The sequence below is a fragment of the Gossypium raimondii genome, chromosome 6 (assembly GCF_025698545.1).
Source record: "Gossypium raimondii isolate GPD5lz chromosome 6, ASM2569854v1, whole genome shotgun sequence".
NCBI lineage: Eukaryota > Viridiplantae > Streptophyta > Magnoliopsida > Malvales > Malvaceae > Gossypium > Gossypium raimondii.
The window spans coordinates 25560373-25632461 of NC_068570.1; the positions used below are offsets into that span (position 1 = coordinate 25560373).

At 34.2% G+C, this 72089-nt stretch overlaps 2 protein-coding genes, 1 non-coding gene and 1 pseudogene across 3 annotated transcripts; 2 read left to right on the top strand and 2 right to left on the bottom strand.

Annotated features, from left to right (window-relative positions):
- The first annotated feature begins 4549 nt into the window (after positions 1-4549).
- Positions 4550-4650, top strand: LOC128041974 (small nucleolar RNA R71; annotated as a pseudogene).
- Positions 4651-11278: 6628 nt separating this feature from the next.
- Positions 11279-11385, top strand: LOC128042231 (small nucleolar RNA R71). Its single transcript, XR_008197436.1, has one exon. It is a non-coding gene; the product is annotated as a small nucleolar RNA R71 (small nucleolar RNA).
- Positions 11386-22577: 11192 nt separating this feature from the next.
- On the bottom strand, positions 22578-24978 carry LOC105774714 (uncharacterized). Its single transcript, XM_012597273.2, has 2 exons — positions 24751-24978; positions 22578-23236 (listed from the first exon to the last, which is right to left on the bottom strand). The coding sequence occupies exons 1-2, from the start codon at positions 24934-24936 to the stop codon at positions 22685-22687; spliced, it is 738 nt and encodes a 245-aa protein (XP_012452727.1). The 5' UTR covers positions 24937-24978; the 3' UTR covers positions 22578-22684.
- A 39619-nt stretch (positions 24979-64597) lies between these two features.
- LOC105774605 (hypothetical protein) lies at positions 64598-66298 on the bottom strand. Its single transcript, XM_012597151.2, has 3 exons — positions 65993-66298; positions 65697-65831; positions 64598-65248 (listed from the first exon to the last, which is right to left on the bottom strand). Exons 1-3 carry the CDS (start codon positions 66152-66154, stop codon positions 65162-65164), a joined length of 384 nt encoding a protein of 127 aa, XP_012452605.1. The 5' UTR covers positions 66155-66298; the 3' UTR covers positions 64598-65161.
- Between the last annotated feature and the right edge of the window lie 5791 nt (positions 66299-72089).

Below are 72089 nucleotides of genomic sequence, written 5' to 3' on the forward strand. Positions count from 1 at the left end.
ACCATGGACGAAACTTAGCTTGATTTTTCCATGGATATTCGATTGTTGAAGAAGAAACCAAAAAGATTATGGTAATTAAGCCTTTTGTTTTTATTTAATTTAATTTAATTTATCAAATTACCATTTTAACCTTGGTTAATAATTAAATAAAACATGAAATCCATATCCATATTTGTCCACTAACTCCTTGAATGGTTTAATTACCATTCAAGTCCCTTTACCTTTATTCTTTAAGTCATTTAATCACTCAAATCCAATATTGATCAAATTTTACATCCTTTACGATTTAGTCCTTTTAATTAATTAACTATCCAAACATTAAAATTTCTTAGAGAAAATTTAATACGACCTTAATAACACTCCATAAATATTTATAAAAATATTTAAGACTCAATTTATAGAAATGAGGTCCCGATACCTCATTTTCTAAAATTCGCTTAACTTTAGGGTCTTACCGCTTTAACTTAATTAATTACTCATATAACATAACTTATCATATCAAAAACCTTTTTAAAAGAATATTTGACTTGAAAATATTATTATATAATATTTACGAACTTACTCATTGAATTTGTGGCCTTAAAACCACTGTTTTTGACACCATTGAAAAATGGGTTGTTATAGAATGTATTTGGGAAATATATTTACCGTTAGCTAAGTTCGCTTAAAATAATAACTATTAGTCAAGCATAAAAATGACACCGAACGAGGCTTTATATGGGCATAAATGAAGAAATCCGTTATACTAGTTTGAACTAAATGAAAGAAAGTTAGTTAAATATGATTTGATTCAAGAAACTGAAAAGAAAGTTTGAATCATCCGTGATAATTTGAAAGTTGCATCCAACTGTCAAAAATCTTACGTTGATATGTAACACAAAGATATTGAGTTTTCTGTTGGTGAGAAAGTGTTTCTGAAAGTCTCACCTGAGAGAAAAGTTTTACGATTTGGTAGAAAAAAAAACTCAACCCGAGATTCACTAGACCATATGAAATCCTGGAAAGAATTGGACCAATGGCTTATCGCTTGGCATTACCTCGTGAACTTAATAGAATCCATAACATTTTCCATGTTTCGATGCTCTGTCTTCATCGTTCTGATCTGTCCCATGTATTATCTACGGATGGAATTGAGTTGCAGTCTGATTTGACTTATAATGAAGAACCAATTAGAATTTTAGCTTGAGAAGTGAAGGAATTACGGGCTAAACATGTACTGTTGGTTAAATATTATGGCACCAGCACAGAGTTAGGGAAGCTATGTGGGAAATGGAATAATCTATAAAATCATGATACCCAAACTTATTTCCAGGTAAGAAAATTTCAAAGACAAAATTTTATAAGAGGGAAGAGTTGTAACAACCTATTTTCAGTGGTGTCAAAAAATAGTGGTTTTAAGACCACAAATTCGACTAGTGAGTCTGTAATTATTATTTAATTCATACGAGTCAAAATATAGTATTATATTGAATTTTGATATGATAATTTTCGCTAATTGAATAAATAGTTAAGTTTAAATGGTTTGCCCCTAAAGTTTAGTGGTTATAGAAAATAAGGTATCGGGACCTCGTGTCTTTAAATCTAGCTCGTAAATATTTTTTATTAACTATTTATGAAGTTACTATATAGGTATATTGAAGTTCGGCCCGAGAATTTTAATGTTTGGCTTGTTAATTAAAGAAAAAGGACTAAATTGTAAAAGATGTAAAACTTAATCGAGGTTGAATTTTATTAATTAGATGGCTTATTTAGTAAGATTGAAAGACATTATGAGGCAATTGAGTGATTATTGAAGTTGGTGGACAATATTGATATTGTTCCAACTAAAATAATTTATTTGTTAATTAATTTAAATTATAAACATTAGTTAAAAACACAAAAACTTAAATAAAAAATTATCATCTTCTTCCATGTTTCTTTGTTCCACCAAAACCACAATAGTTGAGAAATCAAAAGCTTCATTCAAGCTATACCCTATTGCATGGTAAGCAATTTTAATCCATTTTAATATATATATATATATTTTTGATACCTTTGTAATTTAAACTAGCTAAGTCGGGGACAAATTTATAAAATTGTTGAAAGTTTTAGGACTTTCCATTAATGAATTATAATTGTTCTTGAGATTAAATGAAAGATTTCTAAGCTTGGTTGTTGATTATGACTATTTTGTAAAGGAGTTTTTATTAGTTTTAAGTTTAGGGACTAATATGAAAATATAAAAATTTAGCATGTAATTTTGTGAAATTTTCAAATGTTTAACGAATAATTAGGGGTGCTGTTAAAATTAGTTTTGAGTATTAGAGGTTAAATGTGAAAGTTTAAATAGTTTCAGTTTTATGGACTAAATTGAACGAAGTGTAAAATTTTAGGAAAATTTGCAAAATGAACTTTATAAGTCCTATGCATAAAAATGAGTATGTTAATGTATTTGAATTTGATAAATTGAATTTAACTACTATATAGATCAAGATTTGAATCGTACGGAGGATAACCGGGAAAAAGGGAAATGCATATTTGTCCCTACAAGTCAACTAATAGTTGTATATACATTAGGTAAGTTAATAATATAGATGAGTGTATTTTTTATAACTTGTGCTATTAGGAGTTGGTTTGATTGTCTTGCAGTTGAGTTTTGATAATAGATTGAAATTATAAATTGTTTGAAATTAAGTACAGGTGAAAAAGTGAATAGTTGATGTTGTTGAATAATTGAGAAATATGGTTATATGATTTTGGAATGAACTTAGCTGATTGACAGCATGTGTATGGGTATATTTCTGGAAGTGCCTCTGATATATAAATGTGACAAGTTCTGTTAAAATTCTTGTTCGAACATAGTAAACGATTAGGATACAATTGACATGCCAATAGGGTTAGAATGCACACTGGTATGGGATTGCACTTTGGTGCCTCTGTTTTCACATCAGTGCCTCTTTTAGCATTTCGATGCTCTCTGGTGTGATGTGGTTACCCAGTTATCCTAGTTATGTTACTATAGTTCATCAGGATATTAAAATTGTGATTAATCTTAAAATAATTTGATAATTCAGGAGTTTATCCATTACAAGGTTTGTGTAACACCCTGCTTGGTGAAGTCTTGGTGTCCGGGTGCTGTTTAGGGAAGTAAAGAATTTCTAGAATAAAGTTTTGAATAAGTAAAGTCTTGACTTTCGTAAGAAAATGAGGTTTATGAGTACACCCTTGAGTGAAGTCTTGAAAGTTTGAAATATATTCCATAGGAATAAGGCTTAAAAGGATAGTTATAAGTGTCCAAGGTTCGGATTGGATTAAGTATAAGTTGCATTCTGAGCGTGTCTGTGACACCTTAGTCTAGCGTATTCTAGAGGAACGAAACATATGGCTAAGTTAAGTACGAGGATTGAAATAATAATGGTAAGAGTGTATAAGTCCTTCAATCAGGCGTATAGTTGTATAGAAAAACGACAGGCGAATAAGTGTTCGCCCAAAGAGGCCCATCTTGGCATATAGAATAGGAAAACTAAGAATGTTCTATTTATACAACCCTCTATAATAGGAACAATTAAGGAATCATAGGCAGGAATATTTGACTAAGTACTAGCAGTCACCTAAATGCATTTTTGGCGTATAGAATGGGCAGACTCTGATATGGAAATAAGTAGATAAGGATTCCTAATCAGATTTGGATGATAAGTGAAACGAAAATGATGGTTATGAAAATAATTAGGTAAGATTCTTAGACGTGGCAGATTTTGATAAGCTACTTAGTCTTGATGTGAAGTTCACCATGTTCCCATAAAGACTTCGGTTAAACTAAAAGGACACTCAGGTTAAGTTAAAGGAGTTATCTTCCTTCTTAAGGATGAGGGCCATGAGCAGATGAAAGCTGCCTCCCAACAAATGAGTCTGAAACCACTGATTTCTGCTAGTGATTTTCCTCCCATTAAGGTACGTTCTAAGGTTTTGCTTGTTAAAGGAACAAATATCTATAAGTATACTTGAAGAAATAAGTTTAATGTTACGTTTGGAGTTTAAAGTGATGATAAAGGTTAACAGAATGAGTTCTAACAAACTATAGTCTGCCCATTGATTATTCCATGGAGAAGTTGGATGTTTCTGCCATGAAGAGTTGTAAGAACTATATTACGGACCATTTCAATTCTGATCTCCCATGTAATATTTTGACTATTGATTCAATGGGAAATTTTCAGAGAAATGGTCATCTCCATAGTATTCACAAGAAATATTCACGAATTGGTTTGGCTGCTGACCTGTCAAGTTACCATTGAAACCATTAACAATTATGTTCTTAAGCATAGAAGACATAGAGGATACCTGGGCTGCCAAAGAAGTGGGTGTGTCCGTTTCATGTACTCTTGCTACTCGTCTTTCTGAGGGTGCTCGGTTGGTAGGCCACTAATAGTTATTGCTGGGGATTCTTTTAATAATCTCGTAAGCATCATTATAAGACTTAGAAAGAAGGGCTCCATTTGCCGAAGCATCCACCATCATTCAAGTATGAATATTGAGACCACTATAGAAAGTATCCATTTGAACACAGTAAGGAATGGCGTGATGAGGGCACTTTCGCAATAACTCTTTGAACCGATCCCATGCATCATATAAAGATTCTTCATCAAGCTGCTGAGTGATTTCATTTCGGATCTTGGCAATTAAAGATAGAGCGAAATATTTCATTAAGAAACGTTCAACAAACTCTTGCCATGTAGTTACGGAACCATACGATAGGGAGTTCAACCACGCTCGTGCTCTATCTCTTAAGGAGTATGGAAATAATCTCAGTCTCAAGGCGTCCTTGGTCACCCCGACTAGTTTAAATGAGTCACTTACTTCCATAAATAGCCGAAGATGAAGATGTCGATCTTAAGTAGGAATCCCACTAAAATGACCCATATTTTGCAACATTTGGAACATTACAGGCTTCAGCTTGAATTTTTGTGCCTCGATTTTGGGTCTCCTAATACTCGAATTAAGCTCATTTAATAGAGGAATGACATATTGTTGAATTGCACAATTTCTGTCATCAGCAACAATGATCGAATTGTGAGAATTGTAAGCGAATATTCCTCCTGGATTTTGGATTTTGGTTTTGATCCCTGAAATTCATCTCTTCGGTCCTTTGGTTCGCTTGTCTTCTCCTTTGTCTGAAAGTCCTTACAATTTCAAGGTCTATGTGGACTAAGTCAATAATTTGATCAATACTCATAAACACCTTAAACAAACAAAAAAAAAACTGGAATTAAAATTTAATAGAAAAAAATAGACCAAAATGAAAAATTAACAATTTCACAAATAATGTCTTTTAAAACAGTCCCCGACAATGGCGCCAAAATCTTGGAAGACGGAAATGTGCAAGTGTACACAATCACAACAAGTAATAAAGTGAAAAGTAAATGTTGAGTTATCGTACCCATAGGGACTGTGAAAAGAATTATTTATGAATGCAATTAAAAACACATTAGTGAAGAAAAATATTTTGATTTTGAGAAAGTGGTTAAAAACTAAAATTTAACTAACTAAAATAAAATAAAATAAAATAAAATAAAAATAAAAGTACCAATGCACGATTTCAAAAGATGACTTTAATCAAGATGACATAATTGTGTTAGATTAATTACATTTCTTAACTTAGAATTACTAAACTCATGTTCAAGTTGTTACGAATAAATTCACGGTAACTTGGTAATTTGCTAACTACTGCTGATGCGTACTTATTAAATTAACTAATCTATTGAACATTTTCAAATGCCAATTCAAAAAAATTGATCAATCTTCATAAATAAATAAAAGATTAAGTGAGGTAATAATGTATTCTCAGATTGAAACAGTTTAATCACAATAATCTTGCAAGTTATGGAAGTCTAATGTACCGTTTAATACTGTCGCTAATTTAACCCTCAGCTACCTAAGAAGATTAAACATGCACTGATTTAGTATTGTGTCAATTAATTACAATTTCAATGCAATTTAAAAATTAATTCATTATTTACCTTACAATTATAATGCAAGAATAACTTCATGATTTTACTTAATCAAACAATTTACCAATACCTATAGCAACACAAACATAATTTTAATAACTAAAGTGGACGAAATGCAATCAACCTAACATGAATTAAATTTAATTCATATTAATTAAATTAAATATATCAACATAACAAGTATTCATAGACATGTTCATAACAACAACAATAAAATTAAAGGATAGGGAACTAGAATCAAATCCGGTGTTTCTCCAAAGCTTGACTAGTTTCCTCTGCTCCTCATTCTCTGCTTGTTCTTGTTGAATTGAGGCTTCTATGAGTACTTGAATGCTTCTTCCAATGGTGGTTGAAGGGATATTTTCCAAGAGGGGAAATCAGCAAGGGAATGGAAGGGAAAAGTGGAGAACAAATGAAGGGTTTTAAAGAGAGAAAGTGAGAGATAATTGAAGAATGAAAGGATGAGAGGTGTGTTTTAAATAAGTAGCAAAGGTGGTATTTATAGGTTGGATAGGCTGTTAAAAATAGCAAAAATCAGCAGCCTTTAACTCCCCTCATGGCCGGCCACACATGTGGCAAGTTTGAAACTCAATTTAGCTAGGGGGAAATCTACAAAAGCTTGATAAGTGGAGGGGTTTGAATGAAATGTCTAGGAAACTTCAAGGGATGATTTGCAAGTCAAATAATCAACTAATTTGAGCTGATTGGGTCAGCATGTTGGATGGCTTTGGGCAGCCCATTTGCTTGGTTGGATTAGTCTTCTTAGTTTAGCACAACTAGGCCTTCTTTCATAATTTAGTTAATAATAATTATTTAACCCAAAATAAATTGGATCAAAATTAAAATTATTTGTATTATGAACTGATATTCATAATTTGGACCATTTTAGGTTGAAAAATTAATTCACCTCGGTACTTCAAAATTCGGTTCTCGATTTTGTCCTTCTAGTAGTGTCTACCGAACCAATTTTCACCCTTTACGCAAATCTATAAAAAATAAATCAAAATTATTATAAAATTATTATAAAATTAATTAAAATTCTATGTGTTAATAATTTAAGTACAATTTAATTATTTTATAATTATTCTATATTTTTTTACAAGAATTACACCAAAATTGCATGAATTTGAGTTTAAAAGGGCATGAAAATGTCTATTTATTGTCGTGTTTCCACACCCCTAAAATTAATTCATTGCTCATCCCAAGTAATGCATAAGTTGAAAAGGATTTCTCGGAAACACCTTTGGAAAATTCCTTCAGAAAACATTTTTCTCAAAATAATGAATTTAGTATACTTATGCTTAAGAAGAAAATTTTTGAGATTTATGCTACTTAAGTATATATATCGTTCAAATTAATCTCAATTATTATTATGATAGCAAAAATAGACTAAATGCTTACTCAATAAAGACATGTTAAATCCCTACCAATTTGATTTTATCCCCTTATTTAAGATTAAGCTACAATCATTAAGTTTAATTTATGCCTTCATATATTGAACATAGAAATTTCTCTCCACTAATGTAGGTAGCATAGAAACTTGAATCAATAGGTCTTTTAAATAGGTTGTAATGTGTCTAGGCTAGGGGTAGGTAAAAGATGGATAAATTTAGGCTAAAAACCCTAGACTCTGCTTGAATCGAGCCTTCAGATTAATTACCTTCAATACACCAACTCATTTTGCCTTCACATGCTCTTTTGTACATCTATTTCTTTCAGATACATATGTTATTTCTTCTTCTTCATTTTTTTTCTTTTCTTTTCTTCTCTTTTTCTTTCATGAGCATTCTGTTTTTTTGAGTATTTGATACTTCCTTTTAACTTCCCAAACTTATTTTCAAAGAATATTCTGAAAAGTACCGAGTCTAGTGTTTGAGATAATTTAAAGATAATTAAGAGAAAAGTGATGTCTAAATATTGCAAAGGTTCAAATAAAATTAGGCCATATAGTCTCAAAGTTGAGTTTCAAAGGATAAAAATTTATTAAGGTTGGCTTGAAAGACTCAAATGGTCCAAACAAAAGTTTGCCTAAATCATTGTCAACATTCCATGCTTCCTAGGATTTCACCTTAAGAAATTACTAAGTCAATTCTAGAGACTTAAACTTTCATGCATGTCTAGCTTTCCTAAGGAACTAAAAAATTTATGGTATAATTTACATACTTTATTAAGAGTACATTTATGTCATAATTCAATTAACATATAATTATTGAAATAATAGAACTTTATTCATACTGAAGTTTAGCATACTTAACAAAACTTCAAATTTTTGAACAAAATATAACTTAACCATAATTAAAAGAAAAATTTATTCTGAGAGGAAATAATTTCAATTTTCCATTTTTCGGTCCCCCTACTTAAGATGAACAATGTCCTCATTGTTAAAAGTGAATAGATACTATACACCAGGTAGGATTCTAGAAAAGAGGAGGTGAGTCAATTTGATTGCTTAAGTACCAAGCTCTCTCTAGATCCAATCTTAGACAGTTATATATCTCTTGTCACATTTTGTACTTTGCAACTTGTTCATTTTTATTTATGATTTCCACCTCTTGTTTTATTATGCGAAAAACAAAAATGCTAATAGAACCTAATCCTAACATAACCTAAGAAAGGAAATAACATAAGGTAAAGATCCCCCCATTTTTATTTATTTGTAGACCCCTCAAAATCTGATCGCCTCGTTCCTTCCTTGACATTGAAGTCCATGGTTTGAGTATAAAGTCTGGAAATCCAAACACAAACAAACGGGTTATGAAATATATATTTTTTTAAATGTATCTCTGATTGAGTCATCCCGCAGTTTTTAGTATCTCCAGTAAGCTTGTTGCTAGAACTACATGTGCTGCAGCATAGCCATTATATAAAACTATTCACTTCGTTAAATGGTACTAGATTAAGGGACTCTCATATCAGACTTAGAAAATATGTTAAGTGTGGTTTTAGTTTTGTGTAGGTGGTTGAGTAGCCAATGATAAGGTTTATAGCTGAAGAGGGTGGCGGTTTTCAGGATAGTTTAGGTGTAATAGTTGGTGACTTCGAATGAAGGCATTTGGGGTGGTGATTTAGGGAGTTAAGGGCTGCGACAATAAGGGGTTAAGTGAAATGCACTCTTGGGATACTTGGGAGTGGCGGTAGATCAAGGTAAGGGCTATAGGTTTGTGCAGAAAAGGGTTGAATATTTCCCTTCTTAGCAGTGTATTAAGCCCAATGGCAGCTCCTTTTTGGATCTTAAGCTTCTGTACTGAAAGTAAACTAAAAAAAGCTAAAATAAATTAGTACTTGGGTTAAAAGTTGACCCTTTATTTAACAAAACAAATACTTAAATTCTCTAGGCTACTTAGAAAAATATTTTTCAAAAATTTACATTAAATGAAACTCCCAGGAAAGACTGGAGGGTTCACAGATGGTCCTGCTTAAGTCCTAATCTCTTAGACAGATTTTTAATTAATGTAATGAACCAAAGAAAATTTTATCTAAGTCTACCATTTTATTACAATAAGAAAAAAAACTAAAAATATAAAATAACGATAGAGAAAGTGAAGAGAACTCCCTCCATTTTATTCAAGATCATCATTGACCATGGTGGTGTCAAATGGCTATTTCTCATACCAACCATAACCATCTAGGAAGTAATCATATTCTTTCCCATCAAATCTGTCCAAAATCTTATTAGGGAAAGAAAACCCAGAATGATCTTTCCTGGTGGCCTTGTTTAACTTCCTGAAATTCCTACAAATCCTCCAACCGTTGACTCGAATATATGAAATAATTCATCAAGTATCCTTCTAGTACCTTTCCAAAATCACAAGTGCCTCTTCTTCTTGATCTTTGGTGAAATCAACTGAAATAATTACAGGTAAAGTCAAAGACAAACCCAAATAGTCATATTTCAAATGAGGAGATAAAATCTTCAGTTCCAATTTAGCTGGCTCTTCAATCAACGGCTTTGGTTGCGTATACTCCTGAGATGATAACTCTAATGATTTGAGTGGAACTTCTTGAGTGAATTCCTTCGACTTAGCTTCTAACCAAGGCGAACATTCCTTGTCTTCATCATCACTTGGTGAATCCTCTAGTAGAATATGTTCTAACGGACCGTTTAAAGAATTGACCTCCAATTCTATAGAAGCCAATGGTTCCATCTTGGAAAAGATAGAGCAGTCTTCAATTATATCTGGGGATTTAGCAGCATTGAAGTCATTAAAGGTCATCTCATCATCGAAGATTTTTTTCAACTGAGTATCATTTTGCTACTTCTGAAATCCTTCAGGATATGGGAGTGGTGGAATCTTAGCTTTAACTAGACAACTATTTTGTGGAAATTTTTCTATATCCGACAAGGGTGTTAGGTAATCAAAACTAACTGGTTTAGAGTTTGCCTCATCAAGTATCACTGAATCTGAGTTCTACGATATAGAAGTTTCAACACTCGGTTGAACTTCTTCTTTGTCTTGAGCTATAACAGGCTCATCTTGAACCTCAAGCACCTTCGGCTCCTATGTCTTTCCACTTGGCAAAGTGACTGATTTGCAATGTTCTTTGCCCAAAATTCTTGGATTTTCTGTGTCGCTCGGCCAAATACCTTGGAGGCTACTTCTGAGCTCATTGGCTAGCTGTCCCACTTGGTTTCCTAAATTCTTCAATGTTGCTGCTTGGCTTTGGATTAGTTCATCATTCTTCGCTACGTACGCCTTTAGTAAAATCTCAAGATTACTTGACGATTCAGTTTGTGGAGGTTGTTGCACTTGTTGAGAATATTCTGGCGGATAATTTAGTCGAAATGGCATAGAAGAGTCGCTATGGTCCGCCCATTGATTACTCCATGGAGAAGTTGGATGGTTTTGCAATGAGGAGTTGTAAGAAATTGATTGGGGATCAGTCCAATTTTGATTCCCATGTAATATTTTTAATCTTGATTCGATGGGCAATTTTAAAAGAAATGGCCATCTCTATAGTATTCATAAGAAATATTCTTGAATTGGTTCGGCTACTGACCTGGCAAGTTACCATTGAAACCAATAACAATTATGTTCTTAAGCATAGAAGACATAGAGGATACCTGGGCTGCCAAAGAAGCGAGCGTGTCTGCTTCATGTACTCATGCTACTCGTCTTTCTAAGGCTACTTGGCTGGTGGGCCACTTATAGTTATTATTAGAAATTCTTTCAATAATCTCGTAAGCATCGTTATAAGACTTAGAAATAAGGGCTCTATTTTTCGGAGCATCCACCATCATTCTAGTATGAATATTGAGACCAATATAGAAAGTCTCCATTTAAACGCGGTAAAGAATGGCGTGATGAGGGTACTTTCGTAATAACTCCTGGAACCGCTCCCATGCATCATATAAAGATTTTTCATCAAGTTGCTGAAATGAAATGATTTCATTTTGGATCTTGGTGGTTAAAGATGGAGGGAAATATTTCATTAAGAAATGTTCAACCAACTCTTGCCATATAGTTATGGAACCAGATGGTAGGGAGTTCAATCATGCTCATGCTCTATCTCTTAAGGAGTATGGAAATAATCTCAGTCTCAAGGCGTCCTCAGTCACCCCGAATAGTTTAAATGAGTCACCCACTTTCATGAATAGCCGAAGATGAAGATGTCGATCTTCAGTAGGAATCTCACTAGATTTACCCATATTTTGCAACATTTGGAACATTACCGGCTTCAGCTAGAATTATTGTGCCTCAATTTTGGGTCTCCTAATACTTAGATTGAGCTCCTTTAATAGAGGAATGACATATTGTCGAATGACACAGTTTCTGTCATCGGCAATAATGATCGGATTGTGAGTAATATAAGTGAATGTTCCTCCTGGATTTTGGTTTTGATTTCTGACATTCGTCTCTTCGGTCCTTCTTTGGTTCACTTGTCTTCTCCTTTTTCTAAAAGTCCTTTCAGTTTCAAGGTCTACGGGGAGTAAGTCAATAATTTGATCAATACTTAGAAACACCTAAAACAAACACAACAAAAAAATAGAATTAAAATTTAACAGAAAAAAAAGACCAAAATGCAAAATTCACAATTTCACAAATAATATCTTTTAAAACAGTCCCTAGCAACAACGCCAAAAACTTGGAATGACGGAAATATGCAAGTGTACACAATCGCAACAAGTAATAAATTGACCATGTCGAGTTCTTGTACCCACAAGGACTGTAAAAAGAATTATTTATGAATGTAATTAAAAACACTTTGGTGAAGAAAGATATTTTGGTTTTGAGAAAGTGGCTAAAAACTAAAATTTAACTAAGTAAAATAAAATAAAATAAAAATAAGAGTTCCAATGCATGATTTCAACAGATGATTTTAATCAAGATGACATAGTTGTGTTAGATTAATTACATTGCTTAACTTAGAATTACTAAACTCATGTTCATGTTGTTACGAATAAATTCACGATAACTTGGTAACTTGCTAACTACTGCTCATACGTAATTATTAAATTAACTAATCTCTTGAACATTTTCCAATGTCAATTCAAACAATTAATCAATCTTCATAAACAAATAAAAGATTAAGTGAGGTAACAATGTATTCCTACATTGAAATAGTTTAATCACAATAATCTTGCAAGTTAAGGAAGCCTAATGTATCGTTTAATATCGTCGCTAATTTAACCCACAGCTACCTTAGAAGATTAAACATGCACTGATTAAGTATTGTGTCAATTAATTACAATTCCAACACGATTTAAAAACTAATTAATTAGTTATCTTACAATTATAATGCAAGAATAACTTAATCATGATTTTACTTAATCAAACAATTTACCAAGACCTATAACAACACAAACATAATTTTAATAACTTAAGTGGACGAAATGCAATCAACCTAACACGAATTAAATTTAAGCCATATTAATTAAATTAAACATATCAAATTAAAAAGTATTCATAGACATGTTCATAACAACAACAATAAAAATTAAAGGATAGGTAACTAGAATCAAATCCGGTGTTTCTCCGAAGCTTAACTAGTTTGTTTCACTCTTCATTCTCTGCTTTTTCTTATTGAATTGAGGCTTCTATGACCACTTTAATGCTGCTACCAATGGTGGTTGAAGGGCTCTTTTCCAAGAGAGGAAATCGACAAGCGAATGGAAGCGGAAAATGGAGAACAAAAGAAGGGTTTTGAAGAGAAAAAGTGAGAGAGAAGTGAAGAATGAAAGGATGTGTAACATCCCGATTTAGGGCTTAGTAAGAATAGTGGTTTTGGGACCAAAAATCCGATGAGTAAAAAATTATTTTTACTATATTTTTATTGCCTACAATTTCACGGAATGATTTTGTGAAAATTTCGTTTAAAAATTTCGACGTTTTGGCACTCAATTTAGTCAAAAGGACTAAATTTTAAAAACTTCAAAAGTTGAGTTCTACATGTTAGAGGTGTCCAATTGTTATGAAATTTTAAATTGGAGGTCTTTATATGGTAATTATACCATTAGTTAGTTATGGACAAAAATGGAAATGAGATAAGTGAAATAGGATTTTTTTTAAGTAAGGGCATTTTAGTCATTTAGTAAATAAATAGAATTAAAAGGGAAAAAGATGTAAAAATTCAGTTCATCATCCTTGCTTGCTGCCAAAACTTGAAGGAAGCCATAGCTAGGGTTTCTTCACTTTCTCAAGTTCATAGTAAGCGATTACAAGTCCCGTTTTTAATGTTCTTTACGTTTTTGGAATCTCGGTAGCTTAATTTAGCTTATTTTAGCAATAATTTAACCTAGGGTTCATATTTGGAAAAATACCCATTGGTGAATTATGTTTATTTTGATGTTTTATTGTAGAATATGAATCTAGGAATTATGTTAAACAACTTTTTCTAGTCAATTTTAAGTGAAAACGAGCATATTGACATAATCGGCAAAAATACCTAATCTTCATAAGTAAGTGTTAGAGTAAGAATTTGATGTTGTCATAGAAGGGAAAAATGTTCAACATGTTATAATAAATAAGAATAAGAGATGAAGTTTAATTTTGGAGCTTTGGGGCAAAAGTGTAAATATACAAAAGTTTAGGGGCAAAATTGTAATTTTATCGCTATTATAGGTCAAGAATAATGAAATTCGGAGCTAGATCGGGGAAAGAAAAAGATTGAGGACTAAAGTGTTAGATATGTTTACATTTTTGTACCGAGGTAAGTTTACGGTAAATAAATGCAATATTTCAATAGTTATTATTAATGCTGCTATTTTCCAGCAGTTATGTATTTATTTCATGAAATTATTTAATGTTGACTTAAGTATGAGATGACAGAGAATTAGTGATAAAAGCCCCGTTGAAACATAAGGAATATATCAGATACAAATGTCATGACATTTGGGTAAAGAGATCCCATGTAAGACCATGTCTGGGACATGGCATTGGCATCATTGAGATTATGAGAGGTTTCATGTAAGACCATGTTTGGGACATGGCATTGGCACCGAGATGGGAGGTCCCCCATAAGACCATATCACGGACATGGCATGGGCACCGATATGAGAACTCCCATGTAAGACCATATCTGGGATATGGCATTGGCAGTGCAGGAAACATCCCATGTAAGACCATGTCTGGGACATGGCTTTGGCATGTTATTATCATATATGAGACCCAAGTATCCTTATTATTCCAATGTGGCTCAACGGGCTAGAAAACAGATTATGTTCTATGGAAGTTCAAGTAAAAGTGTAATTAGCAACTTCAGGTGAGTTATAAGAGTTGAGAATATGTTATGATATCAGTGAGAACCAATATTTCAGCAAGAGAAGAGTAAGTTGTAATCTTAAGTTATCTAAATAGGTAAGTAAATAAACAAGTAAATGAGAGTAAGTAAAGAGGAAACTTAAGAACATGATACTTGCATATCATTATTTGTGTTAAATGTTGTTGTTTATTTACTTGCTAACTTACTAAGCTCTATGCTTACTTCTTTTATTTCCTTTTCTTTCATATAGTATTATCAAGGATAGTCGAGATCTTGAAGACGTCGGAGAGCATTCACACTATCAACCACCACAGCTCGGTATTTTAAGACGATAAATGTTTCAAGCTATGGCATGTATAGGGACTTAGTCATTTCGATTGTATATTCTTAAATTATGACCAAAAGATGATATGTAAATATTTGATGATGAATAGTTATTAAAATGGCTAAGTATGAAGGTGTTTGTTGTCATAAAAGTCTAGGTGATAAATTATGCATAGAAATCATGAAAAAGTAAAAATTAGTAGTGAATCAGTTTTGAGACAGCAGTAGTGACGTGATTTTGAAAAATCACCAAGGATAGTAGAAAATGAATTAGAGGGTGGATGAGATATATAATTAAATCTTATTAAGTCTATTTTCATAGAAAAATAACAGTGTAGACAAAGGAATTATGTATTCTGAGATATTTTCATTTTAGTTAGACAAGATCAAAGTGGTTTTTGGAATCCCCTGTTTTGAATTTGGAATATCATTAAAAAATGTAAAAAAATATTTATGAGTTTTAATTTATATTTATAGATTCCTTATTGAGTCTATTTTCTGTAGAAACAAGTGAAAACACCATATTAAGTCTGTACAATGAGATAATTAAATTTTAGTGACGAGAGGTTAGGACAGCCAATCAATGAAACAGGGGAGACTTTAACTAATAAACTGTACTAATTGGCTAAACCAAAAATTCTGAAAAATTTTTGGTAAAAATATATACAAGTCTAGTTTTGGGGAAAATTTACGGATATAAATTTCTAGTTTCGTAGCTCGAGTTATAATTAATTTAGTAACTACGGCGCAGGTGGACAGCTTTGTTGTGAATAGTGAAATTAATTTCAAAAGTAAAATTTTATGCCCAAACTTTTAAGTTAAGTCAAGTAACGCCTCATGCTCGACTCCGGCAATGGTCTTGGGTAACGGGTGTTACATTTTATTGGTATCAGAGTAGGTTTAGTCGGTTCTCGGAATATTCAGTATGAATAAGAGTCTAGCTATACATGCCATAGTTATATATTTTGATAGTGTGACGACTCCTGACGATTTTAAATTTTTTTTCTTTTATAGTTATGGATCCCGAACGAGCTGGTATAGATGAAGTAGAGAGTAACGTGCCCACTCCTGCAGAAGGGATGGTGCCACCAGATGTTAATGTTATTGAAAGACCCATTTCAGTTCGTCAGGGAGGAGGGGCTCGAGAAGCCTTTTTCCAAGCTATGAATGATTGGTTTACCGAGTTCGTTCAAACGAATCCGGCTGTTAGACCTCCACCCCCTCATGATTCTCAGGTTCCCCATGTAGTTTCTCCAACTGCAGGTATAGTTATCAGGGAAAGGCCACCAGTTGATAAGATCAGAAAACAAAGGGCTGAAGAATTTCAAGCTACTAAAGACGATGATGCAGAGAAAGCATAATTTTGTCTTGAGAATACTATCAGAGTTTTTGATGAATTATCTTGTACACCTGAATAATGCATGAAGTGTGTTGTTTCGCTTCTCAGAGATTCGGCTTATTATTGGTGGAAGACTCTTGTGTCAGTGGTACCTAGTGAGAGGGTTACTTGGAATTTCTTTCAGGAGGAGTTTCGTAAAAAGTATATCAGTTAGAGGTTTATAGATCAAAAAAAAGAAAAGATTTTCTTGAGTTAAAAAAAGGTAAGATGACTGTGACCGAGTATGAAAATGAATTTGTTAGACTTGGTGAATATGCTCGGGAGTTTGTGTCCACTGAAGCTAACATGTGCAAGAGATTTGAAGACGGGCTCAATGATGATATTCGACTGCCAGTGGTTGTTTTAGAAATCAGAGAGTTTGTTGTTCTGGTTGAGAGAGCCTATAAAGCAGAGGATTTTCTAAACGAAAAGGAAAAGGGCAAAGCTGAAATTGAAGTGCAAGACACGAAGAAAAGGCAAATGAGCATATCATTTCAGTTTACTTCCAAGAGGCCTAGAGAGTTCCCTAGTGGATCAAATTTTCCAACCAGATATTCTAGTCGAAGTAGAGGTAGAAGATTTGAGGGTTCTAAAGCTCAAACTACTACAGTTGAAAGTATGGGTAGTACTCGGCCCACTAGGCCAGAATGTGCCCAATGCGGTAGACGTCATCTTGGAGAGTGTAGAGCAAATGAAAATGCCTGTTTCAGATGTGGTGCACCAGACCACTTTATTCGGGATTGTCTTGAAACAGTTAAAAAAAAGTAATACTGAGTGCGAACAAAACTTTTCTCACTTTTGCGATTTAATCCTTTCTTGAATTAATATGTCATAATATAATTCTCAATGTTGCCATAACTCAAAATTTCCCTTTTTTGTCACTTTATTTCCTTATTTTACTATCAAGGATACGTACTTTCTTACTGTAGTAATTTTCGGAGTATTACACATATCAGTTTTCAACTTGGTTGTTTTGGCTAGTGGAAAATATTTCAATAGAAATCTTTCAGTCATCTAAGCCCAAGTAGTGATGTAACCCCGTGGAAGTGAATTCAACCACTACTTCGCCTTTTTCCTTTAAACAAATAGGAACAACTGTATGCGTATGGCATCATCAGTAACACCATTAATATTAAAAGTGTCATAGATCTCCAGAAACTTAGCTAAATGAGCATTCAAATCTTCATCTTGCAACACATCAAACTGAACATACTGCTACACCATTTGAATTATGTTCGGCTTAATCTCAAAATTATTTGTAGCAACAATCGTTCTGACAATACTCGATTCAGCCTCAATCAGAGTGGGCTTAGCATAGTCATACATAGCCTGAGAAGCAGGATGTGCAAGAAGTTGCGAATTACCATGATTAATATTCATCTCCATAGTAATGTACTTTTGCTATTGATCGTATATGAAAATCTATTGTTGACCTTACATTGCTTCTCTGACCTCTTTTCAATTTCTACGAGCAACCTTTTCAATTTCACTATAAAAGAATAATGGCTTCAACGGGTTGCCTCTAGTCATAAACCAAAAGAACCTGTCAAAAACCAAATAAAATCGAATCAGTATTTCAAAATTAAAATTAAAAAATAACAATAAAAAAATTGGTAAATTAATAGAAATAAGATTTTCCTAATATCTAGTCCCAGAAATAACGCCAGAAACTCGAAGGTCAAGAAACTAACAAAAAATTTGACTAAGGTAAGTACACTTATCAATTAATAGTATAGTTACGTTGAGTAAATATATTGTTCCCACATGGACTACAAGTACTAGTAATTACGGTCTTTCTATTATTTAACTGGATAATTCAAATGATCGGTTAAAACTAAAATTAACTAATTCAATTAACTAACGAGTGTGACAAAGAACAAACCAAAAAAATCAAATTAAAACCAAGAAATGAAACAATACCTAAGTAAGAATCCGTCTATATTTCATCTGTCACTATCAATCTAAATTATGCAATTTCTTTGCTTAGCACATTGATCCGTAGAAATTGCTAAATTATGCTAATATCTCTTTCAATCATAAGAGGAAGTAAACTAGGTTAATTAATTGATTTATTTTTCATTCCAACCCCTATTATCACATTAACTCATGCTATGGATTTCTCTATTAGATTTGACTCTAATCCGGTAGATTTATGTCGTCCTGTTTTTAGGATTGTATGCAACTCCACCCAATTACGCAAGACCTAATCTTAAACAGGGTCTATTCAACCACCGATTTAAGAACATCGAACATGGAGTAATACTCTAGAAATATCAAACCAAGAACTAAGCACACATAATTGAGAACAAAGAAACTAAGTATTTATTTAAAATTGAAATCAAACGACAAAATTTATCGTAGGGTTCATCTCCCCTAGGTATTTAGAAAATTAGTTCATGCTCGAAAAGAGAAAAATCAAAGATACAGTATAAATGAAAGAATAAAAGAAACTCATGATAACTTCCTAAGAAATCAACTCAGAATCTTCAATCTTGACGGAACTCTGCTTTAGAGTCGGCTTCGATGGTGTGTTTTCAGTCGTTTTCTTGAGTGTTTTTTGACAACTCAATCCTATTTGACAACTCAATCCTATCTTCTTATTTTTTTCATATATACATCTTAGAATGCCTGAAAAACCTAAAAATCATGATTTTTCACTATTCAGTGTGCAATCCCATGAAATTGATACGACCCACAACACGCTCGTGTGGTTCACATGGCCATGTGAAAAGGTGTAGACCATGTGGCTCCTTTAGCTTACTCCGACGCTCTGGTTTTCACTCGTTTTTCGCTCCTTTTGCTCCAAAATGCTCTATTAAGCATTAAAACATAATTTTTAAAGGATTAGGAGAATAAAATTCACAATTAACATCAGATAATCACCCAAAATGCGTTAAGAATGAGGTTAAAACATGTTACTTTTAGCACTTATCAATGTGATTATTCAGAAAAGATACCTATTGAATGTTATGTCTCCACACCTATTGAAAGTTATGTCCCTATGAAGAGACATGAGAAATCCTATAAATAGGAGTGAGATTTCATTTGGAAAATATACCAAAAAAGTTCTCAAAAGTTCTTTCTTTTCTTCCTCCATATTTGACTATTCTTAGATTGTTCAACAAATAATTATTACGAAAATTCTTTAAATAAATAGAATTTTTTTTATACTTTGCTCAGTGCTCAATGAATATTTTCATTAGTACAAAACGCCAATAGTCATTGGATTTCATTGTATCATCGAGGTTAATTTTCTTGAAACTCATTTGCACATTGAGTATAGGTAAGGGCAAATAGAACCTTAAATATACTGGCTTGATACATGCCCTGAATCCTTATCCTATTTATTGGTTTTCCTATTCGAGTTTTTGTACATGATCCTTTCATGTGTTTGAGATTTTTCTCACTGAAATTCCATACTAACAATAACAACAGAAGAGATGAGGAGAGAGGAAAAAACCCTTTGGTTACTCACAATTAGTGTAGGTAAGCAAGGCAAAAAAATGTAGTGAACCACTGATATTGTCAACCACATGGGTGATTGTGGAGTTATTTAACTTTGCAAAGAAAAAATTAAAAGAATATTTTATTTATAATTTTTTTAAAAAAATTATATAAACTATACTATTTATAAAGCGGTGTCACCCATTAATTGGGTCCTAACTCAATTAAGGGATTATCAAAAAATTATTTTAGTCGCAAAGTAAGTTATATGATTATATGGGTTTCTTTTTTACTTTTTATATTTTATAAATAAAAAAAGCACATAATGAGATTTGAACCAACGGCACCATGCATATAAAACTTTTTCTTTACCATTTGAAGTAAAGAAAATTTTAGTTTTATCTATTAAATGCATAGTTTCCACATTCATATGTGTGCGATAAAATTCACATTAATGAATTAAGCTCATAAAAATTTAAACTTATTCATCAAAATTTTTGAAAAAGAATTATTTTATAAAAAATTATTTAATATGAAAGTAAATGAATCTTTCCTCCTAAAATTTAAAATCCATAATCCTTTTATTTTCTTTAGCACTCATTATTTTACTCTTAAATTTCTTTTATTCTCTCTCACATACGCTCTAGTATTTTTACAAGAAAGGTGGTTGATCTTTTAATACTTTCAAATGAATCTTCCTAATTAATAACAAGTCTTCTTTTATTTCCAAGCTTTATTGATTAGTTTTAGAAAATTAGGATTGTGGTTTTCTTACGATAGATTAAGATTTTTATGCAAGATTTAATTTTTATTGTTATTAAATATTTTTGGGATATAGATTTTGATATAAATGCCTACATATTGATTGGGTAATAATTTTTAAGGTTAATTAATATAAATCCTTGAAGAAATTGGGATTGATTGTATTTATAATATTAAATTTCTTTAATATTGATTAGAGATTTAGTATTTTTTTATTTAGAAATTGGTATTGCTAGTGTGGTTATTGTAAATCTTGTGTTTGAAAATTGACACATTACTCATGACACCAAGAAACTTTTATTGTTGTTAAAAATTACTAATTGTATGTTGGCTTCGTGAAAAGTTTTGTGTTTAATGCTTAGATTTATTTATTCTAAATGTTTAACATGAATGGAGAAATATTTTAAAAGAAAGTCTACAAGGGAAGTAGAAAAAGACCAATATGAAAAAAAGGTCAAAAGAGTCAAATTTAGCCTTTAAAGCTTTTTGGCCGATCCAATATTAAGAGCTAAAATTATAAATTATCATCAAAATGATAGAAATAATATACCGCATGCATATTTGCAAAAAGTATCTTGTCAATCTCACAATCATAACTTTCCTCGAACAATTGCGAGAGTGAATTGAAAATTTCCAACTTCTTAGTATAAAAATTATGTAATAGTCTTACATTTAATCATATTATACATTGTTTTATCAAGAATAATATTATACATTAGTTTATTTTACTTTTATTAACTTTTTATTTTCCATAATCCAAATTTACTAATTTATTAGTGTATATATATATTTGAACAATCTCATTTTAGTTTCTCATTATATATGCTCTTTTTGACATAATGCCTAAAATTATCCCTAGTACCTCCTCAACCATAAATAGGAGAATAATGTGTTTTAGCACACTTAAACTCAGGTCTTTTTACATCGACAACAATGCCCATGTCAATCAATACACTTGAACTTAGGTTTTTTTACATTGACAACAATACCCATGTCAATCGAGCTAAAACTCAATAGGCAAAAGTAGAAATATTAACATTTTATTTTATTGAATTTGACATCAATCTTTCCCAAGTTATCAAAATTTAATTTTGTTAAACTAAGAATTTAACATTTCATAAACAGAAATGTCCATTATCTTTATCTTCTTGGTTAATCTATAATAATTGGGTGAAAGATAAATAGTTGATTTTGGGTGTTAAATAAACAAAAGAAAGCATGCATGGGAATTGGGCATGGGACTCTTTCTCGTGAAAAGGAATTTGGATGGGAGGTGTTACATGTTAGTACATTAATGTTTTTCCGTTTTGAAACTAAGGGTCTGTTTGATTGACGGAATTGATTTTCCGGAAAATCATTTCTAACTTTTCCAGCGTTTGATTGGCGGAAAACATTTTCCATTTGGAAAATGAACTCCAAAACAAGGAAAATGGGTTACATTTTAGGAAAATGTCTTACCCTTTCAATTTCCGTAAGACATTTTCCGTGCTCTCCTCTCTATCGCCTCCTTCATTCCTTCCTTCATTTCCGGTGAAAACTACTTACATTTATCGATTTTCCAAGAACTTGTTTTTTAATTATTCAATACTTGTTTTTTAACACAATTACAAATAATTTATTTGATATTAGTTTTTTCAATTTATAACGATTAATATTGTAGCTTAATAATTGAGTATTATTATAAATAAATCATTGCAATATATATAAAAATAATTTAAAATATAAAATTTATTAATATATATTAATATATGTAAAAACAACTTTTCCGAAAAATATTTTCAAAAAATCATAAGCAAAGAAAATATTTTACATGATTCAATCAAACACAAGAAAATATTTTCCAGTAAATCATTTTACAGAAAAGTAAAACATTTTCCAGAAATTATTTTACGGAAAATATTTTACTGGCAATCAAACAGACCCTAAACACTCAAATTCTCGGCACTCTTGGACCTAGAAACAAACAAGAAATTGGATTTAGTAAATGATTAATAAGACACCATATATAAATCATATTATTCATTGGACTGTGTTAATACAACAACTGCACACGCCACACCTGGGGCCACTATATATATAGATGATATGATGGTTACACAGACTCACAGTCCCTGCATCCATTGTGTTGATAATCCTTCCCCAGAGCCAGCTGCTTGTTAAACCCAAATACAAAGTCAAGGTTGTAAAGCACAGGAACCATGGTGAGGGAGCACAAGAAAGCAAGCAGTGGGCCAAAGATCCAAAGCATGAGAGGAAGCGCAGAGTAGAAAAGCCTGTTGCCGACGGTGTTCAAGAGGAATCCTTTTTCCAGCAGCTCCCAGACGTAGTGAGGACTGACAGAGGAGGAGGGGTGTGGGGGAGAGGAGATAAGGATGCCCACTTGGTTTAGGAACCTGATGGATGAAGAGTGGCAGAAGAATGAGAAGAGGAAAATGCATAAGATGGTGACATATTTGAGTGACACCATGAGTTCCCCGTGAGCCCCGAATATGGAATCGTTGAGCGGCTTTTTCACGCTGTATGTGCTGCTGATAACCGCTGCTAGACCAGCACACAAAAGGATGGAGGTTGTGGCCATCAGGGTCGATCCCATAATTGTGTTTCGAAGGGTTTGGACTGCCACGATGCTCTTTTTTTCGTTGTCCTGCACCCATTGCAATGCAATGTATAGCATCATTGGAAAATCTCTTTTAGAATTTCTTCTTTATCCCTTTAATAATAACTTTCTACTTCGGCCCCACGTGAAATGGTATATTTAGTGAAACAAGTAAGAAGCAAATATTGTGGCAATAGTCGCCACTTTTTAATTAATTGGGTGTGATTGTGAATGGCACTTAACCTTTATAGTCCTATCAGCTGTTTCCCAACCACGACACCACCGCTAATTCTTGTCCATTCATATATACAGTGAGTAAAAGAATTTATATTATAAAACTATAAAAGAAAATATAAATGGGAAAATTTATATAATAAAATTATAAAAATGTTGATATAAAATTAACTATGGTTTTAATTAAAATGAAATGTTGTTTTATGCTTTTAATAATTATATAACCGAGTGGATGAGTTATAATATTTATATGCATATCTAACCAAATTATACATGCATGGTCCAAATATTCATCAGCTCAACTTGCCGTGTTATATTACCCAAGGAAAAAACTAAAATAAATCATCCAAAATAAAGTGATAAGATAAGCTCAAGAAGATAAAACAACTAATTAAGAACTAACATTCAACTAAAAGGACGTATAGGGACATTAACACTAGCATCTTCTATATTCTGTGCATGTGCAGAAAAGCATGAAACACAAGCCCTTAATTAAGCACTCCGGAAAGCATGGATATGGATTGGTATTTGGATCATAAATCTTTCTTCTCCAATTATCCTATTCATATCCTCTCAACTCTCATCACTCAGCTTTGGCTGCGTTTTTACATTTTTTATATATATCTCCGGCCACCTTAACAGATTCCTTTTTCATCGGCAAAAGTTTACAGACACCGTTGATAAACTAAAGTACTAGTCTATCAGTGTACTCATAATAGAACAGAGCATCCACATCAGTCCAGAAAAATGGAAAAATACATCACCGTAGACCACCACATCGATTAACAATTAAGTTCATTTTTTATTTTCCTTTCCGTAAGGGTAAATCACATCATTTCATCACTAAATTATTTAAAAATTTTTATTTAAGTCACTAGGTATATGTCTTTTTCTATTCGCATTGCATGCACCAACCGAAAACCCTTTTCTCCTTCTCTTTTATAGTTCAATTTTTATTTTTATGAAACAACTTTGGATGTCATAAATCTGCGAACCAAAATTCAAATAATGTTTTTCTCCAATATCTAACACTAACTATCAAATTGGTTTGGATTTAATGTATGTTATTCTACTTGTCCATGAGTACTAACCATATCGATCATCAAATCGTCACTTAAAATTAATTGGCGGAACTTTGAAAAAAAAATAACTTAACAGCCTACTGACTTATATAAATTTTTTAAAATAAGTTAGTAACTTAAATGAAAATTTTTAAATAATTCAATGATCAAATTATAACTTTTTTTAGTTAAATAAAAATGTATTCATAAATTTATTACCGGTGGAAATTAAGGTATAAGAATAGCAATGGATAGAGATGGAGATACCTTAATCATGTCAGAGACCCAGAAGCGACGTCCGCTAGCATTAGTTCCAAAGATGGTAGAGAGGGGCTGAGTCTTAACCTTATACCATAACCAACAATGATAAAATATGATGGTCAAAAAACCAAGTGGCACCAAAATCATGTCCAAATAACATGGCCTCCACTCCATCTCTCTCTCATTTCTCATTATAAAACCTTGCCCATACCCTGCTATTTATAACATTTCTAGGGAAGTTGAGGTTCACCAACATATGTGTATTGTAGCTTTTGATGTATTTGGACGTGTTAGAATGCGCTATTCAATATCACTAAACAAACCACCTACTCCGTTACTACTTTTTTCAACTTTGAGGATATATATAAAAAGAAGTTTTCTTCTCTTTTTCTCTTCAATTATTGTCATAACATGATGACTATTATATATGTTTAATATATAGACGCAATATCCAAGCCTAGATATATGCGGGATGACACGATTTTCATTTGTCTCAGTCCCCCCACTTAATTTACCATTTTCATGTCACCTTTTTTTTTAGCATACTCTGTTGGAACATTGGCAGCAGCAAAATAAGAGAACAGAGAGCACAGAACAATGAAGCAAGATGCAAGAAGTATTTTTACTTGCTCACAAATGTGCAGCAAGGGAGTTTATGGTTGATAGCTCATTCAGCTCATTCATTCAACTAAAAGAACAATACATTTATAGTCAAATACATCACCAAATACTACCTACTACCACTAAGTAGCCTAGTAACTTGATAAACATTGCTTGTACACATAAACAAGACACCTAAACTAGTCATTCAACACCTAATGCATCAAGTTATCATCAACTTGTTAATTTTCAACTAGTTTAATTAGAATGAAACTAAAGAGAAAACCTTGCTGTTACAGCAAGCATACGTGCTGCAGTATGTTTACAAGCTGCATGCACTTAACCAAAAACATCACAGCAGCATGGTTGGCCAATTTTCAACACTCCTTGGACTCCATACTGCAAATACCAATTATTCATCAAGTTTTTGAACTTGGCAGTCCTTAGATGCTTTGTTTCAAGCTAGCTCTGCTCAAGCAATTCATTTTCAACCTTGGCTTCATTCTCAACCAAATCTGACTTACACACTTAACTATCCTAGTCTTTTGTGCCAAATATTTGTTCATCAAATGGAGTATTCTCCTCCTTCACAGCCTTGGTTGATAACTTGCCTTCAAACACATCTTGCCTTATTTCATTGTTCATTATAGTCCTGTTCCTTCATGCACAAACAGTTCATGAGTATAGTTTGCTTGCCTTCAGTCTGCCATTTTGGCTTGCACCTACTCGAGCTTGCATTTAAACCGTTCGCCACTTCGGCTTGCAATTCGACAGGCTCACACTTTGACAGGCTCGCACTTTGCTTACTATCTTCAACAGGCTCGCAACTTTACAACTCGCATTGAGCTTCCACATGTTGCTGAGCTCACACCTTTGATAGACTCGCATATTTGCATACTGTCTTTAGCTGGTATCTTAAACAGGTTCGCAACTATACAGGGCTCTCATTTCTGAGCTCATAGCTCGCACTTCTCGCTAAGCTTGCAGCTTTGACATCTTGCTAAGCTTGCAGCTTGCACATTTTTGCTGAGCTTGCTGCTTGCACATTGGAAAGCTCACATACTTTCCTTGAAACTCCTCCTTTAGCTTATTCAAGCTTGTTTGGGAGTCTCACAGGGTTGAGCTGATGCTGTCTTTTCTACAAGTAGTCCTTAATGACATGCTTGTGTTTTGACAGCTTCTTTCTTGCTGTTGTTGTCTTTTCTACAAGCAGTCCTTAATGACATGCTTGTGTTTTGACATTTTCTTTCTTTTTAACAAGCAGCAGAAGTAAAATCAATGGTCTTCTAAGACTTAGGCTCATGATACCATTTGTTGGAACATTGGCAACAACAAAATAAGAGAACAGAGAGCACAAAACAGTGAAGCAAGATGCAAGAAGTATTTTTACTTGCTCACAAATGTGCAGCAAGGGAGCTTATGGCTGATAGCTCATTCAACTCATTCATTCAACTAAAAAAACAATACATTTATAGTCAAATACATCACCAAATACTACCTACTACCACTAAGTAGCCTAGTAACTTGATAAACATTGCTTGTACACATAAACAAGACACCTAAACTAGTCATTCAACGCCTAATGCATCAAGTTGTCATCAACTTGTTCATTTTCAACTAGTTTAATTAGAATGAAACTAAAGAGAAAACCTTGTTGTTACAGCAAGCATACGTGCTGCAGTATGTTTACAAGCTGCATGCACTTAACCAAAAACATCATAGCAGCATGGTTGGCCAATTTTTAACATGCTCCTACTTTATCATGCAGTAATATTCATGCTCTCTGCTCACCTGCAGCCCTTAGTATTTGCTACAGTTAATTACTAATTATGCATGCATTACTGCAAATTCTATCCATAAGCTTATATATATTCAGACCAATATATATAACAAGTGGAAGCATTCATTAGAGGCAAGGCACGCATCATTCATCACCCTGCGCACAAAACGCAATCCTACATATATATGTATGTATGTATGTATGTATGTATGTATGTATGTGCGTGTATATATATTAGCTAGCAACTTATCATATAGTTTCATTACTTATCGCGAGCAAATGTTAGGACGAAATACTATAATCCATTGGAAAATTATTATTGCAAAATAAAGATGTTAGTACTGACAAGTACAAATAATAAATAATTACTATGTTATGGAGAATCATTGTCTTAGAAGCAATTTCGCCCTGATCAGTGTAATTGAAAATGGATGTCATTTCCCAAAGTTAACACAGTGCTTCTAAATTCATACATCCGAATGAGAAAAATGGAACTCAATTGGTATTTCTCTTTTTTAAATTTACAGGAAATAAGATCAACATAAGTTTAAAGGTGGTCAGGAAATTTGGTCGGAAAAACTACACTATGATCAATTCTCAGGAAAGTTGAGATTAGTCACAGACGGTCCTATTTAAAACCTTCACTTTTAAATAGAACTTTCTCTAATGTAATTTTTAGTAGAATAACAAAGCTTTTAGAGAAAGAAGAATGAGGGAGATGAGAAGAATGATAGAAACTATGCTTTTTGTTGTGTGAAATATGAGGAAGATAGCCTCCTATTTATACTATTAACTGAATAGAAAAATAGTAAAAATGCAAGGGTAAAAAGGTAAAATAGATAGATCTTCTAAAATAGTTCAAAAAATATTTTTTGTTTATCAAAAAATTTTATTTTCTAAAAATAATACAGAAGTTTATCCAAAATAAATATACTTGATACGTGTCATAAATAAAAACACGAATTGAGCCAAACAACAATAACACGTATGGATTAAGCCTTTAGCTCAATTACTCGATAAGGATAAAGAATAAGACTATACTTAAACCCTTTCATTAACCTATACAAAATTAACGTGAAATTTCTTTGCATTTCCGACATAATCATATATATATATATGCAGTAACTAAAGGGGAAAACAAATTAGATATTCATTAAGGCTTTTATTTTGATTAAGCAGTAGATTGTTAAAGATGCCAAGATGCCTCTAGGTTCCATTCCATGTTTCAATGCCTTGATGTTCTTAAGGCATTCGAGATCAGGAACATTTCAGAGTTGGTTGGCTTCTGTTGAGTCAGTTCATTACCGTTGTAGCTGTTATGAAGTAGTCAAAAAGTTGTTGTGAGCAGTTAACTTTAACTGCAAATGTAAACCGATGCTTGAATGATGAACAGGTCAGACTAATTTATTTCAGTTTTTAACTCGGTAAAAATTTTTACATTGCTTTCTGCCACTTTCTCTACAAGAATCCATCGTCATTGATGAATTGTTACATGGAATAAAAGCCACCTTGAGCCTTACGGCAAGTTGACCGGTGTTTTCTGGTTCAGCTGATCACTGAATCCTGTTCGTTAACTCTGTTTTCACCATTTTGGGTTCTCTGGTTTGAGTTATTGACTCGAGATCTATTTCTTATTGCTGCAATTATTCTCAACTTCTATAGTTGTTTCTTGTTACGGTTCGATCAAATGGAAGTTCAGATCTAATTTGATTTTCTTATCGTGATCAGCTATTGAGCGGCACATGGATGCATTTTTTGCTGCTGGTTTAAGCTCATTAATTTGTCTTCAGTTGCTCTTCAACATTTATCTTTCAATTGCTTTTCAACTGTTCGGTCTTTGTTGTCTACGAAACGGTGATTTGTTCTCATTTGAGCTTTGTGCTACTGATTTGAGCTGGTTTGAAGTGATCTACGGTTTCAACTCTGTTTTTGAGCTGCTTCACTGAACTTCATGACATGTTATTTGGAACTACACAGACCGATGTTGGACATTTTCATTATAGATAGTGTTATAATAGTTGTAAATTGGACTAACTTTTCATCAAATGCCAATAAAATAAAATATTGACGCGACTAGGCTGACTGAAAGAAAAATAATGGAAATAGACCAATTTTTGAAAAACGCTTCTAGCTGGAAACTTTTTTAGGTGATATGCAAAAAAGTGCTTCCGGCTGGAAGCTCTTTTTGCCAAGTCAGCAAAAGTGCTTCTCGTAGGAAGCTCTTTTATCCTGATTTTTTTAGTTTCGTTTTTAATAGGGTTAGGGTTTTGTTTATTGAAATTAGGATTTAGGGTTAAGGTTTTATTTATTTAAAGTAGGGTTTAGGGTTTTTTTAGATTTTTAATTAATTATTTTATAATAATTATTTGAGATGTTAAATAATAATAATTTAATTCAAAATTTTACAAAATATATATCGTATTTTTACACTAATCATATATTCGAATCCCGAAAAATTGAATTGGATTCGTTATCGAAACTATGTCTACTATACAGGGATGAAATATTAGTTATTAATTTTTCGCCTTCTTAACATTAGAGTAGTGATCGATTTTCCAGAAATTATTTATTCTTTTATCTATTATTTTCAAATAGTCATGTTCAAGAAAAATATTTCGGGAATCCCGGGATATATGATGGGCTTTTTGGAGTAAGGTTGAGGTTGAAATTTATAGAGAGAAAACACTCCAAGAAGGACGCAATGTCATCAGAAGCATTGAAAATGCATCCACCTAGAAGCACTTTCAACTAACATGGTATTGAAAATGCTTCTAGTTGGATGCTCTTACAGTGCTTTTGCTGGTAGTGTTGCCTGCTTGAAGCGTTTTCTCTTTACGATTTTCAACTCCCCACGAGGCTTGGGGAATTCTCTGAACCAATTGTGAGTCACCTCTGGTCTATAAAACCAACTTAATTCAGCATCGAATGGCATAATCCATTTACAAGCAAAGAAAAATTGTAGGAAGATTAGAAGAGGAGAAGTTTGCACATAAGCCATAAGTTGAAGCAACCTATTTGCTTAAAGTAAGCATTGATTTTTGTTGTTCATATTTAATTACAGCACTATTTCTCTGCATGATTTTTTCCTTTCAAACATGTGGAATGGTTTATCCAGAATTGTTATGTGTGCACGAATTAATGTTATTGTTTACTACAACAGTGAAGTACGTGATACCGAGAACGGTGTCATTTTTTATCAGAACACAACATAGATGGCTTTTAACCAGAACATTGAATTTCCAGCACTTCAGAAAAGAACTAGGCGGAAGATCGACGAATCCAACCAGATAAGAGTGTCATCCTTTAAATATCAAATTTGTGCTTTGATTGACCCCGTCAGATATGACGCTTTCAAAATCAGAGGTGCGAGGTGGTTAGAGGCGATGGTACAGATGCATATTGGTAGTGGATCACCATATCTAGAGTTATATGCAGAGTTTGCAAGGACAAATGAAGGCCCTTGGAGGTTGACATATGTTCATGTTCGACAGGGCAGAACGAAAGAACAAGCTGAGAGTCCAACCACACCGTTGTGTGGAGGGCTTTCCGCTATGTTAGAAAGTTCTTATTATGATATTCCAGAATCATCAATGGGAAGACACTTATCTATTTCTGCCCTAGATTTCAACCGTGATAGCCAAAATTCTGAACAATCGGAGTATGGTGGTAAGACCGCTACACGACACTCAGTTAGTGGTTTTGATTTAAACTTTGGTTATAGGGGAATGGAATCAACTTCCAGCGGTTGGCATTCAACAGGTGATTTTGGATGTTTTGAAAACAATACAAGAAGGAATGATGTACTCCCTACGATGTCCACCTGCGAGGGGGCATCCAACACGAAAAATGTTGGAGTCGAGAATGAAGAGGAGACTGAATCCCATGTTGATCCAACTTGGGAGCCCAGTGCCGATGGTTCAGAAGTTGCATTATTTTCTGAACTAGAGTTAGTTCTGACTGAACCAGAAGATGAAGGTCTTGGCGATGATGACAAAGAAGATCCACGGTTCATGTCGTACTCACCTCCCGTGCATATGCATAATGTAGACTTGTCGGCAAATGATGAGTTGGAGTTTGCAGAACTACCACATAGAAGGTCAAGCCACGCGAGTTCTTCATTGGATTCAGGTGATTTAGAAGTGGGGAAAGATTTTTCAACTAAAGATGGTTTTGCTACCACAGTGAAGCGATATAGAATCAAGAACGGGGTGAACTTTCACAAGGTTAAATCTTGTAACAGTCCGTTTTCAATAAAATCGGAACAATGTTTTTGCTACCAAAAATCTGAAGTCAAAAAAATTATTTTATTACTATTTTATTATCTACAGCATGATAGTATTACCGTATAAAAATTTCGTTAAGAAATTTTACCGTTTACATCCTTAATTTGATAAAATGACTAAATCGCATAAAGTGCAAAAGTTGAGTTCTAATAGCTAAAGTCTATAGAACTTTAAAGTGGAGGTCCTTATATGGTAATTAGATCATTAATGAGATAGTGGAATATGATGTCTTAGCAATTTTGAAATTTGGATTAATTTTAAAGGCTAAATAAGTAAATAGGTAATTAAATGATATAATAATAAAACAAAATAAAGCTTTCATCTTCCACTTCTATCTTCAACCGATTTTTAAGGAGAAAAAGAAGCAATTTTTGAGCTAGGGTTCAACCACTTTGAATGCTCAATTAGGTATGCATTTTTGTCCTATTTTTTATGATTTCTATGTTTCCGAGATTGTTGTAGCTTAATCTAGCTAGACTGGGAACTAATTTGTGAAACTGTTAAATTATTAGGGTTTTACCATTGATGCATGTATATGAGTTTTGAAGTTTGAAGTTAGAAAATGAATGGTTGTTGTTAGATAAACAACTTTTGTTAAGTAATTTTTGATGAAATTGTCAAATAAGGATTAAATTGAAAAATAGAAATTATACATGGTAAATTTCGAAATAAATGAAATATAGGGTTTGCTAGGGACCTATATGAAATTCAACTATAGTGGGTTAAACATGAATTGCATGAATTTTCATTTTATGAGCTTGGACTAAATTGAAAATAATTTAAAAGTATAAGGGCAAAATGGTAATTTTGCCAAAAATATGTTTTGGACTAAATTAAATGAAATATATATTAAATTAATTTAAATTTATCCGTATAGATCTAGTCAGACCTTGTACGAAGTTAGATCGAGGCAAAGAGAAAATTTCATATTAATCACCTCCATATCTACGTATACTCGTCGAGGTAAGTTCGTGTAATTAAATTGTGTATTTACATGTTGTAATTGAATTATATGTATGTGATTTGTATAATTGTCATGTATAAATACCGATTACTTATCTGACGACGTACGACGATTACCGAGTCCCGTTTGAACCTTAGAAATTCGTAAGATACAAATGACATGTCATTAGGGATTACCGATTACAGCTCGTATGAGCATACTGATTGCAGCTCGTGAAATTTTACAGATTCTCAACTCATATGAGCTTACCGATTTACAGCTCGTGAGAGCATATCGATTCATAGCTCGTATGAGCATACATGTACAGGCATTGATGGATTACAGTTTAGCACACTATGTGTGGGCTATCCCGAGTATCCAACAATATTCTAAATGGTTCAACGGGCATTCTTCTGTTATGAGATGATATGAGTTTGATACAAACTATAACAAGTATATACATGAAATACATGGAAATGATATTACATGATATATTGAAACATGAAATGGAGTATCCTTGTATATAAAACTTGCTTAGTGGTTATGTTCATCCATATTTATAGGCTATTATATGTGTTACATGGCTAACATGTTGGTGAATATGTACTTATTCATTTGGTCAAATTGAGTTGGGATATGCTATGTTTACTTACCTAAATTGTGACTAAATGGTAAGTTAAATTCTATGTTATACAAACTTACTAAACTTAAATGCTTACTTGGTGTATTTTTTCATGTTTTTAGTGAATCGGAAACTCGTTCGGGTTGGAATCTTGTCAGAGCTATATCACACTATCCATTGGCTCACTCGGTTCTTTCGATTGGTTTAAGTTTGGTTATAATGGCATGTATAGGTTATTTTGGCTAATGCTAGCCTTTTTGCTTTGTTGATAATTTGGCCATTTGTTTGGTTAGTGTTTTGGCACTTTGATGATAGTATAAGTCTAGTGTATGGTATGTAAATATTTGCTCTCTAATGGTTAATGAATAACTTGGTATAGTTGAATTATGGAAGATTAAATTTGTGGTATGAATATGCATACTGTATATGTGCTTTATGATAGGATGTAATTGTGGTAAATTGGTGTTTTGGTGAAATGATTTATATGGTCATTTTATGCTAGTTTTAGAATGGAGTTTTGGCACCGAATGGTATGTTTTGTTAAATTATCTACATGGTAAGTTTTGGTGTAAATATGCATATATGTTAGTTAATCAATTGGTTATATTGAACACATGGTTAGTCATGTTTATAAATTATCATTTGAGGTGCCTAAGGGCATATTGGTTGTATGTGATCATACCATTTCTATAAGGCTAGAAAATGCATGGTTTTGGTACCTTATTATGGCTTGCTTATATACATAATGTTGGGTGTAGGTTTATGCCAAATTGGGTGAGAAATATGGCTTGTAAAATGACATATTTTCATCCACACAGGCAGAGACACGGGCGTGTGTCTTAGCCGTGTGTGACACACGACCAGGTGACACAGTCGTGTGTCTCCTGGAGCTTTCAAAGGGTTGCAAGTTAGGTTGTTACACGGCCTGGCACACAGGTATGTAGCTTGGCTGTGTGGCTCAAGTCAGTGAGTTATACGAGCATGGACACGGGATGGGATATGGTCGTGTGTCCCTATTTTGAATGCGCACATGGCCTAAGAGACGGGCATGTTTCTTTACCATGTGAGTCACACGACCTGGCCACACGGTCGTGTGACCCTTGCAGTTTTGAAATTTTTCAATGTTTTTCGAAAAATTCTCTGAGTTTCTGATTTAGTCCCAACTTGTTTCTAATGCATATTTTGGGCTTTGAGGGCTCGCATATGGGACAATATGATTAATTTTGATTCTTTTTTATATGAAAATTGATATATTATGAAATGCTCGAAATTCTGTTTGTTTGTACTGTAAACTTCGATAATACTCTGTAACCCTATTTTGGTGACGGATACGAGTTAAGGGTGTTACATTTATTGGTATCAAAGCCAGGTTTAGTCGATTCTCGAACTGAACATTGCGTGTACGAGTTTAGCTATACATGTTATTATATAACCTGTGATAGTGTGCTATCTCCTGACCATTTTAAAACATGCTTTTATATAGCAATGACATCCAACTGAGTTGATTCCGATGAAGTTGAGAGCAACACTCAAGCCTCTACTCACGGAGTAGCTTCAAGCGGTACGAGGCCCGTATCTGAGTGTCGGGGAGGAGAGGCTAAGGAAGACTACTTCCAAATGATGAATGAATGGTTCACGGAGTTCGTACGGACGAACCCAGCTGCTCAAAAACCTCCATCCCATCCTGTTCCCCAATCGGTTCCCATTATTCCTCAAGGTATGGAATTAGTCCGAGTTAGTAAGCCTTTTGTTGATAAGATACGTAAGTACGGGGCCGAAGAATTTTGAGCTACAGCTGAGGATGACCCCAAGAAAGCTGAATTTTGGTTAGAGAATACGATCAGGGTTTTTGATGAGCTTTCCTATACACCGGCTGAATGTGTTAAATGTGCAGTATCGTTACTAAAAGATTTAGCATATCAGTGGTGGAACACGTTGATTTCAGTTGTGCCGAGAGAGTAGATCACCTGGGAATTTTTCCAAACCAAGTTCCGAAAGAAATATATCAGTCAGAGGTTTCTGAATGAGAAACGAAAATAATTTTTAGAGCTTAAACAGGGTCGTATGACTGTATCAAAATACGAGCAAAAATTTGTCAGATTGAGCAAATATGCTCGGGAGTGTATTCCGAATGAGACTGCTGTGTGTAAGAGATTCGAAGATAAGTTAAACGAAGATATAAAGCTTCTAGTTGGAATTCTTAAGTTGAAAGAATTTGTTGTACTGGTTGACCGGGCACATAAAACTAAAGAACTGAGTAAAGAGAAAAGACACGCTGAATTTAAAGCTAGAGATTCAAAAAAGAGATTGACGGGAAAGTCATACCAGTCAGCATCAAAGAGGTTAAAAGAACACCACAACTATTATACTGCTTATGTGGGATATTCTAGTAGAGACAGGCGTACTCGACGCTCCAGTCCTAAACCTCAGGCTACATTTATAGCGAGTATGGGTAGTATCAAAGATGATAGATCTGAGTGTAAGCAGTGTAACAGACCATATTATGGTGAACGTCGAGTGAAGAACAGAGTGTGTTTCAGATGTGGTTCCTTCGACCACTATCTTAGAGATTGCCCAGAGAAATTTGAGAAATGGGAGTGGTAGCCGTGACATGATGAAAAACTCTGCTCTGAGATTCGAGGCACGAGCACCAGTTAGGGCTTATGCTATTCACGCACGTGATGATGTTTCTACGCTAGATGTTATTATCGGTACTTTCTCTATTTATGATATTGTTGTCACTGCTTCGATTGATCCGGGATCAACCCATTCGTATGTTTGCACGAATTTAGTATCTAGTAAAAATTTACATGTTGAGTCCACTAAATTCGTGGTTAAAGTATTGAACCCTCTAGGTCAGTATGTGCTAGTTGATAAAGTTTGCAAGAACTGTCCTTTGATGACACAGAGTTACAGTTTTCCGACTGATTTGATGTTATTACCGTTTGATGAATTTGATGTGATTCTAGGTATGGATTGGCTAACTCTGCATGATGCTATTGTAAACTGTAAACGAAAGCTGATCGTATTAAAATGTCAGAATAGTGAGACGCTTCGTATTGAATCAGATAATCCGAGTGGGTTTCCTGTGGTTATATCAGCTATGTCAGTGCAAAAATATGTGAGAAAAGGTTGGAATGCTTACCTTGCTTATTTATTGGATGCTAAAGTGTCTGAATCGAAGCTTGAATCAGTGACAGTGGTTTGCGAGTATTTCGATGTGTTTCCAGAGGAGTTACTTGGATTACCGCCGGTTAGAAAGGTTGAGTTTACTATAGAAATTGTACTGGGAACATCACCGATACCAATAGCACCTTATGGAATGGCTCCTACCGAGTTAAAAGAGTTGAAAGCACAACTGCAATAGTTGACAAATAGGGGTTTTGCTCGACCTAGTTTTTTACCTTTGGGTGCACCGGTTCTATTTGTTAAGAAAAAAGACAGATCAATGAGATTGCGTATAGATTACCTTCAGCTCAACAAAGTTACAATCAAGAACAAATATCCACTACCCCGTATTGACGATTTATTCGATCAGTTGAAAGGTGCTACAGTATTCTCGAAGATTGATCTTCGATCTAGCTACTATCAACTACGAGTAAAATTTTTAGATGTGTCAAAAACTGCATTTAGAACCAGGTACGGACACTATAAATTTCTTGTGATGCGTTTGGTTTAACTAATACACCTGCAGTATTTATGGATTTCATGAACAAAATTTTCAGACCATATTTCGACAGATTTGTTATGGTATTTATTGATGATATTCTAATATATTCCCGAGATGAATCCGAACATGCTGAGCATTTGAGAGTTGTTTTGCAAACCTTACAAGATAAACAATTGTTTGCTAAATTTAGAAAATGTGAGTTCTGGCTCCGAAAAGTCAGTTTTCTGGGACATATAGTATCGCCTGAAGGCATCAGAGTTTACTCGAGTAAAATTTTTGCAGTTGTTGACTAGAAACCACTGAGAAACGTATCTGAAGTCAGAATTTTTCTGGGATTAGCTGGTCATTACTGAAGATTCGTCAAAGGGTTCACAATAATAGCTACACTAATGACACGGCTATTATAGAAAGATGTGAAGTGTGAATGGTGTGATAAATGTCAGCAAAATTTCAATCAATTGAAAGAACTGTTGATCGAAGCACCAGTTCTAGTTTAGCCTGAATCGGGTAAAAATTTTGTGATTTTCAGCGATGCATCTTTAAATGGATTAGGTTGTGTTTTGATGTAGGAAGGAAAAGTAATAGTTTATGCTTCTAGATAGTTAAAGCCGCATGAAAAGAACTATCCGACACATGACTTAAATTTGGAAACTATTCTGTTTGCATTGAAAATTTGGTGACACCATTTTTTCAACGTAAAATGTCACATATTTACTGATTACAAGAGTTTAAAGTATCTAATGTCCTAGAAAGATCTAAATTTGAGGCAGTGCAGATGGCTCAAATTGTTAAATGATTATGAATTGATCATTCATTATCATTCGGGAAAAGCAAACGTAGTTGCTAATGTTTGAGTAGAAAGTCCTTGTTTTCTCTGTGAGCGATGAATACACAACTAACATTATCTGATGATGGTTTGATCTTATCCGAGTTAAAAGCTAAACCGATATTTTTACAACAGGTCTGCGAAGCTTAGAAGTGTGATAGTGTGTTGCTAGCTAAACGGGTACAGTGTGGATGGACTTCTGATTCAGAATTTCAAATAGGACTTGATGATTGTTTACTATTCAGAGGTAGAGTTTGTGTACCAAAGAATCTAGAGCTTATTCAAAGAATCTTATATGAAGCTCATAGTCGTAGCTTGTCTGTTCACCCAGGAATTAGTAAGATGTATGGTGATTTGAAATAGATGTAATGGTGGCTGGGAATGAAACATAAGATATCTAACTTTGTATCTAAATGCTTAGTATGTCAGCAAGTTAAAGCTGAAAATCAGGTACCTTCTAGATTATTACAGTCAGTAATGATATCGAGTGAAAATGGGATTGAGTTACTATATACTTTGTAACGGGTTTACCCTTATATCTGAGAAAGAAAGATGTCATTTGGGTTATCGTTGACCGTTTGACGAAGTTTGAACATTTTATTCTGGTACGTACAGATTTCTCCCTTGATAGATTGATTGAGGTATATGTCTCTGAGATTGTCAGATTACACTGAGTGTTGGTCTCTATTATTTCGAATAGAGATCCATGGTTTACATCGCAATTTTGGAGGAAGTTACAGGAAGCTCTTGGTACACAGTTGCATTTTAGCACTGCATTTCACCATCAGACCGATGGTCAGTCCAAACGTGTGATTCAGAATCTTGAAGATATGTTTTGTTGTTATGTATTAGAGTTCAAAGGCAACTAGGAGAAATATTTACCGTTAGTCGAATTCGCATATAATAACAATTTTCAGTCGAGTATAAAAATGGCATCGCATGAGACTCTGTATGGTCGTAAATTTCTAACTCCATTATACTGGATTGAGCTCAGTGAGAAAAAGATACACCGGGTTGATTTGATTCATGAGACTGAAAAAAAAGTGAAAGTAATCCAAGATAGCTTGAAAGCAACTTCAGATCGTCAAAAATCGTATGCAGATCTTAAACGTAAAGATATAGAATTTCAAGTCAAGGACAGAGTATTTTTGAAAGTATTGCCCTGGAAAAAAGTTCTTCGGTTTGGTCACAAAGGAAATTTGAGTCCGCGATTTATCAGCTCGTACAAGTTTACTCAAAAGATTCGGACTTGCTGCATACCAATTAGCTTTAGCATCAGAGCTTGAAAGAATTCATAATTTCTTTCATGTTTCTATGTTAATACAGTACTAATCAACCCTTCACATGTTATTTCCCCGAAGGATGTCGAGATTCAATTTGACATGTCATACAGTGAGGAACCGATCAGAATTCTGGCACGAGGTGTGAAAAAATTGAGAAACAAGAACATAGCTTTAGTAAAAGTTTTCTGGAAATTACACGGATTAGAGGAAGCCACCTGGGAACCTGATTAAGCTATGAGAAAGCAATATCCGAACCTCTTTTATGGTAAGATTTTCGGGGACGAAAATCTCTCTAGAGGGAAAGTTATAACAACCCATTTTCAGTGAAATTAAAAAAGTGGTTTCGGGACCGTAAATCTGATGTCAAAAAATTTATTTTATTACTATTTTATTTCCTATAGCATGATAGTATTATTGTATAAAAATTTCGTTAAGAAATTTTACCGTTTACATGCTTAATTTGATAAAAAGGACTAAATCGCGTAAAGTGCAAAAGTTGAGGTCCAATAGCTACAGATATTAAATAGCTCCAGAAGATTAAAGTGGAGGTCCTTATATGGTAATTAGACCATTAATAAGATAGTGGAATATGATGGCTTAGCAATTTTGAACTCTGGATTAATTTTAAAGGTGAAATAAGTAAATACGTAATTAAATGATATAATAATAAAACAAAATAAAACTTCCATCTTCCATTTCTATCTTCAATTGATTTTTAAGGAGAAAAAGAAACAGTTGTTGAGCTAGGGTTCGGCCACATTGAATGCTCAATTAGGTATCCATTTTTGTCCCGTTTTTAATGATTTCTATGTTTCCGGGCTCGTTGTAGCTTAATTTAGCTAGCCCAGGGTCTAATTTGTGAAACTATTAAACTATTAAGGTTTTATCATTGATGCATGTATATGATTTTTGAAGTTTGGTGTTAGAAAATGAATGGTTTTTATTAGGTAAACAACTTTTGTTAAGTGATTTTTGATGAAATTGTCAAATAGGGATTAAATTGAAAATAGAAATTATACTCGGTAAATTTGTGAAATAAATGAAATATAGGGTTTGCTAGGGACCTATATGAAATTTGGCTATAGTAGGTTAAGCATGAATTGTATGAATTTTCATTTTATAAGCTAGGACTAAATCGCAAAGAATTTAAAAGTACAAGGGCAAAATGGTAATTTTTCCAAAAATATGTTTTTGACTAACCAAAAATATGTTTTCGATTAACTTGAATGAAATATATATTAAATTGAGTTAAATTTATCCGTATAGATCCAGTTAGGCCTCGTACTGAGTTAGATCAAGGCAAAGAGAAAATCTCAAATTATTCGCCTCCGTATCTATTTATACTCATCAAGGTAAGTTCGTGTAATTGAATTGTGTACTTACATGTTTTAATTGAATTATATGTATGTGATTTGTATAATTGCCATGTATAAATATCGATCACATATCCGACGATGTACGACAATTACCGAGTCCCGTTTAAACCTTATGAATTCGTAGGATACAAATGACATGTCGTTAGGGATTACCGATTGTAGCTGGTGAGAGCTTACCGATTCTCAGCTCGTATGAGCATATCGATTGCAGCTCGTGAGCGCTTATCAATACTCAGCTCGTATGAGCTTACCGATTTACAGCTCGTGAGAGCATATCGATTCATAGCTAGTATGAGCATACATGTACAGGAATTGACAGATTACAGTTTAGCACACTATGTGTGGGCTATCCCGAGTATCCAATGATATTCTAAATGGTTCAACGGGCAATGTTCTGTTACGAGATAATATGAGTTCGATACGAACTATAACAAGTATATACATGAAATACATGGAAATGATATTACATGATATATTGAAACATGAAATGGGTGGTACTTGTATATGAAACTCGCTTAGTGGTTATGTTCATCCATATTTATTGGCTATTATATGTTTTACAAGGCTAACATGTTGGTGAATATGTACTTAGGCATTTGACCAAATTGAGTTGGGATATGCTATGTTTACTTACCTAAATTGTGACTAAATGGTAAGTTAAATTCTATGTTTTACAAACTTACTAAGCTTAAATGCTTACTCGGTGTATTTTTTCTTGTTTTTAGTGAATCGGAAGCTCATTCGAGTTGAAAGCTTGTTGGAGCTATATCACACTATCCATTTGCTCACTCGGCACTTTCGGTTGGTTTAAGTTTGATTATAATGGCATGTATAGGTTATTTTGGCTGATATTGGCCTTTATGCTTTGTTGATAATTTGGCCATTTGTATGGCTAGTGTTTTGGGACTTTGATGATAGTATAAGTCTAGTATATGGTATGTAAATATTTTCTCTCTAATGGTTAATGAATAACCTGGTATAGTCGAATTATGGAAGATGAAAATTATGGTATGAATATGCATATTGAATATGTGCTTTATGATAGGATGTAATTGTGGTAACTTGGTGTTTTATTGAAATGATTTATATGGTCATTTGATGCTACTTTTAGAATGAATTTTTGGTACCAAATGGTATGTTTTGCTAAATGATGGTAAGTTTTGGTGTAAATATGCATATATGTTAGTTGATCAACCGGTTATATTGAACACATGGTTAGTCATGTTTATAAATTGTCATTTGAGGTGCCTAAGGGCATATTGGTTGTATGTGATCATACCATTTCTATAAGGCTAGAAAATGAATGGTTTTGGTACCTTATTATGGTTTTCTTATATGCATAATGTTGGGTGTAGGTTTATACCAAATTGGGTGAGAAATATGGCTTGTAAAATGGCCTATTTTTTTCCACGCAAGCAGAGACACGGGCGTGTGCTCAACTGTGTGTGACACACAACCAGGTGACACGACTGTGTGTCCCCTGTAGCTTTCAAAGGGTTGCAAGTCAAGTTGTTACACGGCCTGGCACAGGGGCATGTGAGGTTACTTCAAAGGCTACACGACCTAGCACACGAGTGTGTACCTTGGCCGTGTGGCCCAAGTCAGTAAGTTACACGGGCATGGGCACAAGCTAGGACACGGTCGTGTGTCCCTGTTTTGAATGCCCGCACGACCTAAGACACATTCGTGTCTCTTGGCCGTGTGAGTCACACGACCTGGCCTCACAGCTGTGTAACCCCTGCAGTTTTGAAATTTTTTAATGTTTTCTGAAAAATTCTCTGAGTTTTAGGTTTAGTCACAACTTGTTTGTAATGCATATTTTGGGCTTCGAGGGCTCGGATATGGGATAATATGAATGATTTTAATTCGTTTTTTATATGAAAATTGATATATTATGAATTGTTTAAAATTCTGTTTGTTTGTACTATAAACTCTGGTAATACTTTATAACCTTATTTCGACGACGGATACGGGTTAGGGTGTTACAATTCCTGATCTGACGAGTTCAAGGCAAAGTGTGCAATGGGAGACAACAAATGTGCATGGAAAATCATGGCATCTATTAAGGAAAAGATGGGGTTGTTTACCATAAAGAAATATATTGCTCCACATAGGTGTGTTGTCACGGGTATTGCACGAACACCGGTTTAGTGTATGACACAGTTGAATTGCTAATCTTAATGTAGTCATGTTGTTGCAGGTATTACACGAGATCATCTGAAATTGGATTCGGAGATGATCGCGGATATAGTACTACCTATGATCAAAATGAGTCCTAAGATTGATATGTTGGTTTTAATTGCAGACATTTTTAGCCAGTTCAATTACACGCCTTTGTACCGCAAGGCATGGGTCGCAAAGTAGAAGGCATTGGAGAAGATGCATAGTGGGTGGGACAAGTCGTACAAGGAAATATGGAAGTGATGTCAGATCTAGGAGATGTACGTCCTAGGTTGCATAACCAATTTCGTTAGATCAGTACCAACACGTATTTTGATTTAACACATATTTTGCGTAAGTAGTGCCGAATAATTATTATATATTTAGGGTAATATTATTATTTCGTTAGATCAGTACTAACACGTATTTTGATTTAACATAGTGACTCAAGAAAAATCAGATTCATCTCTTTCGAAGTGGAATCGTGATCTAATCCATCAAATCTAAGGTTTGGGAATTTAAGTGATATTATTCGATATTACGATTAAATAAATAATGATGAAGAATATTTATATATATAGTAAGTGTATTGCTTATGGATATTGATATTTAATATTGTGATTATGTGAATACAAGTATATTCATAGAAATCAAGAAAGCGATAAGCAAAGATAACAAGTAAATCATGAAATTCTTTGATTTTATGGTGTGATTGGTTTATTGGATGATTCTAAGATGTATGATAATATATGATTTCCATCACTCATGTCATGTGATTTATGACTTATAAAAATATGGTATACTTATTTATATGGAAATAATATATGTTACTAAATTTTGATCTAAGGATTTGTATGTTAATTATGCCCTACTATGATGCTCTGATTTGCTTGATAAAGCATGTTATTGTGAAATTATGTGTAAAAATATGAGATCTGACTCCCATGTTAAGCATGTCATATTTTGATAATCCGATTCGCATGAAAAGCATGCTACTGAAAAATCTATTATGTTTCCATAACACATGTATGGGGTGGGAAAAATATACTAAGGAAGTATCTGGCAGTAGATCTGTATTTCTAGTGGCTTGTCCACAATATTATGTATCTGGCAGTAAAGCTACAATTTATGGTGGTTCGACCACATTTTGGTGTGTTATTGGTTGGATGAGTTCTGGGGAACTCTGTATTGTGTGTAGCGGAGTTTGGTAGGATTTAAGTTCTAATATCTGTATTGTATTCTAAAAATATTGCATTGATTATGTCATTATACAATCTGTCATATCTAATTTATAATTGAGTAATTTATATATGTTATGGACTAATTAATATGATGTTGTGATGAATTATTTTTTGATATAACTGAGTTTATAACTGAGTTTTTTTTAAGCTCACCCCCTTTAAACTTTGATTCTAGATAATTAAGGCTAGGATGGGCTTGGCTACGAAGGTACTCTTGGTTATTTTTCAGAAAACCTTGCAAGTAGTGGTATTGGACATTTTGGTTTGTGTTCATGCTTTATGGACTTTAATTTTTGGGACTTTGTTTTGGATTTTTGAACTTTGGATAATGTTTTGGGGTTTTTCTTTTCTGCATGATTCGTTATGTTAAATTATAATTTAAATAATTTGAAGAAACAAAATTAAAATGACGGACTATTTTTATAACAAAATTTATTAGACTCCAAGTAACGATTTTAAACTCAATACTTGATTTTTAAAACCCATCACAACATGTTTGCAAAATTGATGATTTCCAAAGTATCAATATCAATCTTATTGTAACAGCCCCATTTTAACCCCAATCGGACAAAGTGGTTTCGGGACCACAAATCTAAGTCAAAAAATATTTTAATATTATTTTTGATATTTGCAATATGTGAATTAATATGTGTGAAAATTTCTTATGAAAATTTGATTGTTTGAGTGCTCAATTTGATAAAATGACTTAATCGCGTAAAATGGAAATTTAAAGGTTAAATCTAAAAGCATCTAATTGTTGTTGTCTTTTAAAATGGGAGGAATTAAGAAGCAATTAGACCGTGAAATAGATAGTGGGCGGCATATGACAAAATTGACCTTAATATATATGTTATATATATTTATTATAATAAGGTTAATTTAGTCATTTGGTAAATTATAATATATAATTAAAATAAGTAATGAAAAGATGAATATCTTCATCTTTCTTAGACGAATGTTGAACATGAAGAACTCATCCATGGCTTTTTAAAGTTTCGGCATTTCCATAGCTACATTAAGGTATGTCTTGGTTTCTGTTTTTGATGATTTTTATGTTTTTGTGATCGTTGCTTCGTGTTCTATCAAACCCATGCTTTAATTTTAGAATTTGATGTTGATTTTGAGATATTCCATTGATGAATGCTTGAGCTTTGTGATAGTTGATGATGAAATATGAAAGATATGTAAAAGATTAACATGTTTTGTCTTTGAATTTTTGGTGAAATTGAGTTATTAGGGCTAAATTGTGAAAATAAATTTTTGAGGGACTAAAATGTGAAATAAATGAAATTTGTGGACTTGTATGAAGCCTATGAATATTCAGGCCTAGCATAGTGTGGGCAAAATTTGTATATTTTGTGTTTCATGCAATAGGGACTAAATTGCAAAAAGTGTAAATGTTAGAGGCAAAATGGTAATTTCTCATTTATGTGTTTTTGGACTAAATTGAAGGAAATAATATTTAAACTAGTTCATTTTGAATATATTTAGATCAAGAACCAAAGAAATCGGAGTTGGATCGGGGAAAAATTAAAGTCGTCGACTAATCGCCCGATTTCGATCTTCATTGTCCGAGGTAAGTCTATTAGCAATTTAATGTTATTAAATCAGCATATATGCATGTATATCTATTGTATATTTGATGAGCTATAATTAATATTATATAAATTGAATTAAAGTTATGAATTTTATATATTTATATGTGAGGTTCGAATATATATGTATATACATGTATAAGTTCTTGAATTAAATTAAAGGTATGAATTTTACATATGTATGTGTGTGATTCAAATAGATGTATATACATATACAAGTACTTGAGTTGAATTAAAAGTATGAATTGTAAATACTTATAAGATTCGAACATGGATTACAAACTTCTTGAGGTGAAGTTAATGTGTGAATTGTACATAAATGTTTCGAACATGTGTTTGCTATTAAGAATTATATGAGGAATCATCTTTGTATTTGTTGTCGAAACCATTTTTTGAAAAAAACAAAAATTTTAGGTTGTCGACTTTTTAAAAAAATGAAAATTCGGGAGTCGCCACCAATCTTTTATTGAGGTGTGATTGGATCACCTAAAAAACGGCTTTGGTATACGAGTTTTAGAAAAACGGATCCGGGAGTCGGTTACGTACGAGGAAGGATTAGCACCCTCGTACGCCCAAAAATTGGTACCTAGTTAATTAATTAATGTCTTAATGTTGAAAATTTGAAGAAATATAATCCTTAGAAGAAAAACTTAAAAACATTACGTATTAAAACCTTTATCATTTCAGAGAAAGAAAATGCCACACCCAATACGTTAGGGCACGACATTCTAATTTTCCCCAAAAAGGAATTAGGCCAAAATACTAGTGTAATAAAAATTTAAAAGAATATCCATTTATTTAAGATTTAAGAAATCGCGGCCCAATACGTTAGGGCATAATTCCTTTAGAATCTCAAACTCGGAATATTTCCTTTATTATTTTTAAAAAATATTCATTTCGAGAAATCAATGCGTCACATCCAATACGTTAGGACACAACGTGTTGAATTCCTAATAATGAGTTCTTTATTTTTTTTATTAAAGAGAAATGCTCGATTGTTAGATTTAACGAAGAAAATCGGAACCCAATACGTTAGGGCTCAATTTCCTTGAAAATCCTAAATCGAGCATTATCTCAATTTTGAAAAGTTTGAAATCGAGTAAAAAATGATGTGATGCTACATTAAATATACCATGCAATAATAAATATTACAAATCGTAGAAATAATATAAATAAATGAATAAATAGAATCAATATACATAATAAAAATAATCACATACAAAATATCAAGCGAATGATCAAAATAAAAAAATGAATTTTAACATATAAGCGAAAACATGAATTAATAATCGAATGAAGAAAATAAACAAAATATAAAGAATAAAAGGCACATAGTATATATGCATTGAAATTAAAAGTCATACACATAATTTACATATGAAATCTTGGGCTATGAAACTTATACATACATGATGCATTTATGAAAATAAAGGAAAAAATTATAAAGTATATAAAAATATATATTTGCATTTTAAAAAAAATATGTTCATATGTATAAAAATTAGTTAAAAATATTAATATGTGTACATACATATGTATACTAAAATAAATATATACATATAGATAAAAATAATAATTACATATAAATAAATAATTATATTATCTTGCAAAAAATATGCGTATATGAAAATATATATACATATATTTTTTTTAAAATTATATATAAAAAAGAATAAAAAACTAATTAATAAAAAAATAAAGAAAATGAAAAAGACTAGTTTGAGCTGTAAATAAAACTCTAAGGCAAATCTATACATAAATGGAAACGAAGGACCAAATTGAACGCGCATATTACATGGAGGGACCTAAGGAAATTTTCCTATTTCCTAAGCAGCGTCGTCAATCGAGATTGAAATGAAATCGAAAATAAATAAAGGCGTAAATTTAAAAATAAAAAAAACTTAATTACAAAAACATTAAATGGCGGAGGGGCTAAATAAATAAATAAAATTCGCAGTGGTATCACCTTCTCCCTTTTTTAAAATCGGAAATAAGCAAAAAATAATCGAAAGAAAAAAATAGTAAGCCACCTTTAAAAAACTGCCAATCGTTCTCTTTTTTATTCCTCCTCCTTTTTTTATTGATTCTCTCCTTTTTTTTTATTGATTCTCTCCTTTTCTACAATGAAGGGAGAGGCCTCTATTTATAGCTGAGCCTCCCCAAATCCAACGGTACAGATCAATTACATCAACGGCTAAGATTAAAGGGTATCTACAAATTAAATCTCTAAGATTACAAAATCATATCTTCTAAGATTGTATATATCATATCTAATATTACATATATCATATCTAAGATTGCATATAATATCTAAGATTGTATATCCTCGAAAATTATGTTCCCATATGTGAGCCCGGGCTAAAATTGGGTATTACAGCTGCCCCTCTTTGCTTGTTGTCGTGTAACAGGAACGGAGCAAAGACTTTAGAAATGGCCAATTTTTGTCCGGTCACGCTGGATCTTGGTGCTCTTCTTCTTCAAGCAGCCACATCCATTCTACTGCATATTCAGAGGTATAGGAATTCGTGCTTCAATCTACTCCACTGTAACTTCAGGGAGATAAGACTTATAGCTTTAATCTGCTCCACTGCCACTTCAGGAGGATAAGACTTGCTGGCTTAAATCTGCTTCCCACTATCTTGGAAAGATAAGATTTGCCGTCTTCGATCTGCTCCACTACTGCTTAGGGAGATAAGATCTATAGTCTCAACCTACTCCGCTGCTGCTTAGGGAGACAAGGCTTGGTGGCTTAAATCTGCTTCCCACTATCTTGGAAAGATAAGATTTGTCGTCTTTGATCTACTCTACTACTGCCTAGGGAGATAAGATCTACAATCTTCAACCTACTCCGCTGCTGCTCAGGGAGACAATGCTTGGTGGCTTAAATCTGCTTCCCACTATCTTGGAAAGATAAGATTTGTCATCTTTGATCTGCTCCACTATTGCTTAGGGAGATAAGATCTACAATCTTCAAGCTACTCATGTGTGCTTCGGGAGACAAGGCTTGGTGGCTTAAATCGCTTCCACTATCTTGGAAAGATAAGATTTGCCGTCTTTGATCTGCTACACTCTTGCTTAGGAGATAAGATCTACAATCTTCAACCAACTCATTCTTCTTTCGGGGAGACAAGGCTTGGTGGCTTAAATCTGCTTCCCACTATCTTGGAAAGATAAGATTTGCCTTCTTTGATCTGCTCCACTACTGCTTAGGGAGATAAGATCTGTAATTTTAAACCTACTCCACTGCTGCTTAGGGAGATAAGGCTGGAGTCTTTGATCTGCTTCGCTGTCGGTGTAGGAAGGCAAGATCTGCTATTTTTAACCTACTCCGCTGCAACACAGGGAGGCAAGGCTGATGTCTTCGATCTACTTCGCCATCGGTGCAGGAAGGCAAGATCTTCTATTTTTAACCTGCTCCGCTACAACACAGGGAGGCAAGGCTGATGTCTTCGATCTGCTTCGCTGTCGGTGCAGGAAGGCAAGATCTGCTATTTCACTAATCTGCTCTCTGGGGAACATGACCTGTATAATGAACCTAATTATGCCTAATGATTAGGATGACATGATCAAAAAGCATCAAATGCTCCTAACTAGACATGTGTGAACGGTGTTTGCATGAATGCAAAATTTTATTTTTCCGAGAATGATCCTGCTTAGGTTGTCATTACTCGAAGTTTATTAAGGCTTTGTGACTGACGTACTACAACGCCTTCTTGCTTGACTGGCTTTTCTGAAGAAACATTTATTCAGGCTGCCCTCCACTGTGAACCTCTATGTTTAATCCATTGGGGCGCAAAAATTCATACCATCGTTCTCCCACTGTAACCCAAGGGTAGAAATATATGGCTTTTCCTCAATTCCCTCCTATCACAGTTCAAGGATATAAGATCTAAATCTCTCTGGTCTCTTACACCATTCCCAGGGTATCGTACCAAAGGCTCATGCACAAATGAAGGCTTTCTTCCTCGAGGAAACCTTTTCCTATTGTCTGGTGATCATTATTTGCTTATTTATCCTCACGACATCTTGTCATTTTGTTCAATGTTTTTGACAACAAAATCTAAAGAGAAAATCCTAATTTAGACTCCTCATTTTTCAGATTTTCAACCCTTAAACATGGTGCGTTCTAAACAATAGTCCTGTTTCAGGTTCCTGTATTATCTAGAAACTTCCAGAGTAATATGCAAAACTTCCATTGTGAAAGTTTTATTAGTCCATTAATCATTATTCCAATGCAACAAGCTTGCAAAAAGGTCATAAAAATGGATAAGAATAAAGTTGGTTCTGAGCATAGCTCGAAAGGAATAAATTATCAAAAATAATTAAGAAGGATAACAAAGAAATCAATTGGGAATATGTATATTAGAAATGAATGAAGTATTCAATATAGTATGAAAATTGGGTGCCCCAAATATCGCAGCTTGAACTTTTCTGTACAAACTTTCTAAAGACCCTTCTAAGTTTGACATGTGTTTGAGAGATCTACAGTACTTTGTCGATGCCACAAGATGTTGCCTACTCTTTCCTGTTGGTTCGAGTATAACTAGATCACCACATGCCCCCATCTGGTCAAAAGTTGAACTGCTCTGATCACCTCTACCCCATTCTAATCAATATTTGAGCCGCCCTTTGCGGGTTTTCACCTCGGCCTCTCCATTTTCTTTCTTCTTTTCTTTTTTCTTTTTTTTCGAAATAATTTTGATTGAATATGAACTCATATGATTAGGCATGTCCTTGTTATCCCTTCTGATCAAAATCGACACTTTTCCAGATAAGTCCTTCAACATAAGGCCCTTCCCATCTTGGATAAAATTCTTTATGTATGGGAAAGATCCCCTTCAATACCAGGTCCCTCTTAAGGAGTTCTCTAGGGCAGACCTTTTTTTTGTGAGCTCGCATCATTTTCTTTTGGCGCATTTGACCATGATGGATAACTTTGAACATTCCTCTTCAATTAGATCTAAAAACTCAGAGTGAAAGAATCTTGTCTTCAATAGGCAAAACCACGATGGGCCCAAGAGAAAGTCATTGCCCCAGCAGAGTAGTTTTTTTTTTGGCCATCTTTTCTTTGGGCAATATGGCATTAATCGTGAACAGACTGCAAACTTTTGATATTGTGTTATTGTTCAAATTTAGTACATTGTCAGATATGGTCCTTTTGGCGTTCCATATGATTCTTCAAGAATTGACATACGAAGTAGCTTCCACTCATTTAGTAAAGTAATTGACGATCACAAAGATGAATTGATGACCGTCAAACTCTTTTGGCGAGATCGACCAAATGACCTCCATGCCCCACATAAGGAGAAGTCATGTATCCTGATAATTCTTTGTAGGGTGAGATCCATTTTCCGACTTGTTCTACCATCCTTAACAGGTCCAAAAATAGGCTATGATCTATGACCTCTTCAAAGTCATGAGATCCCTCTAAACACATATCTCACTCAAAAGGAACTTCTGAGTCTGAAGCAGCATCACTCATGTCATTGATATTTGGGGACCCATAGTAGGTACCAAAGAATATACAAAAGAATGTATGAATAATCATTTGTAAAATTATGAATGAAGAAAAGAAAAATATGGAAGAAGATCCAAAAGAATGAAAGTATAATTATTCAAAAAGAATGAAAGAATATTGGCTAAAAAAATGAATGTAAAGATGTATTTTATTAGAATAACGATGTTTAGACATGAGCCTATTTCATAAAGGAATTCTTATTGCCTCTAGGCTGAAGGCAACAAGTGTGTTTTGAACATTACTCTGAGTAATCTCTAAATACTACAGGGGTTGCTTCTACAGTCTAATTATTTAGAACACTCCCAAGTCTATAAGGGCAGACATCTAACAAGGTCACTTTTCAATTGTGTCTCCGTATGTGAACACTTCTCAACACCTCTTCATATATTGCATTCATACCATTATCAATCATGATTGGGTAGCGAATTTCCTGCATTAGATGAGTCATCCAACTTGACAATACCCATGTTGATGAATTTTTCAACTAGCTTTTTGAAGGCAATGCAATTCTCTATTGACTGCCCCGTAATTCCCGCATGATAATCGCATTGTGTACCTGTGTCGTACCATTTGGGATACGGGGGCTGTGGAGGTTTCACATGTAAAGGAGCAACAATATGTGCATTGAATAAGCTTTGATACAGCTCCTTGTACGACATTGGAATTGGCGTGAACTGGAGCTTTTCAGTACCTGGCTTCACATATGATTCTTGCTTTAAAGGACCCTGATGGCTGGTGGTTTCTGTCTTTAGCCGGCCCACAGTGATTGGTCTTGAGTGGCCCTTGTTATATCTGCCTTCATTTTTCCCCTTATTCCCATTCTTCCTTGAGGCTTTTATAATATCTGGGTGCTCTACCTTCACCTGTTTTATTTCTGATGAATTGTCAAGAGCAACAGGATTGGAATTTGAGTCTGTCAGGTGATATACTGGTGTCGATGTACCAGTCAGATGTTGTCGGGATCTGATAGTAAAGAGTGCCTCTTGTGGACATGCATCTGGTTAGGCCTGGACACTTATCAAGGTAAAATCTGGGGAATATATAGGGTCCTCATTATCATCCCCAAAGAGAGCCGCTGGGCTTTTCCTTTTACCCAATAACTGGGTTAGCTGGCTCATATTTATTTGGAATTCTAGCATCTGATTTTCTCATTTCTTGTTGAAATTCAGTCAATTGCTCTTGCATCTGTATTTGCATTTGCTCTATTCTCTCCAATCTTTGGTCCATGCCTCCTGACTTTGCTCAGGTACTATAACGATGTTCGGTTGATTGGTTGGTTTCCAGATTAACTGAGGAGTGACTTAAATTAATTAGAATCTTTTAATGTTTTTAAGTGCATATGAAGTAATGCAATGCATGAATGCAAAAAGACATCAATCTTGATTCAATTCCATATAAGAAAACCTTACTAGAAAGCAAATTTCTTTACATAAAGCGAATTACAAGTAAGACTTTGCCCTAGTACCCAGAACTCTAATCTTCCTAAGTAACAAAGCTAATTCTTGCCCCCGATCCGATTCTAATTCATACTTCACACTCAGCGTGTCAGCCTGTACTGCCAAATTCTGTATATGATCAGCTACTTTTCGAATCTGGACCACAACTTCCTCGATAAGATGATCTCTGCTTCTAACTTGACTCTGAAAGTGGTGAAGCTGTTCATTATTACGACTTTCGTTTGCTTTCAAGTGCTTGATCTGAATCTCACAATTTTGCAGCACCGTTTCTAGCTTTTCGATTCTTTTCTTCATTTCGTCAATCTTGCTCAAGCTTTCTTTCAACTCTATCGCAGAGTTTCAGCTTCGATACTGACGAAGAGATCTTTCCAATACAATCACCCTATCCTTTAACTCGCACTTTTCCTTATGGCTTTCTGACAAACTCTTTTCTAAAGCCTCATTTCGCCTTTGCATCTCTTGAAATCTCAGTTCCCATCTATCTGTCTTGTCCTTTTCTTCTTGGATTTCTGCTTGCCACTGTTTTGACGTCTTTCCCAGCCCAGCAGTTCTTATTGACAAACGCAACTTTTTATAATCCGTCTTTAGATTGCCCAGCTTCTCATCAGCCTTGTTTTTCTCTTTCTTCAACCTCTCATTCTCAAGCTTCTGAACGTCGATGTCCAATCTCAAGTTCATTTTTTCCGCCTCCATTTGCTCTATCCTTTTCTCCAAATCCGCGTTCTTCCTCTCAAAATCTTGTCTTACAATTTCCAATTCCGAATGGATGACTCGCAAATGCTCTTCTATTGACTGGTCATCCTCATGATTTAACTTAGGTGTGTTATCATTAATCCTCCTAGCCCTCCATCCATGATACTCAGGAGTTGTCATCGGCCCTACAACTAACCTCTTCATTCGGCGAGTTTGTTTCCACGCACTAGACATTTCTTGAATCTTCTTCCTATAACCATCATCCTTGTATGAAAATTCACAATCAGCTATCCCTTGGGTTGCAGGTATAAACTGCCTTGACCTATATTGCCTTAGCACTAACAATGGGGCATATCCAACAGCTCCCCAAATACCTAATAAAGGAACCCAATCAAAATTACCACACCTGTACAGGATCTCATCTGGAAGTAACCAAGGAGCTCTCCATTCAACGTCTTCCTCTTGAAGATTTTGAAGAATTGCCATCCATTTTTCCTCCGAAATGTCATCTCTCCTTGGTGTAGCAACTATCTCTTTTAGTGGTGAATAATTTTCAGAGAAGACCCGATACGAAACTTTATCCACCTTCCAAAAGTGACTGTGAAACCATGTGAGTAGAATTTGTGCACATCCGATAAATCTACCTTCACCCGTCTTTTGGCATGCACTCAATGATCTGAAGGTTTCTGCCAAAATTGCCGGAATCGGTGTAACCTTCTTATCAAGCCGATCAAATAAATCGGCGACTACTTCGTCCACATGCCCCAAGGCTTTAGGGAAGACAACCAAGCCGTATATACTTAAAGCAAAGATATCTAACCTCTTTCTTACGTTTGGGTGTGTGAGAATTGCATCCTTCAAGCTCCTCCAAGGAATGCACTTGTTGTCCGCCTTTTGCTTAACTCGTGCAGCGACCCACAACTCACTCATCCCTGTTATGCCTATCAGCTTCTTTGAAAAGGTTGGCACATTTACCGCTCTCGAGTAGACTCTATCCACTTGAAACTTTGAACATCGAAGTAAAGCCACATACTCCTCTATCGTAGGTACCAAATCGACATTCCCAAACGTAAAGCAACTATAAGCAGGATTCCAAAACTGGGCGAGGGCTCGAAACAAATGTTTGTCTACCTTCACATCAAGCAAATAAGGCAAGTCCCCATAATTGTCGTAAAATAACTGCCTAACCTCATTATTCCACTGATTCCAAATTTCTTTCAACTCCTGCAAATTGTTTTGAGCCACACTGATACGAGTAAAATCCCATAATTTCGATACATACCCATCGGCCAGGCTATCAACCTTTTCTTGCTACGTTGTTTCAGACCAAGTTCGGACAGCCGCATTGTCCTCCACTTTATCAAGAAACCCTTTTTCCATGTTAAGCTTTCTATCTAGCAACTGAATCTGAACTGACGCCTTTTATGATGAAATGAAATGCCATGTCATGCAAACAAAACAAAACACAAGAGTCAGTATCCAATACAAGCATATAATCAAGGAAGAGTAAAACGTCTATTAGGTCATCTACTAGGGTTTAGTGTAGTTCTACCTAAGGCAAGCTTCTAAGGCTCATTATATGCGGTTTGGCTCTAAAGTAAAGGTACCCGAACCAGCAGATTCCTTGATCCTCACCCATTATAGGCTCATATAGATCAAGTTCGATTCAGGGGGACACATTTTCCCTATGACTATATGGAGATGAAAATCTCACGAAGGCATTGGTACCGATGTATCCCGAAAGCGATCCACTATCCTATACGGAGGTGAAAACCTCACGAAGGCACAGCTTCTCACTCCCACTTAAAAGGGTAAAAATGTTCAACTCATGAAATGTAGAATGCAAACAATATTTAAACAAGAAGATAATGAATGCAAAAGGATGTCATGAGTTTTTTAAAAATATTTTCTAGACCATAAGACAAAAATTAATCAACTTTGTGGCACGACTCTCTTTTTTTTTAAAAAAAAATATCTCCAGTGGAGTCGCCAAGCTGTCGAAACCATTTTTTGAAAAAAACAAAAATTTTAGGTTGTCGATTTTTAAAAAAAATGAAAATTCGGGAGTCGCCACCAATCTTTTATTGAGGTGTGATTGGATCACCTAAAAAAACGGCTTTGGTCTACGAGTTTTAGAAAAATGGATCCGGGAGTCGGTTACGTACGAGGAAGGATTAGCACCCTCGTACGCCCAAAAATTGGTACCTAGTTAATTCATTAATGTCTTAATGTCGAAAATTTGAAGAAATACAATCCTTAGAAAAAAAACTTAAAAACATTACGTATTAAAACCTTTATCATTTCGAGAAAGAAAATGCGGACCAATACGTTAGGGCACGACATTCTAATTTTCCCCAAAAGGAATTAGGCCAAAATACTAGTGTAATAAAAATTTAAAAGAATATCCATTTATTCAAGATTTAAGAAATCGCATTGTCGTTAGGGCACAATTCCTTTAGAATCCCAAACTCGGAATATTTCCTTTATTATTTTTAAAAATATTCATTTCGAGAAATCAATCGTCACATCCAATACGTTAGGACAAAGCGTGTTGAATTCCTAATAATGAGTTCTTTATTTTTTATTAAGAGAAATGCTCGATTGTTAGATTTAACGAAGAAAATCGGAACCCAATACGTTAGGGCTCAATTTCCTTGAAAATCCTAAATCGAGCATTATCTCAATTTTGAAAAGTTTGAAATCGAGTAAAAAATGATGTGATGCTACATTAAATATACCATGCAATAATAAATATTACAGTCGTAGAAATAATATAAATAAATGAATAAATAGAATCAATATACATAATAAAAATAATCACATACAAAATATCAAATGAATGATCAAAATAAAAAATGAATTTTAACATATAAGCGAAAACATGAATTAATAATCGAATGAAGAAAATAAACAAAATATAAAGAATAAAAGGCACATAGTATATATGCATTGAAATTAAAAGTCATACACATAATTTGAAATCTTGGGCTATGAAACTTATACATACATGATGCATTTATGAAAATAAAGGAAAAAAATTATAAAGTATATAAAAAATATATTTGCATTTTAAAAAAAATTATGTTCATATGTATAAAAATTAGTTAAAAATATTAATATGTGTACATACATATGTATACTAAAATAAATATATACATATAGATAAAAATAATAATTACATATAAATAAATAAATAATTATATTATCTTGCAAAAAAAATATGCATATATGAAAATATATATACATATATTTTTTAAAACAATTATATATAAAAAAGAATAAAAAACTAATTAATAAAAAAATAAAGAAAATGAAAAAAGACTAATTTGAACTGTAAATAAAAACTCTAAGGCAAATCTATACATAAATGGAAACTGAATGACCAAATTGAACGCGCATATTACATGGAGGGACCGGAAGGGAAATTTTCCCTATTTCCCTAAACGGCGTCGTCCAATCAGGATCGAATTGAAATCAAAAATAAATAAAGGGGTAAATTTAAAAATAAAAAAACTTAATTACAAAAACATTAAATGGAGGAGGGGCTAAATAAATAAATAAAATTCGCAGCGGTATCACCTTCTCCCTTTTTTAAAATCGTAAATAAACAAAAAATAATCGAAAGAAAAAAATAGTAAGCCACCTTTAAAAAACTGCCAATCGTTCTCTTTTTTATTCCTCCTCCTTTTTTTATTGATTCTCTCCTTTTTTTTATTGATTCTCTCCTTTTCTACAATGAAGGGAGAGGCCTCTATTTATAGCTGAGCCTTCCCAAATCCAACGGTACAGATCAATTACATCAACGGCTAAGATTAAAGGGTATCTACAAATTAAATCTCTAAGATTACAAAATCATATCTTCTAAGATTGTATATATCATATCTAAGATTGCATATATCATACCTAAGATTGCATATAATATCTAAGATTGTATATCCTCGAAAATTATGTTTCCATATGTGAGCCCCGGCTAAAATTGGGTATTACATCTATGATATTTAGGTTCTGTGCCTAGCAGGCTTAATGCCAGTGAATTTTTCAGACTTAATGTCTAGCAGGCTTAATACCGGTGTTTTGAGTCAGGCTTCAAGCCTAGCAGGCTATATGCTGGAAAATCATTTAAAATATGTGTTTAGTAAGTTCTTTGTCAAAATAACAACAAATGAATTATAAAATTATAATAATTAAGTATGTGTTATTTATATCTTATTTGATAAGTATTTATATGCATTCGATTATATACCTTTGAAGTGTATATGCTTTCAATTATAAGTATTTGATAGGTATATATATGCATTGGTTATATACCTTTGATGTGTATATGCATTCGATTATAAGTATTTGATAGGTATATATGCATTCGGTTGTATACATTTGATGTGTATATGCATTCGGTTATAAGTAGTTGATGAGTAGATACATACATTTGGTTATATACATTCGATGGGTACAAATATTTGGTTATCAATAAAATGATCTAAGGATAGCAAATGTTTAAATAGTAATCATATGTGGTATTTGCAATTTCAATAAATGTACTTAGGAAATTATATGACTTGTATATATTTTAGTTATGCTAAAGACTTACTAAGCTATATAAGCTTACTTTGTTTGTTTACGTCTCTCTGTTTTATAGTCTTAAAAATCAAGCTTCAAGCTCGGGGATCGTCAGCAAAGTTCATCACTCTATCTTCTGTTTTGGTATTTAAATGTTTAAACTCAACTTATGGCATGTATAGGCTGGATAATGTTTTGAATGTCGTATTTTAATATACTGTATATGTAAATAATAGCCATGAGAAAATGGCTTAATTCCTTATGGTTTAGTTTGTTTGCAATGTTTATGCTTTGTTTTAAATGGTCAAAAGTAGGGCTTATAATTATGCATATTTGATTATAGTTTAAGCTTATTATATGTAAATATATGTGATGCACATGTCTTGATTTAAAGCAGTTGATTTAGTTTTGGATTTAGTCAATTGGCGAACATACATAAAGTAGAATGACATTTAGATTGAATGTTTTAGGTTATAAATAATGAGTTAGTATTAGTCAAAATTTCACATACTTGAAATAGGATTTGGATTTATTTTGTATGAATTCGGTTTTGGCATATCGATCAAAAGTTAAGTATGTTTTGGATAAAGTGATTGTTAAATTGAGTTCATGAAAAGGTGTCTATGTTAATAAAATGTTATGAAATAAATTAGTAATTTGAATATGTATATATTCAATTATATGAGATTATAAATCATGTATAATTTGAAATTAAACCAATTATGTGTATTGAAATATTTGACTTGTAAATTGCACATTAAACTTATGTTCTTTTTAAATAGCTAAAATATATATATTCATTTGTATTAGTTGGTACTATATTATAGTGTTTTGAATTTTAATATGTGAATATGTGAATATGAATATGAATGGATAGTTAAGTTCAGGTATATTTTGAGTTAAACAAATTGCATGTAAATGGTTAAAATTCTTGAATTCAAATGAACGTCTGTTCTGAGTTGTATTTTGTTCAGTAATGCCTCGTAACCCTAATTCTACAATGGACACGGGTTAGGGGTGTTACACTTATGATTTTTCAAAATGATATTTTCCGCTGCGATGGTTTTTTTTGAATCTTGACATTTTTTATTTGAACATAAGATTGAATTTCTAAAAAAAACACTGAAATAACACAACCTTGGGTTTTCGCAAAGAGATTTTCAAGAGATAATTTCTAAAATGTTTTATTGGGCCATCATCATGGCCAATGTAATCTTCAAGATTTGGCCATAACGTTTGGGTCGGGTCTAGGGGGTTACAGGACACAATCCTACGATGGGGGTCTATGTTATAAGCACATGACGACAAACCTGGCAGAATGCATCAATTCTGTTTTGAAGGGAAAACGCCATTTTTGGTAACCTCAGTTGTCAAAGAGACATACTTCTGTTTAGCTAAACTTTTTCCAAAGCGAGCGGCGATTTATGTTGGGCAGATGTAAGGCGGTCATGTTTTGAGCGATGACACACTGAAAGAAATTAGGAAGGGAGCAACTCGAACAAACTGTATGCATCCAGTGTATCACTCACACGAAGACCTATGGTTTTGAGTGACGGAGTTCGACTGACCCGATAAAGGGATTGTCAGGGGACCATGCCATGTACACATCAAAACCTAAAGCTATGACTGTGGGAGATTTGACACACTTTGATTTCCATGTGCTCATGCAATTGCAGCATGTAGCAGTGTACGTTTGGATCCCATGAACTTTGTGGATGAAATGTACAAACTTTCAAACATGTATATCGTGTGGAGAAACGTATTCCCACCGGTCCCAGATAAACGTAGATGGCTACCTGTATCGAATGCTCCATTCAAGTTGTTATCCAATAGATCATTACGTCGCAAACCAAAAAGTTAACCGACGTCCACTCAGATATGCGACAACATGATTATCTGAGAAAAGTCAAACCAACCAAGGCTATTTGGGTGGTGTAGGAACTTGAGGCATACAGTGCTGTCATGTCCACACTGAAAGGATGATATAAGTACAACACCTCATTAGTAGATCTATTAAATTGTTCACTGTAATAAACTACTTGTACTTCAATAAAAAAAATATTTTTATTAACTTTAACGATTTTTCCATATGATACAAATCAATAATTTGTTAACAACAACCAACTTTAATGAAAAATGACTTTTATTAACTTTAATAAATAAGGATGTTTGACATCGATGCAATAAACATGTTTGATCTTTATTGAAATGTTAACATGATAAGTACAATAATAAAGTAAATCAATCCAAACCCATGTCAGAATGTGTGCCGCACCAGGGTGGTCAACAGTTGCGAGATGAATTCATTCTTGGTTAAGCCTCCGGCAGAGGTTGTAGTACAAGCCTCTCCTCTTTTTTGCCTTCGTCCGTAGTTGATTGCGATCGGGTGCTCCTCGGTTGCAATCGAGTAGAGTCTAGGAATAGGTGGTTGGGAAGATAAGCCACCTTGATAGAATAAAGACCCAATAGGTGTTTGTGTGACCATCAGCATAAGGGTATAACTATATTATGTTCCATACACCGGTGGCCGATCGAATGGAATCTCGATCGGTGGCGGAAACATGGACGGCCTATACATCATCGTCAAAAATTTCGACGGCATAGCCATGTAATATAGTGGGGATAGAGGTCCAAAAGCAAAGCTTGGCGTCAAAGTAGAAGTAGCAAAATATGGTGGAATATGTAATGCTTGTTTGAAAATGACAGGGTTCAAATACGTACTAAAATAGGACGACACATACTGACTAGGGGTGGTATGTGCATCGGTGTTGACTTTATGTAGGTGCAGACAATGGACCCATCTTGTCACACCTCGAATGCATCAACGGTAATTGTGGCCTCCTCGTATACAGTTGCCCCCTCTTATTTTCTTCACTTAGCAAGTATGGCTTGCCAACAAGCCTAAACCAAGACATGTACTCTAGATATCAAGCTTACTCCAGAGCGACAATCGCCTCTTAAGGAGGTAAAAACTTGTACCGATTGTTCCACATGTTGATATATTCCCTGTGAAATCTAATCCAAATCTCATCCGGCCTCCCCCGCAAGTCGATAGGATGGGGATCATCAAGATCTTGAGGTGACACTGGAATCGATTGCCTCAAAATTAATTGCCGCATCACCCTATTCGATTCATGCATCTCCACGATAACATACACTACCAATGACAAATTCATGTACCAGATGTTAGGATTCATCAAGAATTCCGACGAGATGCATTCCCGAATTGTTGGATCCTTGTATGGCGTCCATACAAACTATATTAAAATAATAAAAAATAGTTATATATATACTATTAAATCTTAAATCAAATAAGTTAAATCTTAATCTTAAATCAATTAGTTATATATATACTAACCTCCGCTTCAGATTGTTGGTTTAATAGAATTTGTATATCTCGCATCTCCTTTGGTACTCTGGCATAACTCGGCCTATGATTCCACCTATTGGAATAATTTATTAACAAAATAATTCAAACTTTAAATTATTTTATCATGGTTAATAGTTTATTTAATGAATTTTACCTTGTTACGAGTGGGAACGTGTAACAGTAGTTTGTTTCAGGATGTAAAAATGGTAGTCGATACCGCGCCAATGGCTGCAGTAGTAGCATGAAACCACCAATTTTAATTTTTCGTGGTTGTGTCGCCCAACACATCTCCCAGTACAATGTCGCCAACACGGCAGACCCCCAATTGAGTTCGCGCGCTTCTCTAAAGTTGACAAGTTTCAACAACCACCTTAAATGGACGAGATTTTGTGACTTATCCGGCATTAGGATACCCCCGGTTGCCATAAGGATGTAAGCATGGACATGTTGTTCTCTTTTGACTTTCGTCAAATCTTCATCGAGCTCACCAAAATTTCTTCTTAACCAAGCCATTTCTATTCGGCCTCCAAAAATTGTCTCCGAAACCAGCCCCAAAAGTTCCTTGTATATAGCTTTCTAATCGGCGTGAACAATCCCAGTCACTACGGACCCATTCATTGGTAACCCGAGCTGTAATTCATGTCCCCTAGAGCGATAGTACACTCGTTGAATGGAATATGAAAACTGTGAGTCTCGGGTCTCCACCTTTCCACCAACGAACTTACAAGTGTTGGGTCCAACTTACACCCCTTACCTATAAGGGCCAAGTGCGGGTAGATTACGAATGTTGGTTTGCAAAATTCAATCTTCTGCCTAATGAAGGAAAGAAATTTACAAAATATTAAATTTAAATATAAAAAAGAATATAAAAATTAGACATCATTAAAATATAATAAGAAATATTCTTACCATTTGCAATTAATTGACGGAAATGTGGTTCTTATCATGATGGATTACAGAGCTTGTCATTGATAATTTCGAAAAAAATGAATACTTTGTATTAGAAAAATATTTTAGGAAAATGTTAAGATAATTTAAATAAATAAAATTGAGAGAGGAAAAAAATTTAGAGAATTTAAGTGAGCTTTGAAAGGAATTTGAGAGAGAATTGATAATATGAGAGAGAGTTGAGATTGAATTGAAAAAAAAATGAAATGGGGGTTGTAGGATAATTTTTTTACCGTTGGGGCAACAACGACTAATTAAATAACTGGTGAAAGTAGGTGATCGTTGGGGGAATACTGACTTGGCGGATAGTGCTTCCTACTGGAAGCGCTTTTGTTGAAAAATGGCAAAAAGAGCTTCCACCCGGAAGCACTTTTCTGCGTATCACCTAAAAAAGTTTCCAGCTAGAAGCGTTTTTCAAAATTAGCCAATTCCCGTCATTTTTCTTTCAATCAGCCTAGTCCTGTCAATATTTTATTTTTTTGATATTTAAAGTAAAATTGGTCTGTAAATTTATTATTAACTGAGAATTGTCGCTATTTATAGTAATGAATTATATCTTTTGTTACTAAAAGTTATGTTATTTGATTATTAACAAAAAAAAATTATGTTTATCAAAGTAATATTGTAATGAATAATCGTGTTTATTTTTAATAGAGTTGACTATCTATATATAGGGGTGAGCAAAACTTGATTCGATTCAAAAAAATCGAAAACAATTTTTAAATTTCGAGTTAATCGAATCAAGTTATTCGAATTATTTGAGTCAATTTGAATAACTCGATTCGAGTTTCGAGTTCGAGCCGAGTTGAATTTCATAATTTGAATAACTCGAATAATTCGAATAACAAATTGGTGTAAATACTCTTTTGGTCCTATCAACTTTGAAAGTAAACAAATTGGTCTCTTTCAACCAAAATTACAAAATAATTCAAAATAATTTTTAAAATTCAGAATATTTATAAAAAATTAAAAATTAAAAAATTTAAATATATATATATAAAAGTTAAAATTTTAAAAATGTTCTAAAATAATAATTTTGAACGCCTAATTAATGATTCAAATTTATCATACTCAAGTTTTTTTTTCTTTGAATAATTTTTCAAATATATATGGTTTCAAATTTATGTGCTCTAACATGGAATTAGTTATACTATAACAATATTTTTATTTGACATGTTCAATTTTTTAATTTAACTCGAACAATTTCACTTGATTCGATTTGATTCGATTCGATTCGACTCGAACTTCATTTCACTGGACTCGATTCGAAAAAATTTCAAATTGAGTTAGAATGATAAAATAGGACTTGTGAACTCTATTAACTCAAAGATTTTTCACTCGATTCGATCGAATGCTCACCCTTATCTATATAGGTATCTATTGGATAGTTATGTCTCTACGAAAAAAATATGAAAACTAATATAAGAGAGGAATCTATTTGCATGAATACTACGAAATACCATGACACTAAAATATTAAGAAACAAAATTTTCTTTATTCTCCTCCATCTTCTAATATTCAAATATTGATTTATAAAGAATTATTACAGAAATTTTTTTATAGAATTTGATATTTTTACTATGCAATGCTTTGTTTAATTGATTGTTTCCATCACTGCAAAACATAGACAGTCATTGGGGTTTATTTGGGCTTTATTGCATCTTTGAGGTTCATTTATCATTAACTCTTTTACATATCAAAATATAAGTGTGAGCGAATAGAACCTTGAATGGTTACTTTTAATTAATTTCTTATAAATTTATTTTCATCCCACGACTTAACAGTCGATTTGTGCCTTTAAGATGTTTTTATAACTTTATCATTAGTTGTCAACTACTCAATCATTTGTTTCCTTTGGAATCTTTTGTTTTTAGCTGCTCACTCATTTGTGTAGTCTAAAGTGTTGCATAGGGTCCTTTGTAAAGGGAGGAATCATTGCAAATAAATGAACCAAGGTATATCAAGAGATTACAGAGAGAGACAGGAATAGATCTTGCAACACTATGCGCAGCTGTAGATATTGATTAGTAAGGTGAAGAGATGGTGAAATAAGCCCAAGTGTAGTTGAGTATAAGGCTCGAGGAGAAAACCAAATTAAGAGACCTCTTGAGAGATTTTGAAAGAATAAGAATTTACCAAAAAAATGTCAAAAGACATTTTATAAGCTGTAGACATTCCAATTATAGGAGTAACAAAATTGGACATTGAATAGGAATATTGGAGTGGATTTCCTACTATGAGATATTAATGAAGAATAGTGGACAAGAGTTCTCTATGTTCTGAAAAAATGGGACAAGCACTCAATACTAATGGGAAAGGTTAGGAGAACCAATAACTACTGAAACATCCATTCGCAAAGTTAAACTCTCCAAAATATTTTAAGAGTGAAGCTAACACAATAACTTTGTCATATTCCTGTGTTATTTTCACTTCTTCAATTTTGGTCAAGTAATACCAAATGAAACCATTTCTATGAAATACTTTTTGGAGAAGAAATCAAATAAAGTGGGCACAAATTCTTTATGAATGTAGTTGTTCTTGAACTACAACTATTTTGAATAAGAGTTATTCTTGTAGAAGAATTAAATAAAGCAGGCATAAAATAATTTTGTATATCTTTAAAAAGAGAATATATTAGTAACTAAAATCACATATCTTTCCCAATGTATCTTTTTAAGTAAAATACCAATGATTTGAACGTTATTCTAATACTATACCTATTGTTTTAGCGCTTATCATACCAGATCAAATCAGTGAGAGCTGCATGATGAATCATCTTGGATTTTTGGCTCCTTTATACTTCAGCACATACATACATGCATTCATTGATTGGAAACTACTCATGGAAGCATAGCCACATGTAATTGCAACAATGACGCTTGTGGTGGTCAACCTTTGCTAACAACTTAACACAGCCTTTATCATATGCTCTTGTACAAGATATTGAATCAAATTCAAAATACCAAAGTATAAGATCCAATAAACAAGGACATGCATTACCTAAAGGTATTTTAGTCCCAAACTGATAACTAACATACAGTTAGAACTAGCAGTAATATTCTTAACTGTCATTGTCAATACTCTGGCGTAGTTCCAAGATAAACCTGTACTCTATGGTCTAGGCTATTGACGTTTGACAGCCACCCAACCGGGCAATTCAAAGACAGTCCCTTAAGTAACTTATTAAAACCATATTCTGAGAACCTTAAAGACTTAGCTGATTGCTAGGAAAATCAAATCAACAAGGAAATACTAGTCAACCATCTAACAGTTTCCACAGCTCATGGAAATGCAAAATAGTATACTAGATGCCTAACAAAGAATTCCTTCTTGATTGATTATGAAAAATACATAGGACAAGGAGGAACCTGAAATCATTCTCCTCCAGAACATTGAAAATAACTCCACAAGTACACTAGTCGAAGGGCTTCTCTGCAGTCTTTAATGAATAAGCCAGCAATTTGTTTTGCCCCCAAATAAACCAGCAAGGTGTTCTCAGAACGTCAGCTCTTCACCATCGCTACCATTTGGGAAGGTGACACATTTGAAGACTTTACATTTGGAACATAACAAATAACCAATCTGCATTTCAATTTTAAATGAGGGGTTTTAGTTTTTGATTCATCATTTTGCAGGGGACGAAGCCAGAATAACATGTAATGTGGAAGGCAATACGGGGCACTATATACTGAATTCTGAACAGAGCAGCCACTTGTTGTGATGTCCTAGTCTTATACCTTATGTGTAAGCCTGCTCGGTATCATTCTAAGCAAGCATATAGTGGTTTTTCTTTCTCCCATGAACATTTAATCATGATATTTAAACCAAATCTTCATACATACATACATACATACATACATACATACATACATACCACCAAGCAGTTAAATCAGCTGTGCCTATGCACATCTAGATTGCAGGGTATGTGGTGAAAAATAAAAATTGGCAGAAACCACTGAAAGCATGCATCGTAAACTGGTAGGAAAAGGAATTTAGTGGATTAGAAATTTGGAAAAGCAGGAATACGTACAGCTTTACAAGATGGGCACCGGCGGTAGATCCGCTTGTTGTCCGCTGTGACGTTGGTTTTTTGTCCTTTACAAAAATCACAAAGCAACCATCCTTTCCCATTACAAGGTTCACACATGATTCCTCCAGCATCAACCTTGAGTTCAATTGGAGTGGGAAAACAGTGGAAGAAGCCACAAGGTGGAAATTAAATTGAAAAAACAACAAATCATAGGACAGAGGAAAGTATTATGTAGCACATGTTTGAGGAAGCAAAGGAGAAGTGAAAATTCCAATCAATAAGCAAATGAAGCTGACCTCTTGCTGTTGCTGGAGTTGGTGGAGAGGTGCACAATGCAGGGGTTTGAAGAAAGGCCTGGTCCAGGTGGTCCTTGAAGCCACCGGAGCTGTAGCTGGCGGCGTCACAATCATCCCTGGGAATTTCAGAATGGAGGGCGGTCTCGTCATGCAATTCACCATTATAAATTCAATACACTATACAAGCATTAGCATACAAGTCTGTTTTATTTATTTCTGCATTTCAAGATTCAATTCAAGCCAAGCCACTACTATCATAACCATTATTGTGTGGTTAATAAAATGAGAGACATCCACAAAATAACATATTTGCCATCACTCCTTTTTCTGCTAGTTACTGCCAACCATATATATAATTAGTAATGGCTTATACAAAAAATCAAAAAACTAATTTAGTTTTTCTACCTTAAATCCCACCCGATACCTTGCTGTTAACAAAGAAAAAAAAAACCAATTAAATCCGTTCCTCAATTATTTTCATTTTAACCAGATCACAGGGTATTTTATCAAAAAAAGCTTTTTTTTTAAAATTATCGAAATGGGCTCATTATTTAATTATTTACCAGAATGATCCATTCTCCAGCAAATCGCGTCCACGTCAACGCGATGCCAGGGGACGTGTCAGGAAATCGCGGCCAAGTCAGCGCGAGTTGCTGACATTCCAACGGTCAAAAATTTGACCTTTGCCCCCCCAGCGGTAAAAAAAAACTATAAATACCCCCACCCCTTTTTATTTTTTCACAAACTAATCCTCTCTCATATTTCCTCTCAATTTCCTCTCAATTTCCTTCCAAAATTCTCTCAAATACTAACAATTAATTTCAATTTGCTCTCAATTTCCTTTTCTAAAATAATTTTAAAATTTTTTATATTTTTTATAAATCGTAAAAATTTGTACGATTTCATCAATGGCCGGATCATTGACTCGTCTTGATAAGCATCACATATCGGTGGAACAAATGAAAATGGTAAGCGTTAAATATAATTTTTAAATATTATTTAAGAATTTTTATTTATGCATTTTTAGATAATTATTAATTTATTATTTGTTATAAAAGTTTATAGATCGGGTATTGGAATGTAATATCCGGAATATGCATGCTCCTTCATCACCGTTGGTAGAGAACTACATGCGGGAAGCTAGTTTTTGGCATGTGGCGACGTTGGCCGGGGATGCAAGGTGGACCCAAAACTAATCACTGCGTTGATTGAGAGGTAGAGACCCGAGGTGCACACATTCCATCTTCCATGTGGAGAGTGCACTATCACTCTAGAAGATGTCAGTCTGCAATTGGGATTGCCGGTGGACGGGTACCCAGTCACCGGGTTTGCCTAATCTAGCGATTGGGGGGAGGTGTGCTACGAGCTTTTGGGCGCTATTCCGGAGAAAATGGAGGGAGGTAAGATCGAGATGGGCTGGTTACGTGACACATTCCCTAATCCGGATGAAGATTCAACCGAAATTGAAAGAATTCAATATGCTCGGGCATACATTCTTTAATTAATTGGAGGTTATCTGATGCCTGACACGTCACAGAGCTGCGTACATCTAAGATGGTGCTGAAACTCGTTGATTTTAGAGCAGTCGGTGAATTGAGTTTGGGGTCTACCGTCTTGGCAACGTTATATCGGGAGATGTGCAGGGCGACGCGACCGAAGAGAGCAAAAATTGGAGGTTGCCTGTCACTACTGCAGTCGTGGGCACGGTTTCGCTTTCCATTTCTACGTCCTCGAATGGACCACCCATATACATTCCCACTCATAACGAGGTAAATTTTATATTAGATTTTACAATATTTATGTAGATTTTTAAAAATAAAAGTATGCTAAAAATTTATTTAATTAGGTGGAACCATCCGGCAAGTCATGCTCGATTACCTACCTCTCTTGAAGATATAGGGCTTCTATTGGACCAACGGTCGGAAGCACAAGTAAGTATTTAATAAAATAGATATTTCCATACATTCGCTAGTCGATTGGTATTTAGTATTTAGTATTTAGTATTATGTATATAACTAATATTTCTATCATGTTCATATAGTTTCAATGGACACCATACGATGATCCGGCAATTCGGGCAGTAATTCCGGAAGAGTTCTTACAAAATCCGAACGCTTGGCATGTGAAAGTCGCTTTGATCAACTACGCGACCGTGGAGATGCACCAGTCAGACAGGGTGTTACGGCAATTTGGATGTAGACAACCGATTCCCGTAGACCCTGAGGTGTTTGACGATCACCACAAAGTCGACCTTCGGTAATTGAATACGAATTGGCCGAGATACTGGTCCGAGTACATGGAAATGTGGGAAGATCGGTATGAATATATACCTACTCTGGAACCAATCATCGTTCCGGAGTTAGCGTGCGTTCCAGAATACATGCCATGGTTTAGGATCCATGGCAAGCCGTATTCTTGGCGCCGGAGGAGAGGCGGCAAAATACGTGTCGAAAGGGAAAGGCGCGTGCCTCTAAATCCAAGATGACAAGACGACGAAAGCAGCCCCTCAACGAGGCCCAGACATTCACCCGAGTCATCATCAGCGGCCATGCAATCACCAGGCCCAACGAGAGCACCGACACAGTCACCCGACGCAGTTAGCTCAATGATGATACCCACGAATCGCCGCTTCGAGATGATACCAGGTGCGTTTCCTAGCCCTTATATGTATCCTAACCCTTATATGTATCCTTTTCTGAGTCCTATGGCAGGTTGGAGCCAAATGCCCGATTCAGCTTCATTTCCTGTTATGCCGAGTGGACCGCCGATATATAGGTCAGCGGCGCACCAGAGATCGCAAGAGGGGCCGTCGGGGAGCTCTCCTTTTTACCAATCCCTACCAACGTATGGGTTTCAAACACCGTCGCCGTTCGTGATGCAAACACCTCCATATACACTATTCTTTGAAGGTGGATCATCGTCCCAAGTCCGACAACCAAATGCTGTACTGGAAGAACCTGAATCCCCGCCGGAAGAACAACAACCGCCGCCGGAAGCTAGAGAAAGGAGGAACCCAGCGCGTAACCATCGATGGCCGCCATGTGGCCTTTGAATCCATGAGCATAGACATTGATTGCCGATTTAAATTTATTTGTACAAATATTTTGAATATTTTGATATTATTTGATGTAATAAAATAGAAGTTTATTTGATGTAATAAAATAGAAGTTTATTTGATGCAATAAAATAGAAATTTTTAATATTTTGAATATTTTGATATTATTTGAGAATTCTACTAACCATTAATACCCTTAACTTAAAAACCCTAACCTAATTAAATTAAAACCCTAACTTAATTTAATTAAAAACCTTAACCTAATTAAATTAAAACCCTAACCTAATTTAATTAAAAACCTAACCTAATTAAATTAGAAACCTAACCTAATTTAATTAAAACCCTAACCCTTAACCCTAAAACCCTAACCTAATTAAATTAAAAAACCTAACCTAATTTAATTAAAAACCCTAACCCTTCACCCTAAAACCCTAACCTAATTAAATTAAAAACCCTAACCCGTTACTTAAAAACCCTAGCACTTAACTTAAAAACCCTAACCCCCTTAACTTAAAAACCCTAACCCTTAACTTAAAAACCCTAAACCCTTAACTTAAAAACTCTTACCCTTAACTTTAAAACCTTAAACTAAGTTAATAATTTTACTTTCACATAATGTTAGATTTGGAAAAATGTTTTTTCCTGGTACTAACAATTAATAACCCTAACCTAATTTGATAATTTTACTAACCATTAATACAATTTATCACTTAATAATTTTACTTTCACATAATGTTAGATTTGGAAAAATGTTTTGACCGGTACTAACAATTAATAATTTTATATAATTTGAAATTTTTACTAACCATTAATACAATTTATCAATTAATAATTTCACAAACTTAATTTTTTTACAATTACATTCAACTATTGCGATTAGGGCATGATTGACTTGTATGGCCTGGATTCCTACACCATCCGCACAACTTCGTTTGACTAGCTGTTTCTCAGATATCCATATAGTTACGTATTCTAGTCGAGCAAGGTCGACCCTTTGGTTTGCGATGTAATTCTCTATCCGGTAACAGCTTAAAAGGAGCAAGAGATACGGGCGACCACTTACGTTCATCTGGGACCGGTGGGAAAACGTGTCTCCAGACGTTGTACATGTTTTCTAATTTGTACACTTCGTCCACATAACTCATCGGATCCAGACGGAGATTCTGACAAGCTGCAATAACATGCGCGCATGGATAATGAAGTGCATCAAACATCCCACAGTCACAAGTCCTATTTTACAAGTGTACACGATATTGCCCACCAACAACACCGTGGTGCGATCTGTCAAACTCTGTCACGCGAAACCATAAATTGTCTCGATCGTGACACACTGCGTGCATGGTGTTTGCCCTCGCCTTGGCCTTGTTAATTTCTTGAACTACCTTACTGCACCATACATGGCCTCCCTGCATCTGGCCTGCATAACTTGTTGCTCGCTTTGGAAATAGCGCCGCCAAACGAAAATATGTCTCTCGCACAACCGATGTTATCGGTAGATGGTGCGTTCCTTTAAGAACAGAATTTATGCATTCAGCCAGGTTCAACGTCATATGGCCATATCGTAGGCCGCCGTCGTATGCTTGTGCCCACTGTTCGAAACGTATGTTACAAAGGTAGTCCACCTCTTCTCCTTTAATTGAACGTAAAATTGCCAACATATCGTGAAAACGATCTTTATTTATTTCATACCCTGCCAATATAAGATCATAGCGAATAATTTATACCACTTCTACCAATAAAACTAATTCAAATTGACAAATGAAATAACACAGATATAGACTAAATACCTATGTTGGTCACTTGTCGTCGCTCACTCTTAGATAGATATTGCCTGTAGTAGTTCGAAGCAACGTGTCTTAGGCAATATCTATGGTGTGTGCGCTGCCATAAGCTTCCCTGTCGATCAAATGCAGCTCGTATACCGGCACCCCGATCTGAAATAACACAGATATCAGGTTGGGGGCACACATGCCTCCTTAACCTAGAGAGAAAGAAATCCCAGTCATCAGACGACTCCCCCAGTGTTATTGCAAATGCAATTGGAAGAATTCTCTCACCGCCATCCTGTGTCACTGCAAGCAATAGCCGATGAGTATACCTTCCGAACATGAAGGTACCTTCAATTTGTACCAACGTCTTGAAGTATGGAAATACGTCTCGGCATTGCTTAAAGGTCTAAAACAGGCGTTTGAACACTTGGCATCCACGTAGCAATAGGCCGTTGTAGTATGCATGTTCCGTTTCAAGGTCTATGATGGCACCTGGGACGTATCTCTCTAGCACCTAACACCACTGTCATATTTCATTATATGAGGCGTCCCACCCACTATGCATCTTCTCCAACGCCTTTTGCTTAGCTATCCAAGCCTTGCGGTAAGAGGGCGTGTACCCTATTTGGCTACGGATATTGGCAATTAACACTGGCACTGAAGTCCTGGGATCTGTTTTTACCGTGGGCAGTATCAAGCTAACTAACATAGCTGAATCCATCTTGGGATGATCTTGTGAAACACCTATAAACCGAGTACATTAAATAATGCAACATTGCATAATAAAGTATTATTCAGAAACCGTCAATACTATACCCGCAGCACATGTATGTGGACCTTTGTACTTTTTAATCTCCCACAACCCTGTCATTTTCCTTAACGAGGAGTAGATTTTCCATGAACATGTGCCGTCTTGGACCGCACACTTCGCCTCAAACTTATCAGATTTGGATTTAACGAAGTGGTAGTTAACGCCGTTTTTGATGCTATGTTGTTTCAAAGCACCAATAAAACTATCCTTGTTGGTAAACTGATTACCAACTTCAAATTCATCAGAATCTACCCCCGAACTTGTACAATCACGCAACCGTTATGGTAGATCTGGAGACTCTAACGCATCATCTACGGACAGATCGACATTATGCATGTGGGCTAGAGGTGAGTATACTCTGAATCGTGGATTTTCTTAATCATCTGAACTCCTTTCAGCATCTTCAGATTCTGTTGGAATAGGCTCCGGTTCAGAAAATAAGCCAACTTCTGCACTATCCGG

Excerpts from the sequence above, each read along its gene's own strand:
- LOC105774714 (XM_012597273.2), bottom strand. The coding sequence starts at position 24,936 with ATGAGAAATGAGAGAGAGATGGAGTGGAGGCCATGTTATTTGGACATG. Across the intron at positions 23,237-24,750 it reads GGGTCTCTGACATGATTAAG|GACAACGAAAAAAAGAGCAT; the intron begins GTATCTCCATCT and ends CAATGGGTGCAG.
- LOC105774605 (XM_012597151.2), bottom strand. The coding sequence starts at position 66,154 with ATGGTGAATTGCATGACGAGACCGCCCTCCATTCTGAAATTCCCAGGG. Across the intron at positions 65,832-65,992 it reads AACTCCAGCAACAGCAAGAG|GTTGATGCTGGAGGAATCAT; the intron begins GTCAGCTTCATT and ends ATTGAACTCAAG. Across the intron at positions 65,249-65,696 it reads GGTGCCCATCTTGTAAAGCT|ATTGGTTATTTGTTATGTTC; the intron begins GTACGTATTCCT and ends ATTGAAATGCAG.